At 38.9% G+C, this 72089-nt stretch overlaps 2 long non-coding RNA genes and 5 other non-coding genes across 7 annotated transcripts; 1 reads left to right on the top strand and 6 right to left on the bottom strand.

Annotated features, from left to right (window-relative positions):
* Nucleotides 1-35414: 35414 nt before the first annotated feature.
* LOC145124886 (uncharacterized) lies at nucleotides 35415-49136 on the top strand. Its single transcript, XR_013715727.1, has 3 exons — nucleotides 35415-36552; nucleotides 36676-36733; nucleotides 48749-49136. It is a non-coding gene; the product is annotated as an uncharacterized LOC145124886 (long non-coding RNA).
* On the bottom strand, nucleotides 43881-49224 carry LOC145124887 (uncharacterized). Its single transcript, XR_013715728.1, has 2 exons — nucleotides 49126-49224; nucleotides 43881-45684 (listed from the first exon to the last, which is right to left on the bottom strand). It is a non-coding gene; the product is annotated as an uncharacterized LOC145124887 (long non-coding RNA).
* LOC145128143 (small nucleolar RNA Z196/R39/R59 family) lies at nucleotides 48396-48481 on the bottom strand. Its single transcript, XR_013716744.1, has one exon. It is a non-coding gene; the product is annotated as a small nucleolar RNA Z196/R39/R59 family (small nucleolar RNA).
* On the bottom strand, nucleotides 48566-48651 carry LOC145128140 (small nucleolar RNA Z195/SNORD33/SNORD32 family). Its single transcript, XR_013716741.1, has one exon. It is a non-coding gene; the product is annotated as a small nucleolar RNA Z195/SNORD33/SNORD32 family (small nucleolar RNA).
* LOC145128162 (small nucleolar RNA U31b) lies at nucleotides 48752-48841 on the bottom strand. The gene has a single exon (XR_013716762.1). It is a non-coding gene; the product is annotated as a small nucleolar RNA U31b (small nucleolar RNA).
* Nucleotides 48970-49059, bottom strand: LOC145128163 (small nucleolar RNA U31b). Its single transcript, XR_013716763.1, has one exon. It is a non-coding gene; the product is annotated as a small nucleolar RNA U31b (small nucleolar RNA).
* A 149-nt stretch (nucleotides 49225-49373) lies between the features above and the next one.
* On the bottom strand, nucleotides 49374-49445 carry TRNAH-GUG (transfer RNA histidin (anticodon GUG)). Its single transcript has one exon. It is a non-coding gene; the product is annotated as a tRNA-His (tRNA).
* Between the last annotated feature and the right edge of the window lie 22644 nt (nucleotides 49446-72089).

Raw genomic sequence — 72089 nt, 5'->3', positions numbered from 1 at the left:
AGTTTGTGGTCCTATAAACTAGGTGTATTGCATGTACTTAAATAGTTTCACATGTTAACATACAATCATGGATACATAACACATAACAGATAACAACATCACAATAGGACACATATATTTTTCCATTAATAATATCCGTACTTTGATACATGAAAATTTGCTCGAAAGAGCATACATAAGTGGTGCAAGTTTGGCAGCGTAACGACTCTATGAGTAGTGTAATCAGTTAAACATAGAGTCGATGGTACATAGCATAGATCATATAAGCATAATACTAAAGACGAATATGACTAGTCCTATTCATGGTGGGATGTGCCAGGGGGTGGTGCTGAGGAAGTGGACGCTCCCTGAAGGCGAGCCACCTGTCGTTCCGCGTCTCGGAGTCGAGTCTCCCACCTCACCTGCCTCATGTGGAACTCTCGGATAACCTCTCGCGTCTCCTGTTCTGCACGCTCAACTCTAGTCCGCATCTGGTGCATCTGATCGGCGGTGCTCTGAGCTAGATCGCCAGTGTTCCGCAATCGTCTCACCATGACCGGAAGCGCGTGATCAGCTGGTCCTCCCTCCCTCAAGTCGTAGAACTCGCGTGCCATGCCAAACGGGGGTCGTTGTCCCTGTTGCCTGCTCCACCTCCAAAGGTCGATACCCCAGGGGGTGTAGGGCCAGTCGGGCCCATCCGATGAGCGGGCACCCTAGTCGGGTAAGGGGGTTGATGACTTCGGACTCCGCGTCCGAATCACCGTCATCGCTGGGTTCCTCCTCGAGGTCTTCTTCGGCTTCTTCTTCATCCAGGTCCACCACTGGCTTAGCAGGTCCGCCCTCGACTTCCGCCTCAGGTTCCTCTTCAGACTCCTCCAACCATCCGTTATTCCCCTGATTAGGGAAATACGGATCTCCGGGGTGATGGAAGCCAGCCATACTGTCTCCGAGAGTGTATAAATGTACTAATATTATTCCTAAGATGTTTTAATTATTATGCAAATTGAGTTGATGTTCTCTTCTTGGTAACAAATGGGTATGTTTTTAAGTTTACCGACCATTGAGGTTTCCCCGGGGCATGTGATAGTTGTACTTCGGAGAAAATGTAGTTGATCAGGCTACATTCACCCCTTAATACAACTATGAACAATCCCGACTTAACCGAGATGTCAGTATTATCTTATTTAATTTGGTATTATGTTCTTTTTCCTATATCGTACAAGTAGAGGTGTTTTATCGTTGTGTTTTATTTGTTTTGTTCAGAGTTGTTTTAGTCCCTCTTTGGTTTATAGTTGCATATCAATGTGTGGTTAGATATGTCAGTTCACTATAAACAGAGCTCTGATACCAACCTGCCACACCCCCGAACCAGACGGCGGAAACGTCCGAGGGCTCACGTGACTCAAATTGAATATCATCACAATGATTATACATGAAACACAACATAAACTTCACCATGCATTAATACATTACAACTGACATTGTTCACATCAAGTACATTGTCTAAATATTACATATCCATAACATAAATTGTTTGAGAGTTTTCAAAACATAACATCCTAACATACTTGGTATTACTCTTCAGCTTACCTGTTACCTGAGAATACAAGTTATTTTGAAAACGTCAACATATGGAATGTTGGTGAGTTCATAAGCAGAGTTGTTATAAAAATGTTTTGTGTAGTTTATAAAACACAGAAAATCCGATATTTTCTGAAAAGACAATTGTTTAGACCAAAGTGTGAAGATCCATAAGTTTGTGCATGAATGATTTCAAAACGTGTATAAATGAGAAGTTTTGCATTATAGTTATTGAAAGTACAAGTGAATGGTGTTGATTTCCTCGAAAAACCCGATGTTTTCCGATAATATACTATGATTGTTTTGAATTATTATACCGTCACAACGAATGATTAAGATTTTCCTTGATTACTGGGATAGTATTGGATTTATTTATTTATGTGAGTCGTTATAACCATGCATGATAATGACTAGTTCGTCTGTCTTGGCATTCTAGCGAACGCCGGAATTGATCTTAAGATTTTGTCACCCTAGACTGGCCGAGTCTAACTGTAGCGAACAACTGAGGTGTGGGGGAGTCGCCCCCGTATAGATCTATACACAAACTCTCGCTCTCCCTCCAGGAGACTTTGATTATAACTACAGACTACGAACGACACTTAGAGGTGTCGCCCGTTATTACTCACTTAATCCAAACGAAATTGATTACCATTGATTAACGACCTATATTTGTTTACTTGAATTGAAGGTAAGCCTAACAAACGAGGAGAGGAGGATTACAAAGTCCTGCTAATTACGTGTGTTATTTAAGGCTGTTGGTTATACGAAGGACGCGTTGGCCCATTTCACATTTGATTTAATTTGGACCTTACTAGCAATGCTAATGGGCCACTGAGGCCCAATAGCACATAGAAGCCATTGAGGGTCCCTTAAACATGTAATTGGGTCACAGGAGGCCCAATAGACATGTGTTATTATTGTTAGGCCCAAAAGTCATGTCAATGGGCCACGAAGGCCCAATAAGCATGATTAGGATCTTTCAAGCCCAACTATTTGAATATTTACTTGTTTTAGGTATAGTATAATTGTCGGAAGTTTGATTGAACAATTGTTAAATTCACAACGGCACGAAACTTGTCGATTGTTTATAACGATATTTGAAAATATATGTATATTCTTCATTCTATTTTCATAAGTTGTAATTTGGTATTCTCTTTTTTTTTGACCCAAATATCTTAATAATAAAATAATTGACTCAAAATATTGGTTTGACCCATTCAGCCCCTTTCTTTTTAATAGAAATGACAATTTTAGTCCCTTATAAAAAAAAGACATTTTAGGCCCTTAAACCATTTTCTTGACATTTTTGACCCATAAACTTGTTTAAGTAATGTTTTTAGCTCAAAATTTACTCTTTGGCAGTTTCAGCCCCTTCAGTAGGGAGTTTTTCGGTTAAAGTCCAAGTTTTTCGCAACTTTTACACTTTTGGCCCAAATTCCAAAAACTTTACATTTTTGATCCTTTTTGCAAAAAAAGCCATTTTAACCCCTGAAATAGTTTTGTTTACCCCTTTTACCCCCTGTTTTGAGAGTTGTACCATTTCAGTCCCTTAAAAATCATATTTTCGCAATTTTTGGGCCTATGGGCCGAAAAACCCAAAAATTGGCCCATTAAGCTACAATTTACATATCTAGTCCTTTGAAGAGCATAATATTCATAAAAACATTTATTTTAAATGTTTTGACTCTTTTGGTCCTTAAGAAAACCGTGAATGACAATTTTTAACCCAACTTTTGTTTATTTGACAAATATAGTCCAAAAATGAGTTTTATGTTGCAATATGTTTATTATAACCTTAGAGGGTAATTTTTCTTGACTTGTTTAGTGTAATATATCTTAGATCATGTTTATTTTCCTTTTTGTGCCATAGATCTCGAGATTTCTTTCCTTTTTGTTACATATTTACCACATAAACACATAAAATCACACATACATACATGAAATCACACATAACATACACATACACATAGATCTACACATTTTACTTGTATTCTCCCCCATAAAACTTGTGAAAACCGAAAATAGAGGGGTATGAACTCACCTTTGCTTGTTGTTTTCGATTTGAAGAAGAAAGGGAAGAGTTTGATGCTATTTTTCGGCCCTAGCAAGCTTTCTTGGGTTGATTTCAAACTTAAGAAGCTTCTAAGGAGTAGATCACGAAAATTGTGTGAGTTAGGAAGAAGTTTTGATGAAATAAAGAGACTAGGTTATGGATCTAAACAATAACTTACCAATGATGATGATTCTTATGGAATAACCTCTTGAATTGCCCTAAATCTCGAAAAAAAATTATGAAGAAGAGGAGATATGATGGTGTTCTTGAGAGAAAACTTAAGTGAATAGTGTGTGTGTTGTTCTTCCTTTGGGCCGAGAGTGATAAGAAGAGAAGGAGAAGAGAGAGAAGTGAAGGGATGATGCATGGAGACATGTGAGATTTGCATGGAAATCCCATAGGTAATAAGGAGGTGGCTAATCCTCCTTAATCCTCTAATTTCCCCTTTTTTTTCTACTTGGGCCGATATTTGGGTTATAGAAGAGAGAAAGGAGTCATTTTGGGCCCATGCTCGAATTTATGAGGCTCAATAACATTTTTCGGCCCATTGGGCCTCTAGGGTGTCTCACGGCCCAATTGCACGAAGGAATGAGTTTTATGGCCCATTAAAGCTAATTAGGTTAGTTATGGCCCAATAAGCTAATTAGGGTTCTAAGCCCAAAATAGTCAAATTGGAAGCTTATTGGTCCATTAGGCCCAATAAGAAAATCCTAGTCCAAAATGGACTTAAACCGGGATTTTTAGGGTTTCCAGTTTTTGTTGACTATTTGAATGTTTGTATAGGGTATTTGATGGAATTTTGTTGTCATTGAATAAACACCATACATGTTTTCAAGTTTTAGCTACAATGTCATTCTTTGTTAAGTGTTTACAACGTATAAGAATTCCTAGTTGTGACACACGTGGTTAGCGAAGAGGGAATACACGTGGACCCTTCCAAAATCAAAGCCATTGAGAACTGGTCAGCACCGAAGACGCCTACAGAAATTCGTCAATTTCTAGGCCTCGCTGGCTACCATCGCAGGTTCATTCTGAACTTCTCTCGGATTGCGAAACCGCTTACAACATTGACCCAGAAGGGCGTGGCCTTTGACTGGGAAGAGAAGCAAGAGAAAGCGTTCCAAACGCTAAAGTGAGCATTATGTACCACACTGATACTGTCTGTGACAACCCGAAATTTCCTTCGTTCAAAATCGTTAAAAATAAATCATTCTGGAATTTATTTCTGCTCTTGCTGTCATTATTTTGAGCTTAATTAAATATTCTAGGCTCGGTCCAATTAAGTTTTGGGTTCAAAATCGAGGTTTCTAAGTCAAAGCATAGCATCCGGGCCAAACACCCCCTTCGAGAGGAGTTTAAGGCCGCAAACTCAGTTTACGACCGTAAACCATGTTCACGGCCGTAAACTCCCCACCCCTTGGCCGTAAACTCACCCCTATATAAGGGATGAGTGGCCTTCATTTCAAGCTTTAAGCACTCTAAAGGCTTTCTCTCTCTACTCTCTCTCTACCTTCATCGAAAATTCTTCAAGATCTCCAAGTGGTAAGTGTTTTTCACCTCTAATTGTTGCTTCATTCCTCTATCTAGTGGTAAATCCATGTTCCTATCTCATTAAATCTCATCTTTGTTTAGATTTTCTCTCTCACCAAGAACACCAAGAACACACACTAGCTCTTGGTGGCTAAAAACCTCATTCCAAGCTCCTTAACAGTAAGTAACTACCATCTGTACTTGATATCCGCTAGAAACCATCGATTTTCGCCTAAAAATCAACCCAAATCATGAACACGAAATGAGTTTACGGCCGTAATCCCTTCAATGGCCGTAAACTCCCTTTTTGGTCGATTATTGGCCTTTAAGCTCTTCCTTGAGCTGGGCACAAGGCTTAGAACACTTCCAAGAGGCTAGAAAGGACCTTGAAACACCGAAAATCGCACCTTTCACCAAGTGTTTACGCCCGAAAACTCATGGGCCGTAAACCCATAGGCCGTAAACCCATGGGTCGTAAACCCATGGACCGCAAACACTTGGGCCGCAAACTTGTGGGCCGTAAACCCTGTTGGGCCGCAAACCCCTGACCGTATACTCCTGATTACGGCCGCAAACTCCCCATCTTCAATCACGTGTGATTCTAACACTTTGTTTCAAGTGTTTTCCTAGTCCCAAAGGTGGTTTCCTTCCATAACAAATAGTGTTATGTCCCCATCTAATGCATATATGTATTATCATATGTTAATAGGATCCACTTGCGTACGAAACATCACTTGACACTGAGCATTCACACCGACCTTACGCTCGGGTCTTACGTCAAACTGTGAGTTCATACCCGTACACTTTTACTGGTTTTAAAATGTTTTCAGGGGGGGGGGGGATACAAGCCAAACTCAAAGTATTTTATTAAGTTTTAAACTTATTAATACAACTCAATGATTTCCATGTTTAATAACTTACTCGGATATTTTGTCCCTTTTGTAATATGTTGAGCATAAGGGAAATTGTTATATTGGAAATCTAATTTCATAGCTTTCAGAAAGGATTTTACAAAGCATTTTCATATCAATTCTATTAAACTATAATGGGTATAGTTTGGGATAACCCTCTAGGCAGTTTTCACCAAATCAGATTTCATGAATAAATATGTATAAACTATGGCATATTTAGTTTATGTTATATATTTTCTCAGGAGTATAAAATACTATTATTCAAGGTTAATTATTGTTTTATACTGTTTCTCGCTAGTAAACTAGATTATATAGAATTGTGAGGCTCTACTTCAATATTGTACCCTTTAGTGTACGGAACTAAATCCTATCATAGTATAACTAGAGGCTCCTGGAGGGAGAGCGTGAGATTTGTGAATAGATCTATTCGGGACTGACAATCCCACACAAGAACTGCTAGCTACAGTTAGGCAGGCATGCCTATGGTGGACAAATGTCATTTAGCTTAAACGCCTGAAGAACGTTATAAAGGTCTCTAGGTCATATCAAGTATGGTTATACGACTCACAAAACAAGTATAAACTATTTTTGGTCTACGGACTCTAATCTTCATTTGTTTTATTTTGAGTAATAAAACTACTTTTATATATACTAATAGTAATCAGGGATCTCTTAGACTGGCATCTCTACCTCTAGTACAGATAACCTGTTTTTAGGGGAAATATAGGATTTTCCCAGGATAACACTAGCATTTCTAAAACTGATGGTTTACTTTCTACCGCTAGATACTCTTTCAACACTACTTTTCGTAAGAAAATATAGGATTTTCTTAAGGAACACTTTTCAAAAGGATTTCGAAGGAACATTTTTCACCAAAACTAAATGCTTATGAACTCACCAGCTTTATGCTGATATTCTTTCAAACCGCTTGTATTCTCAGGGAATCAGTAGACAGGTACCTGCTGGATTTTGAGGAGCCGGAGCAATAAGAGTTATATTTCTATATGATTACATACTTTTGATGTACTTAAAACAAGTTTTAAACTGATGTAAACACTTTTTCATATTTGTATTCAATGTTTGGTTGTGTTTACTATGCTTGCTATACAATTGTTGTGATACTACGCATGACGTCCTCCACCCCGGAACGTTTCCGCCATTCTGGTTTCGGGGTGTGACAGATTGGTATCAGAGCCCTTGTTTATAGCGAACTAGTATACCGAACCTTACATGGTATACAACTATAAACACTAAGGGGCCTAAGTGCTCTACGCTAAAAGTATGTTTTCAAAAATATAAGTATTTTTATAAAAAGTATACGAGCATGCATACATAACAAAATTCGTGTCACTAGTAGAACAGAACAAAAGTAATTGGATGTTGGAACGCTGCGGTTAAACCTGGGCAGTTATGTAATCATGTCTAGGGTGAATATAGCCTGATCAACTATATTCAGTCGAGACATGACCAACATGTGCTTGGGAGTGACTGCGGTGTTGCAGCAGGCCTAAAACTTACCAAAATCATCCCACATAAAATACTATAGGAGTATTTTAGCTAGAGCCAAACTCAGTATACAAATTCACTCCAAGTGTTGCAACCTCTTCTTCCTTAAGCGATAACTTACTTGCATTAGTAACCTTTGTGGTTATTGCTTGGTAGAACACTTTTGTTATCAGGATAAGATATATCTTGGTATAACACTTTTGGGGACTTACCATCCTCTTTTTCCTGATTGTTTCTAGAACAAGATGCCTCCCCGACCAATACCCATCAGAAGAAACGACAACACTCCGCCACCACCACCACCTCCTCAGTTCGACCCCGTCATGTTTCAGGCAGCAGTTACAGCCGTCGTGACTGCAGCAATGGCACAAGTGAATGCTGGTGGGGCTGGAGGTGGAATCGACCCACAAAGACAAGATGGAAGTCAGGGACATCAAAAGGAGTGTTCCTATAAGGACTTCATGACTGCAAAACCCAAGTCCTTCGACGGGAATGGAGGTGTCATCGCTCTGACTCGATGGTTCGAGAAGATCGAATCCATCTTCAAAATTTGCGCCTGTTCCGAAGCCAACAAGGTGAAGTTCGCCGCCTGCACCTTCACCGACAGAGCTTTGACCTGGTGGAATGGTCGGGTTAAAACCTTAACCCTGTCAGTGGCTAATGCTATGGGTTGGGAAAGACTGAAGGAACTCATGCTTGCGGAATACTGCCCGAGGGGCGAAGTGCAAAAGTTGGAGCACGAACTCTGGAATTTGAAAATGAAGGGTTCCGAGATCACTGCCTACACCGCTAGATTCTGTGATCTGGCTCTTCTCTGTCCGAGAATGGTCACCCCGGAAAGCAAGAAAATCGAGAGGTACATTTGGGGACTGACGCAACCAACCAAAGGGAATGTCTTAGTTGCTAGGCCGACTACATTCGAAAGCGCCAAGGATCTGGCACAGACTCTGATCGATCATGGGATCGATCTGGATGAGGCATCAGCGGTCGCCGAGCCCCAAAAGGAGAGTGGTGAAAAGAAGAAGAAATTTTGGAACAAACGCAAGGGCCAGTCTCTTCAGGAGCCCTCCAAGAAGCAACAAACAGTGGCAGTCCACGTTGCTACTACTCCTACTGCTACTCCCACTGCTGCTTCAACCACCCAAGCTCCTACCGGTGGTTATTCAGGGAAACTACCTCTGTGCAACAAGTGTACCTTTCATAATCACGGACCTTGCCGTGATTTGAATTGCAACAACTATGGAAGGAAGGGACACATGACCCGATACTGCAGAGCACCAGTCTAACCTACCAATCAGGCTCCTGGGGCGGGTGCTGGTCAAGCCTGTTATGGCTGTGGAGAGATTAGGCATTTCAAAAGAAATTGCCCCAAGGCAACAACAGCTGGCAACACTGGAAGGGTACTAGCTATGGGCCAGGAGGAAGCGGTCGTTGATCCTACAGTCGTGACGGGTACGTTCCTCCTTGACAAGTCTTATGCATGCATTCTTTTCGATTCTGGTGCGGAGAGAAGCTTTGTTAGTCATGCATTTAAACATCTAATCAAGTGTAAATCCCAACCTCTAACCAAAACATTTACCATCGAGATGGCTAACGGAAAGAAGGAGAGCACTAACGATATATTCATAGGCTGTACTCTTACCCTAGACAGTCATTCCTTTCCCATCAACCTTATGCCGATATCCATTAAGAGCTTCGATGTCATAATCGGCATGGATTGGTTGAGCCCCAATCGTGCTGATATTCTTTGTTACGAGAAAGCTATCTGTCTCAATCTTCCCTCTGGCGAAGCCCTCACTATTTATGGTGATAAACTCAGTTCGAATCTTCGTATCATTTCATGCATCCAAGCCCAGAAGTATTTGCGGAAAGAGTGACATGCATTCCTAGCTCATGTTGTCGATGAGACGCAAAAAGTTAAAGACCTCGAGAGCATCCCCGAAGTCTGTAACTTTCCTGACGTCTTCCCTGAAGATCTTCCAGGAATTCCTCCCGAGCGTCAAGTCGAGTTTTGTATCGACTTAATCCCCGGAGCTACTCCTGTAGCTAAATCTCCCTATCATTTGGCGCCGACAGAAATGCAAGAATTATCCAGCCAGCTTAATGAGCTGATCAACAAAGGATTCATAAGGCCGAGTTCCTCACCCTGGGGAGCCCCGATTCTATTTATAAAGAAGAAATATGGATCTTTCCGGATGTACATAGACTATCGCGAACTGAACAAGCTGACCATCAAGAACCGTTATCCCCTACCCAGAATCGACGACCTCTTCGACCAACTTCAGGGAGCCAGTCACTTTTCGAAGATAGACCTAAGATCAGGGTATCATCAGTTACGGGTTCACGAGAATGATGTGCCCAAGACAGCATTCTGAACTCGCTATGGACACTATGAGTTTGTAGTAATGCCCTTCGGTCTAACCAACGCACCGACAATATTCATGGATCTGATGAATCGAGTGTGCCACCCTTTCCTAGACAAGTTCGTGATCGTGTTCATTGACGACATAATTGTCTATTCGCGGAGCGAGGATGATCATAAACGTCACTTGAGGCAGGTGTTGAAGACATTAAGGACGGAGAAGCTATATGCAAAGTTCTCGAAGTGTGAGTTTTGGATTAGGAAGGTGACTTTCCTTGGTCACGTGGTTAGCAAGGAAGGCATACACGTGGACCCCTCCAAAATCAAGGCGATAGAGGACTGGTCAACACCGAAGACGCCCACAGAAATCCGTCAGTTCTTGGGTCTCGCTGGCTATTACCGCAGGTTTATCCAGAATTTCTCCAGAATTGCCAAACCCTTAACCACTCTGAATCAGAAAGGTGTACCTTTTTGTTGGAGTGAAAAGAAAGAAACTGTGCTCCAGACATTAAAGCAGGCCCTATGCAGCGCACCTATCTTGTCCCTGCCTGAAGGGACGGAAGACTTCGTTGTCTATTGTGATGCATCCAACAAGGGCCTAGGTTGTGTGCTCGTGCAGCGAGGAAAGGTTATCGCCTATGCCTCGAGGTATCTGAAAAAACATGAAGTAAATTACACAACTCACGATTTAGAGTTGGGAGCAGTGGTCTTTGCGTTAAAGATCTGGAGACATTATCTCTACGGAACCAAGTGCACTATCTTCACCGACCATAAGAGCTTGCAGCATATCTTTGATCAGAAGGAGTTAAACATGAGACAACGGCGATGGGTAGAGCTACTCAGTGACTACGAGTGCGAAATTCGTTACCATCCCGGTAAGGCCAATATGGTAGCAGATGCCCTCAGCCGAAAGGAGTATTCAGGGCGTAGGGTGAAGGCACTAACAATGACCATCTATTCCCACCTGTCCGCGCAGATCAGAGAGGCTCAGCTGGAAGCCTTAAAACCCGAGATCATGGCAGATGAAGCCTTGCGGGGAATGGAAAAGAACTTAGATGTCAAGGGAGACGGAGTGTACTATTTTATGAACCGGATTTGGACCCCGAAGTATGGTGGGTATAGAGAGGTTGTCATGAATGGGGCTCACAAGACTAAATACTCCGTTCACCCAGGTTCGGATAAGATGTATCTGGATCTCAAACAACTCTATTGGTGGCCAAACATGAAAGCGGAAATTGCTACTTTCGTGGGCAAGTGCCTGACTTGTGCCAAGGTAAAAGTTGAATATCAAAAGCCCTCAGGTTTACTTCAGCAGCCAGAAGTACATGAGTGGAAGTGGGAAAGGATAACCATGGATTTTATCACCAAGTTACCCAGATCTCCGAGTGGGCACGACGCCATCTGGGTAATTGTCGATCGGTTGACAAAGTCTGCTCACTTCCTGCCAATCAAAGAAAACTTCAAGATGGAGAGACTCACACGGATATATCTTCGAGAAATAGTTCGCCTCCATGGGGTACCTGTATCCATTATCTCCAATCGAGATAGCAGGTTTACCTCAAGATTTTGGCAATCACTACAGAAGGCTCTCGGAACTCAGTTGGATATGAGCACGGCTTATCATCCGCAGACTGATGGACAGAGTGAGAGAACAATTCAAACATTGGAAGACATGTTGAGAACCTGCGTCATCGACTTCGGCGCGTCATGGGACACTCATCTTCCTTTGGTTGAATTTTCCTACAACAACAGCTACCATACCAGCATCAAGGCTGCGCCGTTTGAAGCCCTCTATGGCCGTAAGTGCAGATCCCCTCTGTTCTGGGCTGAGGTGGGTGACACGCAGCTAGCCAGGGGTCAAGTCCCCGACAGTACTTTCACTGGTCCTGAGATCATCCGAGAGACAACTGAGAAGATTGTACAAATCCGGGAACGACTTAAGGCCACACGAGATAGACAAAAGAGCTACGCCGATAAATGACGAAAACCCTTGGAGTTCCAGGTCGGAGACCGTGTCCTGCTAAAAGTCTCACCCTGGAAAGGCATGATACGTTTTGGAAAGCGTGGAAAACTAAATCCAAGATACATAGGACCTTTTGAGATCCTCGCTAGGATCGGTTCCGTAGCCTACAAACTTCGTTTACCGCAAGAACTTAGCAACATTCATCCTGTCTTCCACGTATCGAACCTAAAGAAGTGTCTGTCCGATGAGACACTTGTGATTCCTCTCGGCGAGATTGAAATCAACGAGAACCTTAACTTCGTGGAAGAACCGGTCGAAATCATGGACAGGGAGATCGAACGAACGAAGCAAAGTGGCATCCCGATAGTGAAGGTTCGTTGGAGTGCCAAGCGGGGACCCGAATTCACTTGGGAGCGCGAGGATCAGATGAAACAGAAATATCTGCATCTCTTTCTAAATCCATGATTTGTATTCTATGCTCGAATTTCGGGACGAAATTCCCTCTAACGGGGGGATGATGTGACAACCCGAAATTTCTTTCGTTCAAAATCGTTAAAAATAAATCATTCTGGAATTTATTTCTGCTCTTGCTGTCATTATTTTGAGCTTAATTAAATATTCTAGGCTCGGTCCAATTAAGTTTTGGGTTCAAAATCGAGGTTTCTAAGTCAAAGCATAGCATCCGGGCCAAACACCCCCTTCGAGAGGAGTTTACGGCCGCAAACTCAGTTTACGACCGTAAACCCTGTTTACGACCATAAACCATGTTCACGGGCGTAAACCCCCCACCCCTTGGCCGTAAACTCACCCCTATATAAGGGATGAGTGGCCTTCATTTCAAGCTTTAAGCACTCTAAAGGATTTCTCTCTCTACTCTCTCTCTACCTTCATCGAAAATTCTTCAAGATCTCCAAGTGGTAAGTGTTTTCACCTCTAATTGTTGCTTCATTCCTCTATCTAGTGGTAAATCCATGTTCCTATCTCATTAAATCTCATCTTTATCTAGATTTTCTCTCTCACCAAGAACACCAAGAACACACACTAGTTCTTGGTGGCTAAAAACCTCATTCCAAGCTCCTTAACAGTAAGTAACTACCATCTGTACTTGATATCCGCTAGAAACCATCGATTTTCGCCTAAAAATCGACCCAAATCATGAACACGAAATGAGTTTACGGCCGTAATCCCTTCAATGGCTGTAAACTCCCTTTTTGGTCGATTATTAGGCTTTAAGCTCTTCCTTGAGCTGGGCACAAGGCTTAGAACACTTCCAAGAGGCTAGAAAGGACCTTGAAACACCGAAAATCGCACCTTTCACCAAGTGTTTACGCCCGAAAACTCATGGGCCGTAAACCCATGGGCCGTAAACCCATGGACCGCAAACTTATGGGCCGTAAACCCTGTTGGGCCGCAAACCCCTGACCGTATACTCCTGATTACGGCCGCAAACTCCCCATCTTCAATCACGTGTGATTCTAACACTTTGTTTCAAGTGTTTTCCTAGTCCCAAAGGTGGTTTCCTTCCATAACAAATAGTGTTATGTCCCCATCTAATGCATATATGTATTATCATGTGTTAATAGGATCCACTTGCATACGAAACATCAGTTGACACTCAGCATTCACACCGACCTTACGCTCGGGTCTTACGTCAAACTGTGAGTTCATACCCCTACACTTTTACTGGTTTTAAAATGTTTTTAGGGGGGGAATACAAGCCAAACTCAAAGTATTTTATTAAGTTTTAAACTTATTAATACAACTCAATGATTTCCTTGTTTAATAACTTACTCGGATATTTTGTCCCTTTTGTAATATGTTGAGCATAAGGGAAATTGTTATATTGGAAATCTAATTTCATAGCTTTCAGAAAGGATTTTACAAAGCATTTTCATATCAATTCTATTAAACTATAATGGGTATAGTTTGGGATAACCCTCTAGGCAGTTTTCACCAAATCAGATTTCATGAATAAATATGTATAAACTATGACATATTTAGTTTATGTTATATATTTTCTCAGGAGTATAAAATACTATTATTCAAGGTTAATTATTGTTTTATACTGTTTCTCGCTAGTAAACTAGATTATATAGAATTGTGAGGCTCTACTTCAATATTGTACCCTTTAGTGTACGGAACTAAATCCTATCATAGTATAACTAGAGGCTCCTGGAGGGAGAGCGTGAGATTTGTGAATAGATCTATTTGGGACTGACAATCCCACACAAGAACTGCTAGCTACAGTTAGGCAGGCATGCCTGTGGTGGACAAATGTCATTTAGCTTAAACGCCTGAAGAACGTTATAAAGGTCTCTAGGTCATATCAAGTATGGTTATACGACTCACAAAACAAGTATAAACTATTTTTGGTCAACGGACTCTAATCTTCATTTGTTTTATTTTGAGTAATAAAACTACTTTTATATATACTAATAGTAATTAGGGATCTCTTAGACTGGCATCTCTACCTCTAGTACAGATAACCTGTTTTTAGGGAAAATATAGGATTTTCCCAGGATAACACTAGCATTTCTAAAACTGATGGTTTACTTTCTACCGCTAGATACTCTTTCAACAATACTTTTCGTAAGAAAATATGGGATTTTCTTAAGGAACACTTTTCAAAAGGATTTCGAAGGAACATTTTTCACCAAAACTAAATGCTTATGAACTCACCAGCTTTATGCTGATATTCTTTCAAACCGCTTGTATTCTCAGGGAATCAGTAGACAGGTACCTGCTGGATTTTGAGGAGCCGGAGCAATAAGAGTTATATTTTTATATGATTACATACTTTTGATGTACTTAAAACAAGTTTTAAACTGATGTAAACACTTTTTCATATTTGTATTCAATGTTTGGTTGTGTTTACTATGCTTGCTATATAATTGTTGTGATACTACGCATGACGTCCTCCACCCTGGAACATTTCCGCCATTCTGGTTTCGGGGTGTGACACTGTCACTCGCCGAAGGGATAGAAGACTTCGTGGTTTATTGCGATGCATCCAATCAATGGTCGGTTGTGTTCTGATGCAACGAGGTAAGGTCATCGCCTATGCCTCAAGACAGCTAAAGACACATGAGTTCAACTACACCACACATGATCTTGAGTTAGGAGCTGTAGTGTTTGCTCTGAAGATCTGGAGACACTACCTGTACGGTACAAAAAGCACTATTTTTACAGACCACAAAAGCCTTCAACATATATTTGACCAGAAGGAGCTCAACATGAGACAACGACGGTGGGTCGAGCTACTCAGTGATTACGAATGCGAAATTCATTATCATCCCGGTAAGGCCAATGTAGTAGCTGACGCCCTAAGTCGGAAATAATACTCTGGTCGTAGAGTCAAATCATTGACTATGACTATCCATTCACACTTGTCCACACAAATTAAGGAGGCTCAGCTTGAAGCTTTGAAACCGGACAATGTGGTGGGTGAATCCCTGAGAGGGATGGATAAGAACTTGGAAGTCAAGGGTTGCGGAGCCTTATATCTCATGGATCAGATCTGGACACCGAAACACGGTGGTCTCAGAGACTTAGTCATGACTGAAGCGCACAACACTCGATATTCCGTCCACCCAGGTTTTGATAAGATGTATCTGGATCTTAAAATGTTATACTGGTGGCCTAACATGAAAGCAGAGATTGCTACCTTCGTAAGTAAATGCCTTACTTGCGCCAAGGTTAAGGTCGAATACCAGAAACCATCAGGTTTACTTCAGCAACCGGAGATACCTGAATGGAAGTGGGAGCGGATCACGATGGACTTCATAACCAAGTTGCCCAAGACTACGGGTGGACTCGATACCATATGGGTGATCGTAGACAGGTTAACAAAGTCCGCACACTTCCTGCCTATCAAAGAGACTGACAAGATGGAGAAACTAACAAGAACATACATTAGGGAAATCGTACGACTGCATGGTGTTCCCATATCTATTTTCTCTAATATAGATAGTAGATTCACTTCGAGGTTCTGGCAGTCGCTACAAAGTTCCCTAGGAACTAGGTTGGACATGAGTACAGCCTACCATCCACAAACCGATGGACAAAGTGAGAGGACGATTCAAACTTTGGAAGATATGTTGCGAGCCTGCGTGATAGACTTTGGGAAGGCATGGGATACTCATCGACCCCTTGTCGAGTTCTCCTACAACAATAGTTATCACACGAGCATAAAGGTTGCTCCATTTGAAGCCCTCTATGGCCGTAAGTGCAGATCCCCTCTGTGTTGGGCTGAGGTAGGCGACACTCAGTTAGCTAAAGGACGAGTCCTGACAACACTCTCACGGGTCCGGAAATCATTCGGCAAACGACAGAGAAGATCGTTCAGATTCGTGAACGATTGAAAGCCTCTAGAGACCGACAGAAAAGCTAAGCAGACAAGAGAAGGAAACCGTTGGAGTTCCAGGTGGGTGACCGTGTTCTATTGAAGGTCTCACCCTGGAAGGGCTTGATACGCTTCGGAAAGAGTGGAAAGCTAAATACAAGATACGTAGGGCCTTTCGAGATTCTCGCTAGAATCGGCCCTGTAGCTTACAAACTCAAACTACCTCGCGAACTTAGTAACGTACATTCTACTTTCCACGTCTCGAACTTGAAAAAGTGTCTGTCTGACGAGACTCTTGTAATCCCACTCGACGAGATCGAGATCAATGAGAGCCTCAACTTCGTGGAAGAACCTGTAGAGATCATGGACCGAGAGGTCAAGCAAACGAAGCAAAGCCGTATCCCGATAGTGAAGGTTCGCTGGAATGCCAAGCGACGACCTGAATTCACTTGGGAGCGCGAGGATCAAATGAAACTGAAATATCCTCATCTTTTCATTTAGTTATTTGTAATAGCTTAATTGTTAAACTCTAATTTCGGGACGAAATTCTCTCTAACAGGGGGATGATGTGACAACCCGAAATTTCTATCCTGTACAACATTTCAACTCAATCAAAGTCATATTTGTTTCTGCTATCATTTAGCATTGTTTAGGGTCTATTTGAGCGTTCTAAGCCTAGTACATCCAAGGAATGAGTGTTAGGATGTATCTGCTGAAGCTCAAAACCATCAATCAAGCCTTAAAATCCTTCATGAGGAGTTTGCGGCCACATCACATGAGTTTACGACCGTAAACTCAAGGTGGCCGTAAACTCTTGGCCTTATCAATGATATTCCTTCACTTCTTATCATTATTCACCATTTCAAGTCAAGAAACCTGAATTCTCTCTCAAGTATCATAAGGATCTTCATTTTTATCTTCAAAAATGTAAGTGTTTCATCCCTGATTTGTTGATACATCTCCTTATCTAGTATCACCCTTTGATTTCATCCATAAACTTCATCTTTTGGGTTAGATCTTCAAGAACACCAAGAACACACACTAGTTCTTGGGCCGAAATCAACCCTTTTTTCTTCCATATCGTAAGTATCCTTTCCCTATACTTGTTATCTAGTTGAAGCTCATGATTTACACCCTTGAAATCAACAAATTACCAAGATCAATAAGAGTTTACGGCCAGGAGCATCTCCCTTGGCCGTAAACCCTTGTTAAGGCTACTAGTTTGGCCATAAACCCTTCTTAAGGCTAGGAATGGGTCTAGAACACTTCCTTGATGCTTGAAAGCCCTTTTAAACACTCTTTGGCACAAGACTTCATGAGTTTACGATCGAAAACACATAGGGCCGTAAACCATATGGCCGTAAACACATATGGCCGTGAACACTTGGTCGTAAACACCATTGTGTGGCCATACACCCCTTAGATGCAATCCTTTGTGATTATAACACTTCCATATAAGTGTTTCCTAGTTCATACGGTTTTTTCCTTACATGATTAGTTGTTTAAACACTAATTATATATATGTGTCATTATATGCTTATTAGGATCCGTTGTGCTCAAGTCTTCACTTGACACTTAGCATCCTACAAACCGATCTTTCATTCGTATCACTCACTGCAGGTGAGTTCATACCCCTTAATTGACCTTTTAAATGTTTTAAAATGCTTTTATGGGGGGGGGGGGGGAATACAAGTACAAACATAATAGTTATTATATCAATCACATGTGATTTATAACTATCAAACAGATAGAATTCTTATACTTCAAACTGTGTTTTCAAACAAATTGCTTCAAATAGTTTTACAAACTCTTTTATATGCAAAACTCCTTATTAAACTCTTTTAAACTTATATTTTGTCAAAAGCATATCTATATAGATATAGTTATATAAGTAGGATTGAAAGGACTTAGGACTGATAACTCGCCTTACTTCATGTTCCTTGTGTGGTTGTGGACTTAGGGTATCGGTTGTTTGTCCAAAGGTCGTTTGAATCTTAATTATATATTATGTGTATGTATATAGATATAAAAGTTCTTCATTCAGTTCAATACCTTTGGGTAGCAAAGGTGTACAAACATGTTCATTCATACAAACAACATTACTAGTAAACTATAATAGTATAGTTTAGGAAGTCACTAATACTATTACTAGAACAATGAAACATACAAAGAGTCAGTTCATTCATGAGTCAGTACATACTATAACGAGAGACAATACTCACTATAAAGAGAAACAGATAGAACATACTATAATGAGAGCCAATACTCACTATAAAGAGAAACAGATAGAGAATACTATAATGAGAAACAATACATACTACACACTATACACTAGAGAACATACTACATACTAGACAGAGAGAACATACACTACACTAGTACATACTATACAAATACAAGAATACTATAACATTAATGTGAGATACTACTTCATGGCTCGGCAAGATACTACTGCATCACGTTTTGTACCCAGAGTCTCCTGGAGGGAGAGCGTGAATTTGTGTATAGATCTATATGGGACTGACCATCCTACACCTTGCTGCTAGCTACAGTGGGACCTGCAGGTCTACGGGTGACGAATGTCATATCATTTCGACGTCTCGAACGTCGTGTAATACTGGTCAATCAAGTATGGTTATAATCATATCACATTTTACCTTAATTAAACTAACAAGTTTAAAGGTAGTTAGTACATTAGTAGTTACCTAGATAAAACTACAGTACGTCTTTATTTTCCCATTTCATTCACATTGTGATCTTCTCACATAAACGGTAATGAAAAACTATATTTTGGTAATGATAGTCACACTTTGGGAAAACTCACACTTTTACAAAAGAACAAACATAGAGAACAGTTGAGTCTTGGTAGAAGACTACGTTAGTAGAAAATATAGGATTTTCTAGGAAGTTTACAAGCATTTACATCAAATACTTACAAACTTTTACATCAAACATTTACAAACACATTATTCAAACTTATAAAATCAATGACACTAATATACTTATGAACTCACCAGCTTTAATGCTGATCTACGCTTTCAAAATAACTTGTATTCTCAGGTCACCAGTAGACAGGTACAGATGACCAGGTTTTGAGAAGACGGAGCTTTCAAGACTCGTCTTTATTTTGATTCATATTTTTGGTGTCTTATAAACTATTCAGAACACACTTGTATTGCAATTATACTATTAATGCAATGGATGATGTTGTTGCTTGTTTTACTATTATGCATTGTTGTGATACTGTACATGACGTCCTCCGCCCCCGAACGTTTCCGCCGTTCCGGTTTTGGGGTGTGACATCCTCCTTGACTTCAAAGTTCTTGTCCATCCCACGCAGCGTTTCATTTGCGACGTTCTCCGGCTTCACCACATTAGTTTGGGCTTCCTTGATTTGTGAGGTTAGGTGGGATTGGATTGTTATTGTTAAGGTCTTCACCCGGCGACCTGAGTATTCTTTTCTGCTCAGGGCGTCGGCTACCACGTTAGCCTTACTCGAGTGGTACTTGATCTCGCACTCGTAATCATTTAGCAGCTCAACCCATCTTCGCTGCCTCATGTTTAATTCATTCTGATTCAGAATGTGCTGGAGGCTTTTGTGGTCAGTGAAAATGGTGCACTTCGTACCGTAGAGGTAGTGGTGTAATTTACTTCGTGTGTCTTTAGCTTCCTGGATGCGTAGGCTATCACCTTTCCACGCTGTATGAGGACACAACCTAACCCTTGATTCGAAGCATCGCAGTAGACTACGAAATCTTCGGTTCCCTCTGGTAAGGATAGCACTGGTGCACTACAAAGGGCTCGCTTCAGGGTTTGGAAGGCGGCTTCTTGCTTTTCCGTCCAGTTGAAAGACACACCCTTTTTTTTGTCAACGCGGTAAGGGGTTTGGCTATCTTAGAGAAATTCTGGATAAACCTCCGGTAGTAGCCTGCGATACCCAAGAATTGACGGATTTATGTTGGGGTTCTCGGGATAGCCTAGCCTTCAATGACCTTTATCGTGGAAGGATCTACGTGAATCCCTTCCTTGCTGACTACATGACCCAAAAAGTTTACACTGCGGATCCAAAATTCGCATTTGGAAGGCTTCGCATAAAGTCTTTCAGCTCTCAGGGTTTCTAAGATTTGACGGAGATGTTGACCATGCTCTTCTTTGCTTCGAGAGTAGATAAGAATATCGTCGATGAAGACAATCACGAATTTATCCAGGAATGGGCGGAAGACTTGATTCTTGAGGTCCATAAATGCAGCGGGGGCATTTGTTAGACCGAAGGGCATCATGACAAATTTGTAATGACGGTACCGTGTTCGAAAAGCAGTTTTGGGAATATCCTCTTCCCGAACTCGGATTTGATGATAACCGGACCTTAGATCTATTTTTGAGAAATAACTAGCTCCTTGAAGCTGGTAAAATAGATCATCGATTCGTGGAAGTGGGTACCGATTTTTGATGGTAAGCTTATTTAGTTCCGTATAATCGATGCACATCCTGAATGATCCGTCCTTTTTCTTGACAAACAACACTGGAGCTCCTCAGGGCGAGAAGCTTGGCCGGATGAATCCTTTGCTCAGCAGCTCGCTTAGTTGGCTGGATAACTCCTGCATTTCGGCGGGAGCTAACCTGTAGGGTGATTTGGCAATTGATGTGGCTCCTGGTATTAGGTCGATTCGGAATTTGACCTGTCTTTCTGGGGGTATTCCTGGAAGGTCTTATGGAAATACACCCGGGAAGTCACATGCCACTGGAATGTCTTGAATGTTTACTTCCTCTTTGGTCTTATCCACCACATAGGGCTGTAAACGAACTGAACGTTCAACGAACTGTTCGTGAACCGTTCGGTGGGAAGTTCGTTTATGTTCGTTTATTTAATAAACGAACGAACATGAACACAAATTATCGTTCGTTTAGTTAAACGAACGAACATGAACAATGGTCTCGTTCGTTCAATTATGTTCGTGAACGTTCGTTTATGTTTTTCGTTTACGTTCGTTCATATAAGTTCATTTTATGTTCACATATGCTTGATTGTGTTTGATTACATTAGTGTATTATATGTTCATTTATGTTCATATATCTTCAATTATGTTTTTTTATCTTTGTTCATTTATGTTCGTTTGATTATGATCGTTTAGCATGTTCACGAACATAAACGAACGAACATGAACAATGTAATTTGTTAAACGAACGAACATGAACAAGGAAACTCGTTCGTTTATCCGTTCGTGTTCGTTTATTTGTTCGGCTAACTTAAACGAACGAACATGAACAAGCCCCGTTCGTGTTCGTTCGGTTCGTTTACAACCCTACCACCACATGAGCGAGGAATGCGTAGTTCTTCTTGTGTAGGCACTTTTGTGCCTTGATACACGAGATAAGGCAAAGATTTGCGCCAGGTTTATCGCCATATATTATTAGGGTTTCATGATTGGGGAGATGAAGGCGAACGACCTTCTCGCAACACATATTATCAGCATGGTGGGGGCTTAACCAATCCATGTTGATTATCACATCAAAACTCCTAATATTTACCGGCATCAAGTATATTTGAAAGGAGTGATTGTTTAGTGTTAATGTGCACCCTACATAGATATCTTTGGTTGTTTCAGTTTTCCCATTTGCCATTTCCATCGTGAAGGCTTCGTTGAGCTTCTGGGGTTGTTGATTTACTAACGAAAATTCGCTCCGCGCCACTATCAAATAAGATGCATGCGTAAGAGTTGTTAAGTAGAAACGTACCAGTAACAACTTTAGGGTCCTGCACTGCTTCACCTTGACCCATTGTCAACACTCTTCCTGACGTTCCTGCCCCCTGATTGTTTGCTTTGGGGCAGTTGCGCCGGAAATGGCCGGTTCCTCGACACCCATAGCAGGTGTGACTGGCCCCAATATTTTTGTTGTTGTTGCTGTTGTTGTCGTTGTTGTTGTTGTTGTTGTTGTTGTTTGACTGTTGGTTTTGTTGTGGATAAGTTCTGCAGTACCTTGCAGTGTGACCCTTTCGGTTGCAGCTTGTGCAGTGCATCTCTCTGCATTCTCCCTGATGGTGAAAATTGCATTTGTTGCACTTAGGTAGGGTCCCTGAGTATTGCTTGGGATTATTTGGTGTGGATGAGGCTGGAGCATGTGGTATTGTGGTAGCTTGAGTAACAGCATGGACAGTCATAGTTTGTTGTTTCTTTGATGCTTCTGAATTTTGTTTTCCCTTCCGCTTGTTGTTTTTCCCTTTCTTGTTCTCACATTCTTTCTTAACTTCCGCTTCTCCTGCTTTGGCACCCTTTTTGTTGCCATGATCGTAAAATTTCTTGGATAGCCTCTTTACACTATCATAAGTCTCAGGGTTTGCTGTAATTACATTCCCTTGGATTGGCGCGGTCAATCCCTAGATGAATCTCTTGATCTTCTTCCCTTCAGATGTGATCATTCCGGGACACAAGAGAGACAGCTCACTAAACCTTGATATGTACGCATCGATGTCGGAGTTTTGAACCGTGAGGTTCCACAACTCTTGTTCCATTTTCTGAATTTCTCCCCTTGGACAGTACTCATCTAACAACATTTCCTTAAGCTCTTCCCATGACATCACGTTTGCCAACGGGAGCGTCATGGCCTCTACGTGACCATTCCACCAAGAGAGAGCTTGATCAAAGAATGTGCAGGCCGCAAACTTGACCTTGCACCCATCCGGACATCCGCAGATTTCAAACACTGATTCCACCTTCTCTGTCCATCGTTTCAGGGTTATTATGCCTCCCGTCCCATTGAAGGTTTGAGGTTTGGTGTTGGTGAAGTCCTTGTAGGTGCAGGTTCTTGTGGTTCCGTGGTTTGTTCCCTGACTTGTGCTTTCTGGTGGATTCGGTGTCGTGTTTTTTCCAAGGTTGGGTCTTTGAGGCATCTTTCTGTCAAAGAACGGAAAGATGTTGAGCACCCAATGTATTTAGTTTCACGACTTCTTGGTTATAGTACAATGCCAGTGATTTGGTTGTGTATAAATGAGTGAGTGCATACAATCAACATGTAGTAAAAGTAATAGAACACATATCAGATCACAACAACACGATAAGATGTGTATATATATATATATATATATATATATATATATATATATATATATATATATATATATATATCATTTCCACTAGTAATAATCATTTTAATACAGGGAAAATTTGCCAAAAAGGCATACAATACATGGGGAAAACATATGATCCGACAACATGACGACCCTATGAGTAGTGTAATCACTTAAACATATGGTTGATAGTACATAGAGTAAAACATAAAAAGAAAATCATAACAATAGTACATAGACGTATTCTAGCTGCGTCGGAGTGGGTCTGGTAACGAAATCACATGCCGAAATGTCGTGTTACAAGATCGGCTAGCTCGGCCATCTCCCTGACTACCTCGTCTCTCTCGTGCTCGGCTTGTACAGCTCGGGCCTCTGTCGCTAATAGTTGTTGCCGAAGAGTGGCAACCTCCTCCTCTAGGGAGTGAGTCCTATCTACGGGATCCCGTGGCGCTGTGGAGTGATCCTATACTGTCTCTGAAGTGGGAGGTTCACTGGAGACTTTATTAGTGTCTCCACTCTCCTCCGTGAGCTCATCGGATTCTCCAAACTCATAGTTCGTCTCCACGTACTCCTCAGGTCCGACACCGGGGGCTGCCTCCTGACCCAATCTCGGGGTCTTCTTCAATCATTCCATGGGCCACTAGGTTCTGATAGAAAAGAGCGCCCTGATATGCTTCGTCCATGACGACTGCGCGTGAACAGGGAGTGAGAAGTGGGTAAAAAAAGGGGTATGTGCAATAAGTTTTCCAAAAATACTCCTATAGTATTTTAATTATTTGTGTTTGAGTTCCTGAGAAGTTTTGGATACGAGGCAAACTTCTAGGTCCATTTCCCGCCATGATTACTCCCAAACACATGTTGGTCATATTTTGAATAAATATAGTTGATCAGGCTATATTTATCCCCAATATGACTACATAATTGTCCGGGTTTAATCACAGTGTTCCATTTCCTCCAGAGACTTTTAGCGTTATAGTTTTAATGCAAACCTAGGTATTCATTTTATTCAGAGTGTTTTAGTCCCATTGTATTTATAGTTGCATATCAAGTATGATTAGATATGTCAGTTCACTATAAACAATGCTCTGATACCAATCTTTCACACCCCCGAACCAGACGGCGGAAACGTCCGGGGGCTTGCGCGTGACTTCATCTTGTAATATCATCACAATTGTATATAATTGAAACTAGACAACACCATCATCATACATATCAAAATACAACCAACATTGTTTACATAAAGTACAGTATCATAAATTGCATGTCCAATATATTAAATGTATGATGATAACAAAATATAACAAATTCCACATTTCCTGGTGACCTTTCCGCTTAACGATTTCCTGAGAATACAAGTTATTTTGAAAACGTCAACATATATAATGTTGGTGAGTTCATAAGCATATTTGGATGAAAAGTTTTGAATTATTTGTAAAACTCCAGAAAATCCGATATTTTCTAAAATAAAATGTTTTGAACGTGATGTATCGAAATCAAGTATTTATGCATGTGTGCTTTCAGTATTTGGAATGTATAAAAATGTAATCCAGATAAAAAAACCCTATATTCTCTGTAGCAAGTAAAAGATATTGTTTAACTGTGTATTAACCCAAAAACTCCTATATTTTCTGCTTATAAAAGTGTTGTGGTCCCAACCCTAAGACCGAATAAAGTATATGTATGTTTTTGTATCCACAAGAATTTTATAGGTATTCCATAAAATTTTGTTGGAGAGGATTTCTAAGTGAGCCGTTTTAACCATACTTGATCATGACGAATTCGCTTGTCATGGCGTCCTTAGGCACCAACTTGATTTACGGTAAGGTTTGTCACCCTAGACTGGCCTAGTCTAACTGTAACGAACAGATCAGGTGTAGGGTGTCACCCCGTATAGATCTGTACACAAACTCTCGCTCTCCCTCCAGGAGACTCTGGTTATAACTACAGGCTACGATCATACACTCTAGAGGTGTCAACCGACATGTCTCACTAGCGACCTTGACTGAGTTTACGCGATTATTGTATTATGTTATATAATGTTTGCTTGTATGTTCTATGTTTTTAATAAAATATCCAACGAGTATGTAAATGAATGTACGAGGCCCAAAAGACATGTAGTAAGCCCACTATGGCCCAGTAAACATGTAATGTAAATTTTGGGTCCAATAAGCATGTATATGGGCCGCTAAGGCCCATTAAACATGTAATACATAGTTTAGATCCAATTGGCATGTATATGGGCCACTAAGGCCCATTAACTATGTAATACATAGTTTAGGTCCAATTAGCATGTATATGGGCCACTAAGGCCCATTAAACATGTAATACATAGTTTAGGTCCAATTAGCACGTAAATTTATATCTTTAGTCCAATTGTATGTAAGTTGACATTTTTGGCCCAAGTAACCATAAATTGATGTATTCGACCCGTTAATATAAAAATTTACATTTTTAGCCCATTTTTTATAAAAACGACATCTTCGGTCCAAATTTTTGTATAAATAACATTTTAGGCCCAAATTTGAATAAAGTGTCATTTTTAGCCCATAAAACCGTAGATTTTCATTTTTGGCTCAAATTTGTATAGAATGACATTTTGGTCCACAAAAATCATAATTTTTACATTTTGGGCCCAATAACCGTAAAGGCCCACAATATGGCCCATTATGCGAAAATTTCACTTTTGGCCCTTTAAATGTCATAAATATTATAAAGACCCACTTTTTAAAATAAAATGACTCTTTTGACCCTTGCAAAAACCGTAAATGTCAAGAAGGTCTCATTTTTTTGTTTATTTGTCAAAAATGGCCCATTTTCAAGATTTTGTTTAGTTTCTTATGAATTTTCACATATTTAACACATTTATCTTTATAGTAAGTTGTATGAAGTGTTTTAGTTTATAAATATCACAACTTTTGGTTAGAATTTTCGAGATCTCTAGTGTTTTATCACATAATCACAACTTAAATCAAGTAAAACACACATAACATGCATAAATACATAGATCTACCACATATGCAACTTGTATTCTCCCCCAAAACATGTTAAAACCGAAAACAAGGGGTATGAAACTCACTTTGCTTTGAAGTTCTCGGTTTGATGAAGAGATGGAAAGAGATGATGTGATTCTCGGCCCTAACAAGCCCCTTGAGATGATTTTTGAACTTAGATGGTCCTAGTGAAGTATGATCCACGGTTTGGAGCAAATGAGTAACAAGTTTTAACAAAATTGTGAAGTTAAACTTGATTGAGTAAGAGTAGATTACCAATTATGGATGAGGACTTGATGCAAACTTCTTAGAAGCACCCTCCAAAGGTCACGAAATTTTGAGGAGTAAAGAGGAGGTATTGAGAGAGTATTGAAAGTGTTTGAAAGAAAATGGGAGGTGGTGGGAGGGTGTGTTCGGCCGTGAGGTAGAAGAAGAGAGGGAGAAGAGATTAGGAATTTTCCATGAAGGATAATAGATCTCCTTGAGGTATGTGATTCTCTAGATACATGCTAGATAATTATGTGTTGTCAAGGTTTAATCAAACCTTCTTCCATTTATTTATTTATTTTGTTTGTTTTGGGTCGAGAATTGGGCTAGGAATAAGGAAAATGGAATAGCTTGGGCCCATTTTTGGTTTTGCTCGTATTTTATGAATCTTAATAATATTTTTCGGTCCATTGGGCCCTTTATTAAGTTTCTCGGCCCAATGAAGCCCAATAAAAGGGTTTACAACCCATTAGGGAAAATGAAATCATTTATGGCCCAACAAGGCCCATTAGAGATAAGATGTATTATTATAGGTTCACGTGGTCCAAAATGCTAAAGTTTCATGAATGTGGGTCCAAATAGAGCCCAATTAGGGTTCCTAGGCCCAAGATAGTCAACGAAGGTTTATTGGTCCATTAGGCCCAATAAGAGAATCCTAGTTCATATTAAACTTGAACCGGGATTTTTAGGGTTTTTAACACATAATTGACTATAGGAGATGTATTGTATAAGATTTTGAGCTTTACTGAAGAATGTTGATTATGTTTGTTGTCATTGAATGAGCATAGGGTATAATATCAAATTAGGGTTACAAGTATCACAGTAGAGGATGTTTACATGAGACTAGAATTTCCTAGCCAAAATGCTAGTTGTGATAACATCGAGCCCCGCTCGAATTACAGATCTGTCAATCACCAGGCCCCGCCTTACATTGGGCCCCGCCCGATACACAAATAATCATATAACCATATAATTATATAAACATATAACATTACTAGCACATGCAATAATTACAAAGACTATGGCATACAATACAGTCATCGAGCCCCACTCGGCTCGGCATAGTGTGGAAAAGTTTAGGGTTACATCCATGCAAACCCTAATTCACATGACCCTTCATATTACTTAGGCTCCACGGGTTAAACCTCCATGGACTATCATATTGGTTTATCCCATCCTAAATAACCATGGATCATTGGCCCACACTATAAAAATCATTGATTTACTTAATCAGTCCCGGTATATTTAATTAGTCTCTTTTGATCACTAAATTAATTCCAAATTAATTTGTGATCAATACTAATCAAATAATATGAATTCATATTAATATATTTGAACTTATAATATATTAATAAATCACAAATAACCTCTTCTCAAAAGCTCATCCTATCAAATTGCTCCGGTGAAGGCAATCCAAATGGACCATGCTATTCTCGGGTCAAGTACATGCCGATTATAGTTATGGGCTTAGACACCTAATCCAACAATAACATGGAATGACTGATGTTAGTTCAAGTGGTTAGTTGATTACTCGAAGCATTATACAATGAATAAAGTCCTAATTATTACGGTGATGAAGTAATAGAGATTATTTATATTCAATAGTTTTGAGACCATAGTTAATTAGTGTATTATTGTGTTTCACTTTGCATGTTTTACTTCCTGAATGATTTGATTATTTGAAACTTCACAGTCACTCATACTTTTGGAAGTAGGTAGTGAATTAAGAATGTCATGAATTGAATCGTAGATTGTCAATGGAGATTAGACATTGCAATGGTTGCTACAATATTCATGAGTACTTAGAAAATGGAGATTTTGAGTATTGGATAAACCCACGCTCAGAGAGTTACTTCATAGATTCTATCATGACTAATTGTGAGACGATAATATCTTTTATTCTTCAAACGGAGATATATGAGTTGTAATTTACAAATTGGTCGTGCACTGGTATTGCGAAAACACATTGGTAACGTGATGTTATAAAACGTAGTGTCATGTATGATTAGATGAGTAAAAGATACAATCCTATAAGTCGAAGTTTATCCGTTCCTTTTGCCCTAACGAGAAAAGCAATATGTTTGGGCCCCTCGATGATTTGTTGTCGACATCTTAAGTGTTTGGTCGAGCCCATAATGAATTTATGTGTTCAATTAGTAGTCTGAAGTCAGTCGTCATAAATCAGGAAACCGAGAAACAAAAATTTGGACCATGAGATTGATTCTAATCCATGTCTCATGTCCATATGATATCTTGAAGAACGAAGGAATATTTGATCATTTATCTTAGGGCCAATGGTTGATTAAATCATAATTCGACAGTGGCTTTGGAAAGCACTCTTTGCTGTTTAATTTAGAAGTAATACTTGCAATTGTAGTTATAGACTTATCCAAGTGGGAGATTGTTGGATTAGGTGTCTAATCCAATAACTAAATTAGTATATATTTGAATTAGAAAGCAAAGTCCTTTTGGGTTTCCCTCATAGCTAGAAAATAGCTAGAAATGATATTAGGAGAGAGAGAGAGAGAAAAATGTTTTGTTGGGAATAGATAATTGGAGAGAGAGAGAGAGAAAGAAAGAAAAATGTTTTGTTGGGAATAGATAATTGATACGTTAATTTCTTATGTGATTAATAAATTAACGTGATATCAATAGTTAAATAATTGATTTGTTAATTTATATGGTTAACAAATTAATAAGAAATCAATTAGAATTAATTAATTTTTAATCAGATTTAATTTGGGATAATTGGAATTAATTAAAGGTGTAAGGGGTGAATTGTAATTATTCAACAGTTGAAAAAATAAACAATTCTAGAATCGTTCAAGGGGTGAATAAAATTGAGAGTCTTTCTATGGTTTCTAGACGCCTCCTGGTTGCATAGAAGGAAAAGGATTTGAATTAGGTTAAATCTATTATTTAATCAATTCAGATCCTGCTTTGCTTGCAATTTACCTAAACTATAAATAAGACCCAAGGCCATGAATTTTCGTTCATCACATTCCTAAGAGCGTTATGAACGAAATTTCCTTATTCTTCCTCTCTCTCTCTCTCTCTCTCTCTCTATCTCTCTTCATTCTATGGTTTCTAGGGTTTTGGGTGTAAGCCATCAGAGGCACGAGATTTCTGGTACTTGCTCTCTAGAGCTTGTTCAGGAAGGATTTGATTGATTATTTACAACAATAATCAAAATATATGTAAACCCTAATTCCTTTGTGAATTTCGATAATAATAGGGTTTTCCTAGCGTTCTTGATGTTCAATTGTTTGTTGCAAATTAATAGAGAAAACTTAGATCCAATAGGTTGCATGTGAACTTAGGGTTAAGTTTTTCCGCCACATATTTTTTGTAACCTATAAAATCTATCAATTACAATATCTAAAACTATACTACATTTCCAGGATAACTGGAACTTGCATCCGGTGTAAACTAGCAGTGTCTATATGATTTTCAAACGATTTAATGTATGTCTCAATTAAGAGGAACACATTATCAATCATTTGCGTTCGTTTTTCTATTGTTGCACTTATCCTACGTGCTTTTTCGATGATGCCCATTATGCTCACAAACCGTCGTATATATTTAGACATCGTAATGATGAGCATTTTCATATTATACAACGCTGGTTTCTATGATCGCCGGTAATGGAATTTCCGGTATTACCATTCGTTCTTTTGCACGTTTATAATCACTAATCATTTATAAACATAATCCTATCAACAAGACGTCGTTGCTTCTCTTCAATACGTAATATTTCATATTCTATTGGCAACTCATCCTCATCACTCGACTCATTGTATGTCGGAGACTAAAATTAAAGTGGTTTTGAGGGCACTTGGAGATTTGGTGTCTGAATGGTTTAAGAAGTTGATTGGTCTGCAATTTCTTTTGAATGAGATTCCATCAAGAGGTGATATTTTGATGTATAAGCTTACAGGGTGTTTGGGATTTCATCTCAAACAACTTATTGACTTATTGACTTTTTGAAAGGTGAATAAGTCAAAAAAGTGTTTGGAAAGACTTTTAAAACAACTTCTCCTTAACCCTTCAAAAAAGAGATTTTAAGAAGTTAGAATTTGTAACTTTTCCAAACTCCTTATGACCTTTTGAGTTGTAAAAGTCAATATTACCTTAAAATACCCTTAAGCTAAGACAAACAGTTTTACAAAAAACACTTATTGATTTATTGACTTTTTTCTCACCATAAAAACTAACCCAAACACTTTTTTAAAAACTCATTTTCATATCGGTCAATAAGTCCTTTTTATCTAAAAGTCCTTTTAAGGATCAAAATGAAATCCCAAACACACTCTTAATATTTTTTTTCCTAGCTTCGTCCCTGCGATTAGATCGTCGACTCCACCTAAACCGTTTGTTGGTAGGAGGGCAATGTAGTAACAATTCATATATATGTATTGTGTTTTGTTGCTCAAGGGCAATATAGTAATTTATCATTTTTGCATTTATGTTTTTCAAGTTTGATTAGTGACCGTTTTAGGATCACTAAATGATTTAAAAAGCCTATTTTTACCCTCATTTTAAATTTTTTTACATGGTTTTTGAGTTTAAAAAGACAAATTTACGTTAAATTTCGTGATGAATTTCATATCTACTGGTTGATGTTTCTTTGTCTCATTCAGTTGGGATTGACCTGCTTTGGTGGGTCCCTCATCGCCTATTCGAAATGATGGTGAGAGTTAGGCTTCCTTTTATGAAATCCAAAGTTCTTAAACGAATTGACGACTCATTAACTTGTTTTTACAAGTTCGCCTAAGTTTTTTAGGTCCTCACCGCGTATTCGACATATATCGGTGGGAGTTGGTTTTCATCTAACGAAATCAAAATATTTTTTACCAAGCTTCTTGATATGAATTGACAGCTTGTATCACCACTTGTCATAGTGTAGCTCGCGTCTCTTTGGTTCCCCTCCGCTTATTCAATGAGTTGGTGGGAGTTGGTTTTTTTTTTTAATGAAAATCAAAATATAAAAAGTTGTGCTTTGCAATTGAATTGACGGTTTTTATTTCACTTGTTATTGTAAGTGCAACCTGTGCTCTACAAGTTTCCTACCGCCTATTCCACACGACCACTTATTTCACAGGATGATGAGAGTTTGATTTTTTTTATAAAGTCCAAATACCTTTTAAAAAAGGGTTTTTGCTATAAAAGCCCTCAAATTTGCACAAAATAGTTGGTTATGTCCCAAGTCCGTTTTTTGGTGCATTAAAACCATAAGATACCAGAAAAATGGTTCACTTTTGCCCACTGGCCGAATTTGACCTTCTAAACCCGGTCACCTTAGCTGACTGGGACGAAAGCTTGAAACGGGTGTGAGGGAGATTCGACTCGTGTCTTCGACAAAGCAGAGGGGTGTTTCAACCACCAAGCTGAAGGAGCTTTTGTGTTTCTACTTCATAACATATTGTATTTATTATGTAATTTTCTGTAATAACTAAATAATAATAATAATAATAATAATAATAATAATAATAATAATAATAATAATAATAATAATAATTATTATTATTATTATTATTATTATTATTATTAGACAAAACTTCAAAAATGGTCCCTGTGGTTTCCGAAAATCTAAAGTTTAGTCCCTAATATTTAAAAACCTCACAGATGGTCCCTGTGGTTTCAAAACTTTTAACAGATGGTCATTTTCGTTAACTCCGTTAAATTTTGGCCGTTAAGTGATGGACATTTCTGTCATTTCACTTCATTTCACTAACACAGGGACTATTTATGAAGTTTTGCCTTATTTTTAATATATATATATATATATATATATATATATATATATATAATTATTTAATATTAAATGGTCTCTCTCTCTCTCTCTCTCTCTCCATTTTCGTCCCAGAAAATCCAGGTGCTTTCTCAGTTTCTCTCTTTATACATACAAACACTTGTCATATGTATCCATCTATGTACAGATCTCTTCTGACTTACTATTTCCATTCAACAATTTTATTGGTAATTTTGTAGCCTTCGATTCCAAATTTGAGGATTTTAAGTCTTTTTATGACCTGGGTTTTCTTCAATTTTCTTTGTGATGAATTTTCAAATATTTATCTAGATTTGAGATCTGGTGGGAGAATTAGAACTAGAAAATACACACACATGGTTCTCAATAAAAGCTTTGTCTTCCCCAACGTCATCTAAACTCTAAAACTGATCGTGTTCGTCGTCATGGTTCTCAATAAAACCTGTATCGAGTAGGGTTTCACCATTAGTCGAACCGAAATTGAAATGGATAATCACCTAATCCACGGTGTGGTTCTGCTCAGAAACAAAACGGGTCTCCACCTTAGCGAGTTGTATCTCATTCGTATGATTGAAATCAACATATTCTACAGCGTTGAAGTCGGTTTCTTGTTCGAAAGAGTCGAAAGGGGCGAGTTGAGATCCAAATTGTCTGTCTGTGGATACTTCTGTAGAAATCGGTCCTTTTGATCCTTCTCGTCAATAACATATCCAAAAACACCCCTGTTGTTTCTTGATCCATCACTGCACCTCTCGAAGCCACAACTCCGGCGACAAGGCTTAATAGCCAAAAGGAGAGCCACCAGAAAACTGACTCCCTCACTTCGTTCATTTTTCCTGTCGAGCATCAACAATCGAACACCCCCACTTGTTGCTGAACTGCTTTGCTCCTCCTTCCCTCGCTACCACTGTTGTCAACATCAGATGAGATGAACCAAACACACATCAAGAGCTTGCTTTTGGTACGTATCTATCTATTTTTCTTGTTGAACCTCCATGAGCATTATCATCATCATCATCATCATCGAACCCACCACCGAACACCATCCTCCCCCTTCTCTTCCCCTTCAGAACCTTCGTGTACGATGATTTAGACACAAATGCAATCTCTGATAACAAATTTAGATCCAGATACAAGTATGGAGTGGGGGGATTTTAAACCCATATGAAATATTTGATCCTGGGTTCGCTTTTTTCAAATTAGATTCGAGTAAATTGCATTAAATGTGGAGGAAGGTCATACGACGGTCCATGGCTAGAAATTACATATAGCTGGGTGATGGAGTGGCAGTGGTTTTCCATGGGAATACCAATCAAGGTACAAGCCATCTAAGCACCTCCAAATCTTGGGTTTTTGGTTTCCAAGTTTTGATTTTGGTTACCAGATATAAAATGAAGATGAAGTTGATGCTTTTGGTTATCTGGCACAAACACGAGAGAGAACATTTAATATTAAATAATTATATATATATATATATATATATATATATATATATATATATATATATATATATTAAAATAAGACAAAACTTCATAAATGGTCTCTGTGCTAGTGAAATGACAGAAATGCCCTTCACTTAACGGCCAAAAGCTAACGGAGTTAGCGAAAAGGACCATCTGTTAAAAGTTTTGAAACCACAGGGACCATCTGTGAGGTTTTTAAAGATTAGGGACTAAACTTCAGATTTTTGGAAACCACAGGGACCATTTTTGAAGTTTTGTCTTATTATTATTATTATTATTATTTTATGAGTTTATACATATATTTTTAAATATATTTTTACATGCATTTTATACACATTAAAACATATTATATATAAATAATGTTTTTATACATAATATGGAATTATTTTTACACATAAACATGTATAAAAGACATATTTATACATATATATACCTACTAAATACATCTTTATACATCATTGTAAAAAAACATATTCATATGAAAAAAACGTTATTTTTATATATAAATATATTTTTAAAACGTATAAATACGTTTTTAAAATATAACTACATAGAGGTATAAATATTTATACATTAAAAAGTGTTTATATATATATATATATATATATATATATATATATATATATATATATATATATATATAAATGTTTTTAATTCAAAGAAATACGTATAAAATCGTTTTATATATATATATATATATATATATATATATATATATATATATATATATATATATATATATATATATTGAAAATGTTAAAATACATAAAAATAAACATATAAATATATATGTATACACACTTTTAAAATGAGTAATAATAATAATAATAATAATAATAATAATAATAATAATAATAGTAATAAAATTAATAATAATAATAATAATAATAATAATAATAATAATAATAATAATAATAATAAACTTGTGTGTTAGATAATAAGTATGATTATTCAGTATAAATTCCAAACAAATCATCTTCTTCGAGTGGTTAAACTCTTGCTTATTTGTGTAGGAGACCTGTGTTCGAAACCGCCTCGAATTTTCGTTGTTGCCTTTTTCTCTTGAAGGTCATCACGTTTTTCATTCCATGTGTCAGCAGGTCCGACTCCAGCTTCGTCAATCAGGTAAGTGGTGACCAACTATCTTGGTAAAATTTGGCTAGGGGGTAAACTCAAATCTATTTTTCGGTATGTTTGGGTATTAACGAACCAAAAAATCAACTTGGGACATAAACGAACATTTTGTGTAAAATCGGGGGCTTTTATAGCAATAACCCGTTGTTGCCTTTTTCTCTTGAAGGTCAGCACGTTTCTCCTTCCATGTGAAGCAGGTCCAACTCCAACTTCGTCAATCAGGTAAGTGGTGACCAGCTATCCTGGTAAAATCTGGCTAGGGGTAAAATCAAATCTATTTTTCGGTATGTTTGGGTATTAACGAACCAAAAAATCAACTTGGGACATAAACGAACATTTTGTGTAAAATCGAGGGCTTATAGCAATAACCCTTTAAAAAAAACAAGGAGTTGGCGTGGTTGATATTAATATAAAATTATTTGCAACCATTTTAAAACACGGATACGGTGTGGTTCATATTAAAATAAAAATTATTTGCAACCATTTTAAGAAAGCCCAGTTTATATGATTTAGATACTCTTTGCTTTATGGACAAAAGAAAGATATGAAGGTCATTGTTCGGAAGTCCTGTGTAAATCAGCAATAAAAAAGATAACACTTGATTTATCCCTTTTTTGTGTGTGAAGATTCACGAAATCAAAGGACACTCTATTTCGACGATACAACAGCTTTCAAGAGCAAAAAGTTTTTTTTGACTTCTCCTCTTTTTAAGGATTTTCTGGGTTGGAGATGCAGCTTCATAATCCTTTTGGGGGCCTCAACCTTTCTCCATCATCCCTCTCACCCCTTTGCCATCTTCACCATCACCCTCCTTCTCCACTCCACCACCGTGACCACCATATACACCAACACCTCCACCCTTATAACCCCATTCCACCTTATACCACCGGCGGATTAACCCAGCATCATACCCACCATCTTCATCATCCAAAAACACAATCATCTTCACCCTTCTTCCACTCCATAACCACCTCCGTCAGCCACCCTCTACTACAGCCTACACCACCCTCCAAATCAACCATAAATCACCACCAAAAACCCTCCTTAACACTCTTCAAGGCAGCAACCGAGCAATCACAGCCACCAATACCATCGAGCCTCCCTGGCAAAAAGAAATTCGATTTGGAGAGAAAGAGAGAGATCTAGAGAAGAAGGAGAAGCTGCGAATTTGGAGGTAGTGTGATCGATTTTGAGAAGGAAAAAGAGTGTGGCTTGTGCGAATTGGTGATCGAAAATCAGAAGAGGTAGCTTGACTCTTTGCTGGGTACAAATACAAACGCACGCAACAGACAAGGTGTAGAGGTGTATTGGGCTGAAATTGTAAGCCTGATTTCTTTTGGGCTAAGTCATCTATGTTTGTTGGGCTAACCGGTTTTTATTTCAAACCGGTTCAGTCAACACTAAGGCTAAACCGGTTCGGTTCTAAATCGGTTTCTTCAATAAAATAAAACATTGCAGGAAAGTTCAAATTCACAAGACTATTTTTGTTATTATTTTACTTTTATTTTGTTACTCTAGTTGCATATACTGTACTATTTAATCATTCTGATCATAAGCATCTATTTGTGTATGATGTGAATTTGTAGGGCTACAAAATTAAGGAATTCAAATTCTTCATCTGACAAACTTTCAATGGTAGCCCATCTTGGCAAATTAACCGATTTAACATTTAATAGTTATGTTTGGTTGTTTATCTTTGTTTCCTTTTTTTTTTTTTTTTTTTTTTTAATGTCAATTATCAAACCTGCTTTCTCACAGGGAACGCGTGTTGGAAACTAGTGTGAAGCTGTTGATGGTCATGTTACACTGGGTAGAGGTAACATTCAATACATTATCTTATTGATTAGTATGATAGACCCTGATACATTCTTGAACTGATAATCAAACTAAGATAAAATTAAAGATAGATTTCCATTCATTCGAAAGGAATGGTCTCTCCAAGAAGACAAGTTTCACTACAAAATAAGTGAAGGGCAGTCTTGTCATCTTTGTCAATCAAGACCAAAAAGTTTAAAAATAAAAAAACAATTTCATGAAAGAAATTTACTTGGGGTGCAACTCATTGTTGATACGAGAGGTCCAAAAGTTCCTTGATTAGGTACACAACAAGTCCCTATTCCAGTCTATAATATATTATATGAATCTCTAGGTAGTTATTTAAAACCTCAACTCTCACTTCCCTTGTAACAGAACTAAAAGAAGCACCACTTGATGCTCCTTTTTTATATCAAAATCTTGAAGTACCTTGTTTCCCTGGAAAAAAAAACAAAAAAAATTACGACCCATGTACCAAGGTTGTAAAAAAAATTTGATATATGATCGAACATGCTATTTCCACTAAATCACACGGATAATTTTTGTAATAATAATATATGTTGATGTATATTCTCTGTCTATTGTTGTGACCTTTGTGTGTGGCCCAAGTGCAAAGGCGAGAATATAAATCAACATAACAAATATATGAAGCCATATTTTTTGGCTTAACCCATCAAGTCATTAAATCTGGATCAAGTATAAAAAAATAGCCATGTATAGTTGTCCAAGTTAAGTGCTTGATCATTAAGTTCATTAAATCAAAAAGAAAAAGCTATTTAATGTTGGGAATATTAGGGTTTGTAGTGGAGATCTGGATACCGACTTGGATCGTGATATCACTTTCCAAACTGATATTTCTACCCTATGTCTGGGTTACAAGAAATTTAGCATAGGATAATCCAAGTGGACACTTACCATTCTAGGCACATAAATCGTAAGCCAATATGCTAGAGGATTCTGTAAAAGTGTGATGAAAAACGAGAGCTTAGGATCGTCCTCTCTTCTGAAAAAAAGAGCCGCTTATATAATAAACGATATTAGGGTTTCATTAGGTTGGGCCGTCATTAGTTGCTTTGGAAGCAAGTAATATTAATCCGAATTTAATGAGGATTTAGGGTTCTATAAGCATTCTACGACATTCTTTAGGTTAAATTTATTCGGATTAATCCTCATTAAATTCGGATTAATATTACTAACGATAGTGGTAAAACTAACGAAACTCGTTAGTTTTGGGAAAGCAATGTCTCATTTTTCAAAGCAATGTCTCATTTTTCATCACCTAAAGTATTCATTATCCAAAGCAATGTCTCATTTTTCATCACCTAAAGTACGAGTTAAAGGGTTCTATAAGCATTCTACGACATTCTTTAGGTTTTTCATCACCTAAAGTATTCATTATCCAACCCTTTATATATCGCATTATGCAAGCTTTTCATATTTGGACATCCTACTTTCAAATATGATATGCCTTTCATATCATTTATGTCTCATTTTTTGTACATAATAACTTACTTCATTTTTACCGAAATAGCAATCGACATCTAGTTTCCATAATCATGTAACGAATATTTTATTCTACTCACTCCAATGTTATTCCAAACTTGTTTTGATAGCTAAACACACCTCATTTGGCTTTGAACCCATTTTTGGCATTTTCCCCATATTTATTGTTTTTACTAATTGAACATATTTTTTTTTTTATTTTCACAAGGTAAATCTATAGAAAAGTCCCAAACTTTTTGGAAAAGTTTCAATAAAGTCGTAAAGTTTTTTTTTTTGAACATAAAAGTCCCAATTATTTAACATCTTGCCAAAATTAACGAAAAAGTCATTTTTTTTATATTTGAACAACAAATGACAGATTATGATTTTTTCAAAATAATGGAATTTTTCTGTTCAAAAAAAAAATTAGGACTTTTTTGAAACTTTTCCCAAAATTTGGGACTTTTCTTTATATTTCCCTTTTCACAATTATAATATGAATATTATGTTCTAGTCATTACAATATCATTTCAGATTTATGTCTAGTTAAATATGCTTCGTAAGTGCAAAATACTTATTTTGGACATTTTTTCCTTTTTGTCCCATTTTTTTTGTCAAGTTCACATATTCTTTCAAAAAATGTGTTTAAATCTATGTTATAAAGTCCCAAACATATACCAACTATGTTTTAAACATGAATAAATATTTGTAGAACTTTTTAAACCAGATTGTAAATTGACAACATTATTTGACATTTTTCTCATGTAGGCACCATACTTTGCCTAAATGTAATTTTTCGAAATTTAAAGATGTCGTTTTTGTAAGTTTCAGGTTTTAACATGTTTATAAGACAATGACAATGCTTAAATGTCAAAAACATCTATCATTTTAGTCAATTATCCAATATTTGACGATTTGAGCCGTTAATTTTCCGATAAATAAAAATAATTTTGCATTCTACATTTTCTATATATTTTGTTGCCAAATCCAACCAACATTTCATAAATGTTGTTTCAATTGCATATTTTGGTCCCAAAAAAACATGAACCAAAAATGCTACAAAAACCTCAAATAAAGACAAAAAAATGCAAGAGAAAACTTTTTGTACCAAAACTAAAAAATAATCATCAATAATCAAGGATCAAAAATGTAATTTTACTCTTTTAAAAAAAAATATATTAAATAATTTCGACTTATTAATCTTACGTGGTGCCTGTAAAACGAGTAATCTTAAGGTTCAGTTCAGAATCAAAGATTTCAAAACTTTTGCTCTTTCGGTTCTCTCTGCCGCTTTCATTTTGCCCCTTTTTTCTCACTTTCTCTCGGCCGCTCCGTTGATCTCAAGAATGGACACTCCAACACTCATGTTTTGGGGTAATGAATCTTATCTACATGCTTTATTTCAGTCTTCCTTTTCATTTATATCGTTAGGGTTCCTTTTGTTCGATTTTCTTTTCATTTATGCTATTAGGGTTTTTTTTCTCAATGGAAATTTGTGTTTTCTTTTGTCTCTGGTAACACGCATCAACATGCAAAAACATCATCCACCAAGGAAACCAGGTTTCTGTTGAATATGCATCAGAAGAATAAGTTAAAAATCTGACAAAACATTTCGAACATGTAACTCGCACAATAAAAAATATATCACATCATTTAGGGTGTTAAAAGATGAAATAAACCAAGTAAAACTAAACTATCAAGCCAACACAAAATTTAAGACATATTCTATCTCAATTTAAAATATCAAAACAAACTTTTTTTTTTCACATTTGTATCCGGTTAACTAAACATTGACATTTCTCGACTTATGGAAGATTCGAAAGTTTTGGTCAAAAGGAAATTGTACATCGTGTATTGGGTTCTCGGGATGAAGGTGTGCAAGAACAAACTTTTTTTTTTTATCAACAGTGGCTTGCAAATGAAACTACTTATTTATTTCCTTTTTGGTTTTGCTAATTTTTTTTTAAAGAACACCAACTTTAACTTTCTTTATAAGTGCCTTCCTTATTTTCATTTTCTTAAGAGTAAGAAATGTAACAGTAATGTCTTTGATAACTGTTACGTCAAATGGTTGATTGTCTTTAACCTCAACATTTGTGTGCGTGTGTGTGTGTGTATATATATATATATATATATATATACACACACACACACGCACACAAATGTTGAGGTTAAAGACAATCAACCATTTGACGTAACAGTTACCAAAGACATTACTGTTGATGTTAAAGTTAAAGACAAAGTCATTATTGTGACTCTTCTTACTCTATAGAAAATAAAAATAAGGAAGACACTTCCAAACAAAGTTAAAGTTGGTGTTCTTTGAAAACAATTCTTGCCAAAATCAAAAAGGAAATAAATAAGCAGTTTCGTTTGCAAGCCACCGTTGATAAAAAAAAGTTTGTTCTTGCACACCTTCATCTAGAGAACCCATTACAAGATGTAGAGTTTCCGTTTGACCAAAACTTTTGAATATTCCACAAGTTGAGATATGTCAATATTTCGTTATCCGGATACAGATGTAAAAAAATATTAGTTTTGACATATACGAAACAACAATTATCCACATGAAAACGTAAACATAAAAAGCAAGTGAACAAAAGAAAACGATGAATATCATCAATGCTAATGAAAGTGAATATTTTTGTTATCAGAGACAAAAGAAGTCACAATTTTCCATCGAAAAAAACCCCTAGTGGCATAAAGCATAAATAAAAAAAATCGAAAAAAAGAACCCGAACGACATTATTGAAAAGGAATATTGAAATAGAGTGTGCATATGAGATTCGTTACCCCAAAACGTTAGTGTTGGAGTGTCCATTCCTGAGAGCAAAAGAGCGGCAGAGAAAAATGATAAAGAGAGCAGCAAAACGAGAGCGGTAGAGAGAACCGAGAGAGCACAAGTTCTGAAATCTTTGATTCCGATCTGAACCCTAAGAGTACTCGTCTTACATGTACACTTTAAGATTAATAATTCAAAATTATTTTATTTATTTTATTTAAAAAAGAGTAAGATTATATTTTTGATTCTTGACTATAACTTATTTTTGTACCAAAACTGAAAAAATTAGCTATAGTCAAGGATAAAAAAATGTAATTTTACTCTTTTTCAAATAAAATATATATTGAATAATTTCGACTTATTAATCATACGTTGTACCTGCAATATGCAATACAAGTACTCTTAAGGTTCAATTTAGAATCAAAGATTTCAAAACTTTTGCTCTTTCGGTACTCTATGCCGCTCTCACTTTGCCGTTATTTTTTCTCACTTTCTCTCAGCCGCTCCGTTGCTCTCAAGAATGTACACTCCAACTCTCATGTTTTGGGGTAACGAATCTCCTCTACATGCTTTATTTCAGTCTTCCTTTTCATTTATATCGTTAGGGTTCATTTTTTCGATTTCCATTTCATTTATGTTATTAGGGTTTTTTTTTCAACGAAAATTTGTGTTTTCTTTTGTCTCTAGTAACACGCATCAACATGCAAAAACATCATCCACCATGGAAAACCAGGTTTCTGTTAAATATGCACAAGAAGAATAAGTTAAAATCTGACAGAAAAAACCATCATTTCGGACATGTAACTCGCACAATAAAAAATATATCATATCATTTAGGGTGTTAAAAGATGAAATAAACCAAGTAAAACTAAACTATTAAACTGTGACATCCCCAAAATCACGGCCAGAAAAGACCGATTTAATTTATGCTTTTAAATAAAATCAGAGTAATCCTTTGATTAAAAGAGTTGCGGAATTTGTTCACAAAACAAAATATGATAAGAATTTATCAAAACATTTCATAAAGAAATGTATTTTCATTATATAACAAAACCTCGGGATGTCATGTTCCGATACAGACCAAAAGCATAAACAATACAAAATAGACCTTACAACAGTTACATATAACTACTGGTCTATAATCCAAAAATATCTTGACAATGTCATCCAACTTATGCTCTCGTGCCACTACCTGTAATACAAAGAAAAATTGAGTGGGTCAGGCTTGGGAGCCTGGTGAGCATATAGGGTTTTCAACCTACAATAAATAATTATATATAGTTCATCGACCAACAATAACCCGATTACCCATTCCCGTTATCCTCATTTTATGTCCCTAAAACAACAACTATTACAAGGGACCTAATCTAGGATTTTCATCGGGATGAACATTACTGCGAAGGGGTTTCCTCCACAATAAATGTCCTAAAGGCAACCATGAGGGGGATAGAGTACACCGGTGAACACATCGTTCACAACACCTACAGGTTATGAGCTTGGTAGTGTTCCACTGGACTGTCTAGAAAGAGTATGTGGTCGTCATCCATACTCCGCTAGATGACTAGATCAACAACAACATCGAGGCCTCTCATCATTTTATTTCATCACACACCAACTGTCTACCCATGTTCTACCCAACATATTAGTAGATAAAATATATACATTTATATACAGTTTAAAACCTGTACAAAACATCCATTCAACAACTAGTTCAAATAAACAAATAATATATAAAAACATAGCACGTATTTTATAAAAAATACTTCATATCTATGTGTTAGAAGAAAACGAATATACACTCACTTGATACGACGATTGATCGGACAGCACCTCGTCTATTAAAACAATAATCTTCGATGAAACCGGGATGTTTTCTCCAAAACCGAGCTTTACGCAGGCAGCGTTTCGGCTCGGAAACTTTACTTCTCGGGATTCTTGGGGTTTCGGGACTTGCTTCGGGTCTCGGGAATGATACCGGGGCTTCGGGGTATAAGTTGCACGCAAAACGAGGCAATAATGAAAGAGAGAGAAGAAGAATTGAGCAACAAAACTCGGCAACCCTTGAGTTCTATTTATAGGGCTGAAACCCCGATTTACGCTGGGCGTAAATCCTGATTACGCTGGGCGTAATGCCTCTACAAGCAATACGCTGGGCGTACGAAGATCTACGCGGGGCTTAGTTCGGATAAGCTTTGGTATGCGTGCCTCGAACTTCAAAAATTCATAACTTTCGCATACGAGCTTCATTTTCGACGTTCTTTATATCAACGCGTAGGTGAGACTATGCTCTACAACTTTCATTTAGACTCCGCCGGCTAATTTTGACTTTATTTTTATTATATTATTTTTAGTAGGCCGGGAAAGGAAAACTCCGTCATAAAATCATAACTTCTTCATCTGATGTCCGTTTTCGTCTGTCTTTTTACCGTTGGACTACTAACGACGAGATCTTCGATTCTCGTTTAGATTGTTTCGGCTAAAAGTCACTCGATCTCATATTCGAGTTTCGGGCTGCATACCGCTAAGTCGAATCTTAGAAAAATCATAACTTTCTCATACGAAGTCAGATTTAGACGTTATTTTTATGCACGCTCTCGGTTTAACGAACTCTTCGACTTCCGTTTAGATCACTAAGGCTAAATATCGCTCTATCTTAAATTCGCATTTTACGTCATACAGTGTCGTGTCGGTTCTGTCGCGAAACTTCGACAGGTCATAACTTCTTCGTTATAACTCGGATTTCGGCATTCTTTATATATTCGGAAACGTTGCCACGACCACTACAACTTCCTTCAAAAATATCGGGCTTATCTAATATTTTATTTTTAACGCTTAAATTATCCTTAATTCAATTAAGTCATAACAATTAGGCATAAACATATAATACTCAAATAATACATTCTTATTATTTCAAAATGAGTTACAAAGGTTAACATAGACTATTACAACGACGTTAATGCCTAGCCTAGAAACACGGGCGTTACACAAACCAACACAAAATTTAATACATAATTCTATCTCAATTAAAAATGTCAAAACTAACCTTTTTCACATTTGTATCCGATTAACCAAACACCGATATTCCTCGACTTATGGAAGATTCGAAAGTTTTGGTCAAACGAAAATTGTACATCTTGTACCGGGTTCTCGGGATGAATGTGTGCAAGAACAAACTTTTTATTTTTATCAACGACGGCTTGCAAATGAAACTGCTTATTTATTTCCTTTTTGGTTTGCTTATTTTTTTTTTCAAAGAACACCAACTTTAACTTTCTTTAGAAGTGGCTTCCTTATTTTCATTTTTTTAGAGTAAGAAATGTAACAATAATGTCTTTGGTAAATGTTACGTCAAATGGTTGATTGTTTATAACCTCAACATTTGTGTGTGTATATATATAAAGACAAAGTCATTACTGTGACACTTCTTACTTTATAGAAAATTAAAATAAGGAAACCACTTCCAAACAAAGTTAAAGTTGGTGTTCTTTGAAAACAATTCTTGCCAAAATCAAAAAGGAAATAAATAAGCATTTTCGTTAGCAAGCCACCGTTGATAAAAATTTTTTTTGTTCTTGCACACCTTCATCTAGAGAACCCATTACAAGGTGTAGAGTTTCCGTTTGACCAAAACTTTTGAATCTTCCACAAGTTGAGATATGTCAATATTTCGTTATCCGGATACAAATATAAAAAAATGTTAGTTTTGACATGTATGAAACAACAGTTATCCATATGAAAACGAAAACATAAAAAACATGGGAACAAAAGAAAACGATGAATATCATCAATGCTAATGAAAGTGAATATTTTTGTTATCAGAGAAAAGAAGTCACAATTTTCCATCGAAAAAAACCCCTAATGGCATAAAGCATAAATAAATAAAATAAAAAAAAAGAACCCAAACGACATTAATGAAAAGGAAGATTGAAATAGAGCGTGTAGAAGAGATTCGTTACCCCAAAACGTGAGTGTTGGAATGTCCATTCCTGAGGAGCAACAGAGCGACAGAGCAACAGAGCGACAGAAAGAAAGTGATAGAGAGAGCAGCAAAATGAGAGCGGTAGAGAGAACCGAGAAAGCACAAGTTCTGAAATCTTTGATTCCGATCTGAACCCTAAGAGTACTCGTCTTACGGGTACAATGTAAGATTAATAATTAAAAATTATTTAATTTATTTTATTTAAAAAAGAGTAAGATTACATTTTTGATTCTTGACTATAACTTACTTTTGTACCAAAACTGTAAAAATTAGCTATAGTCAAGGATAAAAAATGTAATTTTACTCTTTTTTAAATAAAATATATTAAATAATTTCGACTTATTAATCATACGTTGTGCCTGTAAAACGAGTACTCTTAAGGTTCAGTTCAGAATCAAAGATTTCAAAACTTTTGCTCTTTCGGTACTCTCTGCCGCTCTCATTTTGACGCTAATTTTTCTCACTTTCACTCGGCTGCTCTGTTGCTCTCAAGAATGTACACTCCAACACTCACGTTTTGGGGAAACAAATCTCCTCTACATGCTTTATTTCAGTCTTCCTTTTCATTTATATCGTTAGGGTTCATTTTTTCGATTTCCATTTATTTATGCTATTAGGGTTTTTTTTTCGACGAAAATTTGCGTCTTCCTTTGTCTCTGGTAACACGCATCAACATGCAAAAACATCATCCACCAAGGAAACCAGGTTTCTGTTGAATATTCATAAGAAAATAAGTTAAAATCTATCAGAAAAAACTATCATTTCGGACATGTAACTCGCACAATAAAAAATATATCACATCATTTAGGGTGTTAAAAGATGAATAAACCAAGTAAAACTAAACTATCAAACCAACACAAAATTTAAGACATAATTCTATCTCAATTAAAAATGTCAAAACTAACCTTTTTTCACATTTGTATCCGGTTAACCAAACACTGACATTTCTCGACTTATGAAAGATTCGAAAGTTTTGGTCAAACGAAAATTATACATCGGTTTTTGGGAAGAAAGTGTGCAAGAACAAACTTTTTATTTTTATCAACGGTGACTTGCAAATGAAACTGCTTATTTATTTCCTTTTTGGTTTTGCTTATTTTTTTTTCAAAGAACACGAACTTTAACTTTCTTTAGTAGTGGTTTCCTTATTTTCATTTTCTTTAGAGTAAGAAATGTAACAGAAATGTCTTTGGTAACTGTTACGTCAAATGGTTGATTGTCTATAACCTCACATTTTCTTTCAAAAACGTGTTTCTATATGTTAAAAAGTCCCAACCATATACCAACTATGTTTTAAACATGTATAAATATTTATAAGACTTTTTAAACCAAATCCCATTTTGGCATTATTTGACATTTTTCTCATTTAGGCATCATATTTTGCCTAAATGTTATTTCTTAAATTTAAAGATGCGTTTCTACTCTTAGTTTTTTTACATGTTTATAAGCCAACTAGGTGTGAAACCCGTGTACTATATGGGTTGATTAAAAAAATATATATATGAAGATATAAACTTTAAATATTTTTTTAAAGAAAACATTCTTTATCAAAATGTAAACATTAAGTATTTTTTAAAATAAAATTTCAAAATATATATACAAACAAAATGATGAATAAATAAATAATTCAATTTATATTAATAAAACAAACTACAAAAAAATAATTGTATTTTGACCATATAACATTTTTTTAGTTCTTCAATAAAAAACAACAAAGTTTGATTATTTTTTTTATATAGACCATTTTGCCTAAAATGACAATGAACTTTAAAAGAAACATATCAATTTTGAATTATATATATTGAAGGAAACATATTAAAATTTGAAAATATAACTAAACAAATTAATTTCTATAGCCTAAAAATTAGATAGTTAATTAAGAAAATCAAAAATTAACACAAAATGACAAATGAAAATTAATTTCTAAGAATTAACCACAAAATTGAAATTGACAAGTGGCAAAAAATACTTTATTTAGGAAAGATGCCAGTGCTTAGATCTCAAAACATCTCTTATTTTAGTCAATTATGCAATATTTGATGATTTGAACCGTTAAAATTCTTAAAAACAAAAATTATTTTGCGTTCTAATTTTACTATATATTTTGTTGTCAAATCTACCCAACATCTCATAAATATTGTAATTTTTCTTGCCCATAACTTGTAATTTTTTTTTCTCTTGCACTTTGATAGATTAAGTTTCGGTTCATTTGAAAAAAAAATCATATTTTCCACCTTTAATACAACTGATTTACAGCAATTTTTTAAGTTTTAAGCCTTTTTAACCAAACTATGAACATATTTAGCTTATAAAAGGGTATTTAAGATTTCATTTTTATCTTCAAAAAAAACTTTTAGACAAAATGATTTATTGACTTATGGTTGCAGAAAAACAAATTTTTAAAAAAATATTTGAATTAGTTTTTGTGATAGAAAAAATCAATAAGTTATTTTTAAAAATATGTTTTTCTTGGCTTAAAAGTATTTTAAGGTAATGTTTTACTTTTACGACTGAAAAAATGTTCAAAAAAATTACATATTCTAACTTTTTAAAATTTCCTTTTTGAAAGATTAAGAAAAAGTTGTTTTAAAAGACATTTTCTTTTTGTCAAACATTTTTTTTACTTTTTTATTTATTTACTCAATAAGTTGTTTAGAGATGAAATACCAAACACTCCATCTCATTATTCAAGTATCAATAACTTATTCCAAGTTAAATTTATTCAATATTCAATATATCTAAAAATCCCAATTTTCTCAAAAGTCAACCTTTGACATCATCCAGATGTCGATTTTAGTCAACTTTAAAACCTCAGAGTCTGACATATAATCCAGACCGAAGAAAAGATGTAGAGAAGATAGACAAACTAATTTGGAATCTTTTAGTCTTCAATACTTACAAAAATTTCTGCATTCCAGCCTTATACAGAATTTTTGAATTTTTCTCTCATATGAAGTCAGATTAAGTTGATTCTTTCCGATATGTGTTCTTTGTAGTTGTTTTCGTTCACATATCCTTATATAATCTAAAATGATTTCATGAACCTTTCAGCTTGCCTTTACAAAGTGGAATCGTCTGCTTTTTCTCATTACACAAGTTTAGTTTGATTTTGTTGGTGGAATCACAATAAATATTTTACTTGTTTGTCTTTTTACAAAAAAAAAACTGAAAATACATTGCTATAAAATTCAAAAAAAATATCGTATCTACTAGAAAAATATAAAAAAGTGTGAACAGCAATAAACAGTAACAGTAAGCTTTTTAAAAATAGCAGCAAACTGTGTCGCAAAGTCTGTTTTCATCACTATCTGCCCGTCAAACGAGATGCATTATACATTAATTAGGTAAAAGCATTAGATACCATGGGCATTGAATTCAGAAACAGATTGAAATAAAAATAAAATAACAAAAAAACTGTTGCATAATCTCAGCCGAAAGATGGTGATCAATTTAAGTTAATCACAGATAAAAATCAGTGTAAAAAATAGTTTACATCATTGATTGCAACAGCTTCGTTTTCAAAACAAGTATGAATAAATAAATGATTTGAGAAAAAATATCAATAGAGGATTAGATGAGTGGTTGCAAAAGAGAGATCAGATGGTGATGCATGTATATTATATATCATCATTTGATATTACAGACAAAAATGGGTAAATAAATCATCACATCAATCAATTACCAAACCACAGCATCTCCAAATTCAATTATAACCAAAAAAAATTATAAATTTTGTATAACATTTTGAAATCTATTTTGTATGATTGGAGCAGGATGAATCAGATTATGAATATGTCTATCACCATTGAGCAATGCAATGATACAAGGCTCGTAAGACTGGGGCGACAACAACTCTCATCATATTCAGAATAAACAAAAACTTGAGATTTAGTATGGAAAATCGAGAAAAATATATTCAAAGACCTAATTGTCTCTGAAATTATTTTATGTTACGATTCTGAAAATCGAAGATTCAAAAGAAGCACAATTTGAAAAATCAGATTATGAATATGTCTATCAGCATCGAGCGACGTACTTGTACGAAGCTCGTAAGACTGGGGCGACAATAACTCTCATCATATTCAGCCAAAAACGATTTGAATTTGGAAACTATAATTGCAATAGATAAAAAACAGAGAAGAGAGCTCACGAATCTTTATAAATTGCAACCAACGAGGTGATGTGATCTTTGTATAAAGAAGAGCAGCAACCATGAGGATTAATGGAGGAAGCGACAGCAATTTATAGCGAATCGAGTAAGGTTTAATCTGTGCCCTTTGTGATATGTTCGATTTAGGGTTTTGACATTTGAGGATAACTAGCGGCCCAATAATAGAGATTGGGAAAAAAAATTAAAAAAAAAAAAAAATTGTGAAAAAAATTAAAAAAATGATAAATTGTGGCTGCTAGGATTCGAGCCCAGGTCTCCACGGCCACAACGTGGAATTCTTACCACTAAACTACAGCCACATGACGTGTCTTAATTCATGAGATGATCTAACTATAGATTATTATATCTATATTTAAAATACATTTTTGAGGTAATTTAGAGGTATTCTCTGGCATTTATTAGAGGTATTATTCTGGCAGTAGTGGTATTGTGGCTGTATTACTTTAGATGTAAAAATAAAAGTGTTTTTTTTTTTTTTTTTTTTTTTTCAAATTTATAAAAATATGTTTAGATGAGTTTTTGAAGTCACTATTATTTTATAAAAGTTTGTTAAAATTACTTTGATATAAACTCAGCAGAAAAAAGAATGTACCACCATCCCATCTTATAAGAAACTAATGCATATAAACATTAATCATAAGTTCGTACATTCTCTTTTATACGTCATATTGCAACTTTGATTCACAAGCAATTTTGTATGAGCAAGCAAGAAAGGAGCGAATTTCCGTAAACATTAAACGATAAATATATTTTAATGAAAATTAATTATACAGTACAACAAAGTTATGATAAGCATAAAAATATAGAATTTACAGAAGATGAATATAACATACATAGCAACATTTATGAATTAGGTGACATAGCTATCAACCCCATATATACATCGTCACATATTTTCTAATAACATTTGTTGAACGTCTACTTCTTGGAAGGTGATGGAGCAAAGAACGGAATTGGGGGAATATTTGGAATAGAAGGAATTGGAGGCAATGTGATTTTGGGTATGTTAGTAGGTAGTGTAGGAATGATTGGCATTGTAGGGAGTGTGGGTATTTGGGGTTGTGGGATAGTCGGGTTAGTAGGCATTTGGGGTTGTGGCATACCTGGGGTGGTGGGGATCTGGGGTTGGGGTTATGGTATACCTGGGTTAGTGGGGATCTGGGGTTGGAGTTGTGGCATACCCGGGATAGTAGGCATCTGGGGTTGTGGAATGGCTGGCATTTGTGGTTGAGGCATCGTTGGTGTTGTTTGCAGTAGGTTGCGTGAAGCGTAACAAAATTGATTGCTTGTGATGCAGATTACCGCAAAGATGAAAATGCAAACGTAACCGGAGGAGGTCATGATTAGGAGTATTTCGATTTGATTTGAAAATCGCTTTTGAGCTAAATAAACTTTGATATACTTGTTAAGGAGAATGTATATTGGTTTAATGTATATATAGAGAAGTTATGTGTGGAAAAAGATTTGAAGTAGATAAATGGATTGTAGTTTGTTAAGACTTTTATGTGGTTGGTTGGAAACTCTAATAGCAAATGTAACCATTGGACTTGAGAGAGTTGAATTTTGTAATGATCTTCTCATTTACGGGTTTTGTCTGATCTATCTTCAAACGTAAGATCTCCAGTTTTTGCAAATCAAATAAGCTAAAGTATTAATTTTATTTTTCTTTCTTTGAACATCATAACCATATAACATATCATTTTCTGAAAAGAAGGCATAGTGAGGTTGATAACTACACCTACTAGAGGAAGAATTATGTGAGGAAAAGTGGGAGCACAAACCAACACGAATTTAAAAAAAAAAAAAAAAAAAAAAAAAAACGAAACCGTGAATCCAAATGTACAACTCACTTTGTTAATGTCCTAAAAAGTTGAGCAACCAAATTACTTAGATTTGAAGGTTCAATCGATTTTGACGAAATCGTAAACATGTTCAATATATATAATTGGCAACCTCACTTTCATAGTTTCAATCCATGTCTTCTTGCAACGATGTAGTTTAAACTTCAATCAAACACTTCATTTTCGGTCAATGATCTATATCCAAAATTTTATTTTATTTTATTTATTTATTTTTGCCAATGACATCACGACTCATGGGATATTGAATGGTGTCGATTTTTTTGCCACATAAGTTCTTAATAATATTGTTATTGAGGGGTATATTATATACATATTAATTTAGGTGATTTTTAGGAACAATGCATTTTTTGGAGTTCAAAGTTTGGCCACATAAATTCTTAATAATGTTTTTAGAGTTCAGGATTTTGCCACAGTTTGTTTGTTGAGATTGTTGGTTTTGGTCTCTTGCCTGCTTCCACGGCCACTGTTAGCCATACAAATATTTACAGATGTTGTTCTCTACCGCCCTTTGAATCTTCGAATATATGTTTCAAGCATAGAACATATGGTTTTCTTCCACACCTTTTGTTTTTCGTTTTTATTCCACCTTTTCTAAGGCCTTCAACAATACATACCACAAAGCCCTTCGTGGTCTAGGTGGCCATGATCGTGGTCCGTGCACGCCAGGCCGCACCTTCGTGGTGGGCGTGGTCGTGATGTTTCGTGATGCCAACGACAACGGAGAATGCACAAACAAAACCATTTGCTCTTTGACTCTTTCCTTGACCATTCTAACGGCTACTTTGGACATTTTTTTATTAATTTTTTTACCTATATAAATACCCTTACAAACCACCTTATTTTTCATACAATTCGTCTCTTCTTTTAAACACATTCACCCATTTGTATTGTTAAATTTCAAAAACCATGACTCCCAAAAGGATGAATTTGTAACATCTTGATTTCCAGGTATTCCATTTATGCCATTAGTATGAGAACTGTTTGCAAATTGGTCCTTAATGGCATTTTTGTAATTTTGGATCCTGTATGAGTATGTTGGGCATACATGCATACGCTGGGTGTACGTGGCAGAATCCCAAATTCTAATTTTTAGGGTTTGTAGCCTATTTAAACAACCTTATGCCCCAAGGTTCTCTCATTACCAGCCTCCATTGCCCCTTTGAGCCTCATTTTGAAACCCTAACCTATTTCTAGAGTGAGTTGATCTTTGTGTGTTTTTTTTGTGCGTGTGGTGTATCTTGAAGAAGAAGAAGTTTGGTTGAGGATCATTGATCAAGTAGGAGCTTGTAGATCTAGAGTCCATCCATCATTTTCAGCTTCTTAGAGGTATAAAGTCTTGACCTTGGTCATTATATGCTTAAATCTATAACTAGTGGAGTTTTGGTCATATTTTGGTCCCATGAATGAGTTATAGTGAGTAAATGTCACTCCAGAAGCTTTGAATTGCTCCTATTAACGTTACTGAGGTGTCACACCCCCGAACCGTCGGAACGGACGGCGGAAACGTCCGGGGGCGGGGTGATATCATGCGTAGTATCACAACAGTTGTATCATAGTAAAAGTTGATAGTTGGTTATTTGTTCTTGTCTGAGATGTACAAGTATCTACCATACTTGTATCGTTAAATGTAGTTTCCTTGAAAAACCCTGTTTGTTCTCTGTGAAATGTATTAGCCTTATTACATAAATAAAACTAATAAATAAGTAGTGAACTAAATCCTAAGGGTATTATCAATACCCTCTAGTAATCAAATCGGTTATTACTTTGAGGTTAGTTCACTTGTCTCATTATTACAAAAGTAAATCTCTGTTATCTAGGTTGCGAGTTTTATAACCATACATTAAACTAGATATGACACGTAACGGGGCCAATATCCTTTTATGACTTTGTCACCCCAAGTATGACTGCCTAACTGTAGCTAGCAGTTTAGGTGCGGGATAGTCAGTCCCGTATAGATCTATACACAATAGTCACGCTCTCCCTCCAAGAGATTCTAGTTACAAGAGTTAGTCCTACACTCTCGAATTCGGTGGAGTGTTACCAAGGACGTGTCTCCAACTTAAAATAACAAATTTACAAGTAATAATATTGTAACACCCAAATTTTCAAAACAATTTTTCACATTTTATAAAACACATTTTCATTCATAATCGTTATAAAAACACAATTGGATCACATAGTCAATCATAACATCATATCCCAAGATCATAATAAAAATCTCCCCGTGTGTGTACTGATCAAGCCGGCGCCTTCCCGCGATCCTCGCTGGTACCTGAGACACATAACACAACACTGTAAGCATAAATGCTTAGTGAGTTCCCCAAAATACCACACACAACACATACTAGCCACTCGAGGCTATAACTCTGATGACCCTCTGGTCAAGGTGTCTCTATGGGACCCTCCAGTCCCATAACTCTGTGGGCCCTCTGGCCCTAACTCTGTGGACCTTCCGGTCCTAACTCTGAAAACTCTGTAACATACATAGCATATAACACATAGAATTCACATCATGCAAAAGCATACAACATACTCTGTCTCATAGCTCTAACTATCACTCTAGGTAAAGTATAGTGAGAAAACTCACCTCGGGTAACTCGGTAAAGCTCGAACTCTGTAAAATCAGGTCTAGCCTCCGCCTAATCATGTAAAATAAATACTCTCAATCAATACATCTCTCAAGGCTAGACTATTCCTCCTCTTAGTACTCTCAGAAGGGTAAAAGACCATTTTACCCCTCTCATAACTCAAAGGCCCCACTATAGACCAAACCCTAAAAGTCAACCAAAAGTCAACCCTCCGGGTTACGCTGCGCGTACCAGATGTGTACGCTGGGCGTACCCGGCAGTCTCAGAATCGGGGAACGCCTCCCCGTACGCCGCGCGTACTGGGATTACGCCCGGCGTAAATCCCAGTTTCAGTCCCTTAGCTCTTGAGGTCTTAAACAGTTAAGACTCACGTCCAACTTTTAGATCTAACCATTTTTAAGCCTCTTAATCCATAAAGTCGATGACTTTAAGCCTTTGCATGGCTGAACAAGTCACTAACACCCAAAATATACCATTTCCTAACATTAGAAAGCCCAATACTCAAGCATGATCTCATATCCACGACCAAGATGGGAACTTTATGGATCTACAACACAAATACCACTGAAATGGGACAGATCTAGGTCCATGGAGCACATTACACTCATAAAGTCTCCACCTTTGGGACTTTTAACCCTAAAATGGTCCATGAAGCAACAAACCAAATGAAAAGGAAAGTTTTGAACTTTATACCTCCAAATGCAGCTCCTTCCTCTGTAGATCTCAGATCCAAACTTGCACTTCAAACTCTAGTCTCCACAAACTCCTCTCCTTCTTCTTCACTAGCACACCAAGGCACTTTTAGCTCCAAAATCACACACACTCACTAAGAACGATGAAAAGTTCTCTCTTAGGGTTTTACTCACTGTTATGGAGGCTGAGAAATAAGCCTTAGCATCCAATATATAGGGCACAAGTCAGAAATTAGGGTTTGCACCTGGACACATTACGCCCAGCGTAACCCTGAGTACGCCCAGCGTACTCAGACGAGCCCGCGTCCAAAATAAGCGCATGAGTACGCGCAGCGTACTCTTGAGTACGCCCAGCGTACTCATTTGCTACCAATTCCTCTTAAGGGCTTAACTTGACACTTTGAATAAAAGAAGGGCTAAATAGTTGTACCTGAATTTCGGGATGTTACAATTCTCCCCCACTAGAACTAGATTTCGCCCTCGAAGTCTCACTCAACAAATAACTCTGGATACTGCTCGCGCATCTCTAACTCCGGCTCCCAGGTCATTTCAGAACCCTTCCGATGTTGCCACTGGACTTGAACCAATGGCACCTCCTTGTTTCTCAACGTCTTGATCCTTCGATCCATAATCGCAACCGGTCTCTCAACATAATTCAGGCTCGCATCCACCTGAATGTCCTCTAACGGAACCACTGCCGACTCATCAGCGATACACTTCCTCAACTGAGACACGTGGAAGGTGTCGTGAATCTGGCTCAACTCCGTAGGTAGCTCCAAACGATACGCTACCCTGCCCACCCTGGCAGTCACCCTGAAAGGACCAATATACCGAGGTCCCAACTTACCCCTCTTCCTGAATCGGATCACCCCCTTCCAAGGAGATACCTTCAGGAGTACTAAATCACCAACCTGGAACTCAAGCCCCGAGCGACGTCCGTCCGCATAACTCTTCTGGCGGCTCTGAGCGGTCAGCAACCTCTGTCTGACCTGCTGAATCTGCTCAGTCGTCTAAAGTACTATCTCTGTACTACCCATCACACGTTGCCCGACCTCTCCCCAGCAAATAGGAGTCCGACACCTCCTCCCATACAACAGCTCAAAGGGTGGCATACCGATGCTCGAATGATGGCTGTTGTTATAGGAAAACTCAGCCAAGGGCAAGTATGTGTCCCAACTCCCTCCGAAATCCAACACACATGCCCGAAGCATGTCCTCGAGCGTCTGAATCGTCCGCTCACTCTGCCCATCTGTCTGGGGGTGGTATGCGGTACTAAAATGTAGCTTCGTACCCAACTCCTCATGAAACTTCTTCCTGAATCTGGAAGTGAAACGCACATCTCGATCTGAGACGATCGAGATCGGCACTCCATGCCGTGATACCACCTCCCTTACGTACAACTCTGCCAACCTCTCAGCGGAGGAGCTCTCACTGATAGCAAGGAAGTGAGCGCTCTTCGTCAATCTGTCCACAATCACCCAAATTGCATCGACGCCCCTCGCAGTCCTTGGCAATTTGGTGATAAAATCCATGGTAATCTGTTCCCACTTCCACTCGGGAACCTCCAACGGCTGCAACTTACCATGCGGCCTCTGGTGCTCGGCCTTAACCCTGCGACAGGTCAAGCACCTCTCAACAACCCATGCTATATCCCTCTTCATACAGGGCCACCAATAATCTCTTCTCAGGTCCAAATACATCTTAGTGGCCCCGGGATGGATCGAAAACCTCGATCGGTGTGCCTCCTCCATCAATATGGTACGTGCCCCGCCCACAAATGGCACCCAGATCCGACCCTGGAAGGTCATAAGCCCTCTGCTATCGGTAACAAACTCCGATACATATCCGATAACCCGCTCTCTCTTGCGGTTCTCCGGTCTCACGGCCTCAGCCTGGGCCCCTCGGATGGTGTCCAACACCGGAGTCATCACTGTCAATCTCATACAAACGTCCCGTATCGGGGCGCTCTCCGCCCTACGACTCAGGGCATCGGCTACAATGTTAGCCTTGCCCGGGTGGTACAAGATCTCACAATCGTAATCCTTTACCACGTCCAACCATCTCCTCTGGCGCATATTCAGGTTGGGTTGATCCATCAAGTACTTCAAGCTCTTGTGGTCCGTGTATATGGTACACCGAACCCCATACAGATAGTGACGCCAGATCTTGAGGGCGAACACTACAACCCCCAACTCCAGATCGTGGGTGGGATACCTCGTCTCGTGAGGCTTCAGCTGCCTCGATGCGTATGCTATCACATGCCCTCTTTGCATCAGCACCGCTCCCAGCCCCGATATCGATGCGTCACAATACACCACAAAGTCCTCCATCCCCTCCAGAAGGGCTAACACTGGGGCTTCGCACAGTCTCTGGCGAAGTGTCTCGAAGGAGGCCTGCTGCTCTGGTCCCCATGAAAAAGCAACACCCTTCCGGGTCAACCTGGTGAGTGGCACGGCGATCTTGGAGAAATCCCTGATAAATCTCCGATAATAGCCAGCCAACCCTAAGAAACTCCTGATCTCGGTGGGGGATCTCGGCACCTCCCAACTCATATCCGCCTCAATCTTGGCCGGGTCGACCAATATCCCATTCTGATTAACGAGGTGCCCTAGGAACTGGACCTCTCGTAACCAGAAATCACACTTGGAGAATTTGGCATAAAGCCTCTCCGATCTCAAAACTCCAAGTAACTCTCTCAAATGCTCCTCATGCTGCTCTCTGGATCTCGAATACACCAGTATATCATCGATGAACACGATCACCGAACGGTCCAACATCGGTCTGCATACTCTGTTCATGAGATCCATGAACGCCGCCGGTGCATTGGTGAGCCCGAAAGGCATCACCACGAACTCGTAATGCCCGTAACGAGTCCTGAACGCTGTCTTCTGGATATCCTCATCTCGTACTCTCATCTGATGATATCCAGACCTCAAGTCGATCTTGGAAAACCAAGACGCTCCATGCAACTGATCGAATAAATCGTCGATCCTCGGTAAGGGGTAATGGTTCTTGACCGTCAGTTTGTTCAGCTCCCGGTAATCAATGCACATCCGGTGTGAACCATCCTTTTTCTTGACAAAAAGGATCGACGCTCCCCACGGCGAGCTACTCGGCCGTATAAACCCCTTCCCCAGCAGCTCCTGCAGCTGCGAGGATAACTCCTGCATCTCTGGTGGCGCAAGGCGATAGGGCGCCTTGGCGATAGGCGCTGCCCCCGGAACCAAATCAATACGGAACTCTACCTGCCTCTCGGGAGGTACACCCGGCAACTCCTCGGGGAAAACATCTGGGAACTCGTGCACTATCGGGACCTCATCGATCGACCTCGGTCTCTCTGCATCTACTCTCGTATCCACCACATAAGCCACAAACCCACTACAGCCCTGCTGTAAACTCTGCCTCGCTCTGGCGGCCGAACAAAATGCTGACCCAGAACGGGAACCCTCGCCGTACACCGTAAGTACTCCCCCACTGGGGTCTCGTATCGTCATCAACTGTCGCTCACAGTCAATCACAGCTCCGAAACGGCTCAACCAATCCATGCCCACTATGACACATACGTCCCCCATAGCAATCGGGACCAGATCTATCGGAAACTCGACACCGAAGATCTCGAGTACACATCCTTGAATCACATCAGTAGCATACACCGTTCGCTCGTCAGCTATGGAAACTCGTAGAGGTCGACTCAACGCCTCACGCTGGATACTGATGTGCTGACTAAACGCTAGCGACACAAAAGACCGACTCGCACCCGAGTCAAATAACACCAAGGCAGGTACAGAACACACAAGAAATGTACCTACGCATATCACAATATAAGCATAACACTACAAACTCAAAATGAACAGAGGAAAGAATACATACCAGCTACCACATCGGGTGCTGCGCGGACCTCCTCCGTTGTCAACTGGAAGGCTCTCCCGCGAGCCTTCGGTGCCTCAGCCTTCACTGGCCGACTCTCTGTAGCTCAAACAGCAGCAGGAGCAGATCCCTGAGAAGCTCCCTGAGCTGACCCTCGTAACTGTGGACACTCGGCCTTCCGGTGTCCGGTCTAGTTGCAGTGAAAATAGACTGCAAACCCCTTGGGGCAATCCTTGGCCATATGCCCCTCCTTGCCACATTTGTAGCAAGACCCTGCTCTGCACACTCCATCATGACTCTTGCCGCACTTGCCACAAGTGCGGCCCCTCTGGCTCCCTGATCTCGAATCGGCAGGCTTGGCCCGCTTGGCTGCCGGCTGAGACTGTGCCGGTCGCCGATCCCTCCCCTGAGACTCCGCCTCCTCCCTAGCCTGAGTCTCCAGCTCTATCTCCCTCTTCCGGGCATTTGCCTGAAGCTCGGCAAATGTCCGGTACGTCGAGTTCGCCACGAACTCTCGTATATCCCTCCTCAAAATGCTCAGATATCGGCTCATACGTGCCTGCTCGGAGGACACGTGCTCTGGGCAGAACATCGCCCGCTCATGGAACATCCTGGTGATCACTGTAACAAACTCTGTACCCTGCTTGAGGGTCAAAAACTCCTGGGCCAAACGCTCCCTCTCCACCTGGGGAACGTACTCTTCTCGGAACATAGCAGTGAACCTCTCCCAGGTCACTGCAACAAGCTCAGTAGGCGAATAGTGCGCCGTCACAAACTTCCACCAGTCCTTCGCTCCCAAGCGAAGCTGGTTCAACGCGAACCGGACTCTCAAATGCTTTGGAGATGAGCAAGTAAAGAAACACCCCTCAATGTCTGATATCCACCTCATCGCTGCAATCGGGTCCTGGATCCCATCAAACTCCGGTGGTTTTATGTTGCTGAACTCACGAAACAGCAACGCATCACCACCTTGCGGCCTAGTCGCAGCTATAGCCGCAATGGCCGCAGCAACCGCAGCCTCAGAAAGAGCAGCGTATCTCTCATCAAATGTCTCTATCAGTGTGGTCTTGATAGACCCGAACATCTCTGGTATCTCTGCCCTGATGGCCGCAGCCACCTCCTCATGAATGATCCTACGGATCTCCTCATCGCTAGTACCGCTGCTCTCTGGTGTGTGGCGTGTCCCAACCATGATGTCTCTGAAATACAACATAACAAATATCAGGGACTCGCTCGAGTATACTCGCACTCGATAACTCCACCCTACTTGCTCCTTAGTACCCAATGGATTCTTACTTAGGGTGCGCACTGCTCCGGTGTCTTCAGTAGTACGGGCCCTATACTACCGTCCACACCGCATCAGCATCCACTCTAAGTCCTCCTCCTTGGATCCCAAGTCCCAAGTACTCTACTCTCTTTAACCACATGCTACTCACTAGCAGCTCTCTCATAAACTCCTCGCTACTATCTAAACACTCTCAAGTATCCCTAGCAACAAAACTCCTAGACTAAGGCATCACATATCAGGCCACTCTAGTCCTAATAAGAATACCTAGTCTACTCTAGCATGCATAGCATAACTCATCATATATCATAACATAATATATCTCATAACACTAATTACAAGGGTATTTTGGGAAATCACCGTTCGGGCGCTGGCTGATCGTACACACGGCTCTGCTCTGTTTGTCTCAAAACTCTTTTTTACTCTTTAAAAAATTTTTAGTCATCAAAATTTCTCTCAAATCCTCAGTTTGAGTTCAGATATGCCCGAAGACGAATCTGAATCCCTCAAACCAAGGCTCTGATACCAACTTGTAACACCCAAATTTTCAAAACAATTTTTCACATTTTATAAAACACATTTTCATTCATAATCGTTATAAAAACACCATTGGATCACATAGTCAATCATAACATCATATCCCAAGATCATAATAAAAATCTCCCCGTGTGTGTATTGATCAAGCCGACGCCTTCCCGCGATCCTCGCTGGTACCTGAGACACATAACACAACACTGTAAGCATAAATGCTTAGTGAGTTCCCCAAAATACCACACACAACACATATTAGCCACTCGAGGCTATAACTCTGATGACCCTCTGGTCAAGGTGTCTCTGTGGGACCCTCCAGTCCCATAACTCTGTGGGCCCTCTGGCCCTAACTCTGTGGACCTTCCGGTCCTAACTCTGAAAACTCTGTAACATACATAGCATATAACACATAGAATTCACATCATGCAAAAGCATACATCATACTCTGTCTCATAGCTCTAACTATCACTCTAGGTAAAGTATAGTGAGAAAACTCACCTCGGGTAACTCGGTAAAGCTCGAACTCTGTAAAATCAGGTCTAGCCTCCGCCTAATCATGTAAAATAAATACTCTCAATCAATACATCTCTCAAGGCTAGACTATTCCTCCTCTTAGTACTCTCAGAAGGGTAAAAGACCATTTTACCCCTCTCATAACTCAAAGGCCCCACTATAGACCAAACCCTAAAAGTCAACCCTCCGGGTTACGCTGCGCGTACCAGATGTGTACGCTGGGCGTACCCGGCAGTCTCAGAATCGGGGAACGCCTCCCCGTACGCCGCGCGTACTGGGATTACGCCCGGCGTAAATCCCAGTTTCAGTCCCTTAGCTCTTGAGGTCTTAAACAGTTAAGACTCACGTCCAACTTTTAGATCTAACCATTTTTAAGCCTCTTAATCCATAAAGTCGATGACTTTAAGCCTTTGCATGGCTGAACAAGTCACTAACACCCAAAATATACCATTTCCTAACATTAGAAAGCCCAATACTCAAGCATGATCTCATATCCACGACCAAGATGGGAACTTTATGGATCTACAACACAAATACCACTGAAATGGGACAGATCTAGGTCCATGGAGCACATTACACTCATAAAGTCTCCACCTTTGGGACTTTTAACCCTAAAATGGTCCATGAAGCAACAAACCAAATGAAAAGGAAAGTTTTGAACTTTATACCTCCAAATGCAGCTCCTTCCTCTGTAGATCTCAGATCCAAACTTGCACTTCAAACTCTAGTCTCCACAAACTCCTCTCCTTCTTCTTCACTAGCACACCAAGGCACTTTTAGCTCCAAAATCACACACACTCACTAAGAACGATGAAAAGTTCTCTCTTAGGGTTTTACTCACTGCTATGGAGGCTGAGAAATAAGCCTTAGCATCCAATATATAGGGCACAAGTCAGAAATTAGGGTTTGCACCTGGACACATTACGCCCAGCGTAACCCTGAGTACGCCCAGCGTACTCAGACGAGCCCGCGTCCAAAATAAGCGCATGAGTACACGCAGCGTACTCTTGAGTACGCCCAGCATACTCATTTGCTACCAATTCCTCTTAAGGGCTTAACTTGACACTTTGAATAAAAGAAGGGCTAAATAGTTGTACCTGAATTTCGGGATGTTACAATTATAGAAAATCATGTTTATGATTTGCATGAATCCCTTATAAAATAACACATTTTACGATATGATTCACGAATTTGTTGCTTTAGTTTTGGAAAACTGTTTCTACGAGTTGATTTCTTAATCGTTTGGTAAAACTGTTTTCTGTGTTAAAAGCATACTGAACATGTAAGTATTTTATACGAAATAATATACTTTGAGTACAAGTTTCCTTGTACTTTTTCTTGCATTCCCCCCCTGAAAACATGAAAAACTCGGAAAAAGCGTAGGGGTATGAACTCACTGTTTGACGTGGGATTCGAGTGTAAGTTGCTAGGAATTGCTGAGTGTCAAGTAAAACCTCGGGCACAAACGGATCCTATTTAGCATGTAAAAGTACATATATACATTATGTGAGGGCATAACACTATTTGTTATGGAAGGAACCCACCTTAAGGACTAGGAAACACTTAAAACTAAGTGTTAGAATCATATGTGATTGAAGAGGGGAGTTTGCGGCCGTAATCAGGAGTGTACGGTCAAGGGTTTGCGGCCCAATGAGGTTTACGACCCATATGTTTACGGCCCAAGTGTTTACGGTCCATGGGTTTACGGCCCATGGGTTTACGGCCGTAAACACTTGGCGAAAAGTGCGATTTTCGGTGTTTCAAGGTCCTTTCTAGCCTTCTAGAAGTGTTCTAAGCCTCGTTTCTAAGCTTAGGAGGGTGTTGTGGCAACTTTGCACCACTTAAATAGAGTTTACGGTCAAGGGAGATTGCCTTGGCTGTAAACACCCTTCTGGTCACGATTTCTAGATGTTTAACAAGTGATTCTTGTATCCAACAAGCTAAGGGTAGTGTACTTACGTAGTGGAAGCTTGAAATGAGGTTTTTAGCCACCAAGAACTAGTGTGTGTTCTTGGTGTTCTTGGTGAGAGAGAAAATCTAGAAAAAGATGAGATTTATGAGCTAGGAACATGGATTTGCCACTAGAAGTGAGATAGAAACACAATCAAGGTGAAGAATCACTTACATTCTTGAGGATCCTTGAGCAAATTCAAAGTTTGTAGAGAGAGAGAGAGAGAGTAGAGAGAGAAAGCTTCTGGAGTGTGTAAAGTGAGAAATGAAGGCCACTCATCCCTTATATAGGGGTGAGTTTACGGCCAAGGGGTAGGGTGGAGGGTTTACGGCCGTGAACAGGGTTTACGGTCGTAAACAGGGTTTACGGCCGTAAGCTGAGTTTGCGGCTGTAAGCTCCTCTCGAAGGGTTGTTTGGCCAGGATGCTATGCTTTGACTTGGAAAAACTCATTCTTGGACCCAAACTTGGATTGTACTAAGCTTAGAATATCCCGTTATACCAAAATAGTACTAACGTGAACGGAAAATAAATAAAATCCAAATTTTATTAACGAAAACTGGGTAAAGATAACGGAAAAAGTTTCGGGTTGTCACATGAGGTCCATAGTCCATAAAGTTTGCATCTTGATGGTTGAAGATCAACCATGCATGGATTAATGTTCATTTGGTGAAAGTGGAATGTTAAATCAAGGGTTCGAGTCCCTTTGGGCCATGCAAAAGCATCAAGTGATAGGATTTAGGTAAAACAAATATACTTAAAAACCCTTAAGTTCACATGCAACCTAAAGGATCTATGTTTTCACTATTGAACCTATAACTAAGAACATCAAATAATAAACCCTAGAACCCTTAAGTTATTTTCGAAAATACCAAAGAAAAGGGTTTAGGATTACATACCTTATTGTTATTATAGTAAATAACAAGAATACTTCACTTTTAGATCTCTTGGAAGCAAGCACCATAATTATCGTGCCTCTAATGGTTCACACCCATGCTAGCAAGAAGGAGGATTAAGAGAGAGAGAAGAGGGGAGAGTAGGATTTTTGGCTATCTCTTAAGGAGAAGGAGTGGCCGAAATTAAGAGGCCTTAGGGTCTTTATATAGTGGAATATGAAACCCTAGATAACCCTGATTTGAATATTAAATTAATATTTTAAATATGGTATTTATCTCATTTCTTATTTATCCACATGAGATATTGTAGGAACCCTAGAATATCCCCTCAAAATCGTCCATCCCTAGGGTTGGAAGGTTCTGGATTCTTTTGTTCAACTATTGAACAATTACACTTTAGACCTTACACTTTTAATTAATTCAATTAATCCCAAAATTAATTCTAATTAATTTACGATCATTTATTAATTAAATAATATTTTTCTAATTAATATATTATTTTCATAATACATTAATAAACTATTTATTTCAATTTATTAATCACATAATAAATTAATCTATCTCTCTCTCTCTAAAAGTCATCCTGTTCAATTGTTAGGTTTGAGGGCAACCCAAAAGGACTGTGCTACTATCAATTCAAGTATATACCAATTATAGTTATGGGCTTAGATTCCTAATCCAATAGTCTCCCACTTGGATAAGTCTGTAACTATAACTGCCAGTATAACTTCTGAATCGATTAGCAAATTGTAGCTTCCAAAACCCGCTGCCGAACTCTGACCCAGCCAGTTACGCGTCCTAAGATAAGTGATCATATAATCCTCCGTTCCGCAAGATATCATTCGGACATGAGACATGGAGTAGAATCAATCTCATTGTCAAAGACATTGTTTCCCGATTTCTGATTTGTGATGATATATAACTTCTAATCGAACACATCAATTTAGTCCTGGTTGGGCCCAACACTATAAGTCAACACCGAATCACCGAGGGGCCCAAAGATATCGTTTTTCCCGTTAGGGAAAAAGGAATGAATAAACTTTGACTCATATGCTTGCATCTTTTACTCATCAAATCATGCATGACAATACGTTTTATAACATCAAGTTATTGATGCATTTACGCATTACCAATGTACAACCGACTTGTAAATTACAACTCATATATCTCCGTGGATGTACGATTCATATGGTTGGGACCCGGTAGTCAACGTTTTAAGGCTCTTAGGTCTAAGATTGTTGGTTTTCTTGGCATGTTGGGCGTTGGTGTATAGTGGGAGTGATAGACTCGGTGACTAGTTGGTTTGGATCCTGTGCGCAGTTAAGGGTTGTTGGGAGTATTAGTTGTGCATCAGAAATCTCTTGCGGAGTGCTTGTATTATAAATCCCGTTTGTTTGTAAGCTATTTATTAGGAGTTATGATACCAGCGATGGGTATTGGTTATGGAACCTCAAGTCAGGAAGTTCATTGTGAATGTCTTGAGTGATTTCCCAGATGGGGGTACACCTGAGCTGATAAGGATTTGGGTACAATGTGAAAATTTTTGGATTGGTCATCTTTGCTCGTAGGAGCAGTGGGTTGGTAATGACGTGTCAGGGAGTCAATGGTGTATTTAAGGTTTTTGGTACAACTCCCGAATTTGGGATTGGTTGAAACACGATCGGTGTGTTTTGAGTATTAGTTCTGCATGTTTGGTGGTGTTTTTAGTCAAAGATAAAGGGGTAAGATCAATGAATAGATGAATATCAGTCCTAGAGTATGGTTTCTTATAACATTCATAAAATTCATGAAAATTTTAAACTTTTAAATAAACCCAAAAACCATCATTGTTTACAAATCATTTTAAAAATAAGTTCAACATCAGAGAAATCCCAAAATCGTGAAACAAAACATGAGGAAGTGCACGATCACGCCTTCGCCTTCCCGCGATCCTCCGAGGTACCTGAAACATAATCCAAAACCTTAAGCCCAAAGCTTAGTGAGTTCCCCCAAAATACCGATACATAACAAATAGCACAAATATAATAATAGCATGCAATGGGTTCACATCTAACAGACCGGATTACCCCCGGGCCCACATCATAAGTATGGCTTGCCCCATGGGCCTACAACTTATGTCTGGCTTGCTCCCTGACCCGATCAGTCCTCGGACTGAATACCACTAATCCATCAGTACGAGTCTGACATGCCCTTCCTGGCGCTCAGCTCGTATCTAGAATGCTCATGAGCCCTAAGTATGAGTCTGGCATGCTCTCCCTGGGCCTCAGCTCATAACTGGTATGCTCTAGGGTTTGTTGGCTACAACACGGAGTAGTACAACCTCAACCCAAACCACACGATATGTCGACATATATCATATAATATCATATACATATAAATAGATAGTATCACAGGTAGTCTTACAGTTCTACCAAACTAGCATATCAAAAACTAGCATGCATATTTATTCCATACTCAACATATCCACAATATCAGGTTATCAAACCAATGGGCCGGACTTGGTGCCTTCGACCCGAAAGTACAGTGAGGAGAACTCACGTCACAAGCAACACAGAACTGATAAGGCCTGACTCCGAATCTCAGCTCACAACTTTAACGCCTACAACCACTATGTGACCAATTCCATCAAAACCCAATAATACCCAAAATACCCTTAAAAGTCAAACTTGGTCAAATATGGTCAAACTTGGTCAACTCAAGGTCAACTGGTCAAAATCCATAAACCCACTGAGTCAACCCAGCCGAGTTAACTCGCAAACGGCTGAATCATGCGAGTACGCGGGGCGTACTCCGGAGGTACGCGCAGCATACAAAAGCTTCATATTGACTTAAATACGGGGACATTGACCAAGTATGTAGGACATACTCCCTTCTATGCGGGGCGTACCCTCGCAGAGTCCAAAACCTCAATAAGTGCTTAATGGCTTATGCATTTAAGCCCAAACTTCAGATCCATGGTCCAAATGCACCTTAGAGTCATAAAGTCTCCAACTTTATGACTTTAGACGTCCAAAAAGTCCTTAACACATTAAGACCTTCCATAAAAAGCATGGAGCCAAACTAGCTAAAGGGTCCTCATTTTTATCGCATGGAACCCTTCCTAGGGTCTGAAAGGACAACCCAAAACGTCCAACACCAAACATGCACAACAATGGGACTTTTTGGGACAAAAGAAAATCATTCAGCTACCAAGATGAGATATAAGCAAACCAAGCATAAAGGTAGCAACTTTTTACCTTCTGGAGCTTCCGAAGAAGATGATGATCCAAGATCCACAAGCTTTCTTTCCCTTCTAGACTCCTTGATGCACTTCCTTCTCCTTTAAGCACACAAACAACACACCTTAAGCTCAAAACACTGTAACGCCGTAAATTTTCAAACCAAAATTTTCATTTTTAAACACAATAAAACTCATATCATATTTTACCAAAAACCACAACATTCCCAATTATCATCAAAATCCACAAAGTAAAAATCACTATCCCAGAATCATAAAAAATACTCTCGCTCCAGTGTGTAGTATCAAGCCGGCGCCTTCCCGTGATCCTGAGAAGTACCTGAAACACATAACACATAACACGGTAAGCACGAAGCTTAGTGAGTTCTCCAAAATACCACACATAACTCACTAGCTTCTCATGGCTATACTCAAATATGACCCTCTGGTTAATGTGTCTCAGTGGGACCCTCCGGTCCCACAACTCGGGTGGACCCTCTGGTCCTAACTCAGTAAACTAAGAATAATACACATCATATATCACAATAACATAAAACAAGATATCTCAATACACAGTATAAGCACATAAGACCCTCCGGTCACACATAGGTTACCACTCAAGGTAAGTATAGTGAGAAGACTCACCTCGTAAACAAGCAAGTAATAATCTCGTACACGAATCTCGAACTAGCCTCCGCCTAACACATAGGATTATTATCTCTAATTAATACTCTATTCACAATTCCAAATAAATCAAGGCTATTTTCTCTCAAACTCTTGGAATGGGTAAAAGACCATTTTACCCCTCCATGGCTCTCTTAACCATGTTTTGACCATAACCCTAAAGTCAACAAAAGTCAACGCCCGAATCAACAGTCCATGTTTGACCCGACTCGCCGAGTACATCTATGTGACTCGTCGAGTTCATTCGTTTTCCTCAGAAGTCTCATGAAAGTCCAGCTCATCTCGTTGAGTTGACCTCCAACTCGGTGAGTTATCGCATGATCAAGCTCATCGGGACAAACCCTAACCGACTCGTCGAGTCAGTTCATAGACTCGGCGAGTCCCTTTAATCTGATTCTCATTCAGACGTTTTAAAGCAGATCTATCACTCCAAACACTAGATCTAGCATCCCAAGACTCGATTGTTACGTAAATCTTTGATCTTTACGTTCATGCATGGTACTTTTGCTCCAAAATACCAATACATGTTCTCACAAGGTGTTAAGCACAATAACCCTCATATGGATGAATAAAGTTGGGACCTTTGGACTTTAGGAACCTCACAAGGTCTAGATATGAGGTCTAAACCTCATGATAACTCAGTATGCTCGAAGTCCTAATCAAAAGGTGGTAGAAACCCTAATCTTCCATAACCATGAGATCTAACCAAATAAATGAGAAAGGTGCATGCTTTTTACCTTCCACTTGAGGCTTTGGACGAATTCGCCCTGGATCCCATGGTTCCTCCTTGTTCCTTGCTAGACAAACTCCTATTCTCCTCAAAAGATGCACTAAAATTTCTCAAGATTATCTTTGAGACTCTCTTAGCTTACTACACTCGTTTAGGGTTTCACACAGGGAGGTTGGGCAACTGGTGAGGCGAAAATGAGAACATAAGTTCCCTTAAATAGGCCCCAAACCAGGGGATTTAGGGTTTCATCTCACAACGCCAACTCGGCGAGTCGGCTCTCTGACTCGTCGAGTTGATCACTTAACCCCCGCGGTCAATCACGACTCTACTCGACGAGTTGAGGCACCAACTCGCCGAGTTACTCAATAAAACCCAAAAAAATAAATATATAAATAATATACCTGGGAGTCCGGATGTTACAATTCTCCCCCACTAGAATCAAACTTCGCCCTCGAAGTCACGCTCTGTAAATAACTCTGGGTACTGCTCGAGCATCTCGGACTCCGACTCCCACATCCACTCGGATCCCTTCCGATGTTGCCATTGGACCTGAACCAAGGTCACCTCCTTGTTCCACATAACCTTCACCTTCCGATCTAAAATCGCTATCGACCTCTCAATGTAATTCAGGCTCGCATCCACCTGAATGTCCTCTAGTGGTACCACTACCGTCTCATCGGCTACACACTTCCTCAACTGAGACACATGGAAGGTGTTATGTATCTGGCTCAACTCTGCGGGTAGCTCCAACCGGTATGCTACCTTACCCACTCTGGCGGTCACTCTGAAAGGACCAATGTATCGGGGCCCCAACTTGCCCCGTTTCCTGAATCGGATCACCCCTTTCCATGGGGATACCTTCAGGAGGACAAAATCTCCAACCCAAAACTCAAGCTCGGATCGTCGCCGATCTGCGTAACTCTTCTGGCGACTCTGGGCTGTCAGTAACCTCTGTCTGACATGTTGAATCTGCTCAGTCGTCTTGAGCACTATCTCAGTGCTACCCATTACTCTCTATCCCACCTATCCCCAACAGATGGGAGTCTGACACCTCCTCCCGTACATAAGCTCAAAGGGAGGCATACCAATACTGGAATGGTGGCTGTTGTTGTATGAAAACTCAGCCATGGGCAAATAAGTGTCCCAACTTCCACCGAAGTCCATAACACATGCACGCAGCATGTCCTCAAGCGTCTGAATCATCCGTTCACTTTTCCCGTCTATCTGTGGGTAGTAGTGTAACGCCCCGATTCTCGAATACCAATTTATGGTTATAAATTCTCATGAATTCAAGATCTGCTCGACGAGTTGGTTGCCTGACTCGTCGAGTAGCAGCGGGTTTGGGCCACGTGTTTAAGTGACCAACTCGCCGAGTCGGAAGAGTGACTCGACGAGTTGGAGCTGGAGGGTGAAACCCTAATTTCTGGGGTTTGGCACCCTATTTAAGGGATCATTGGCCTCCCTTAGTTCCTTTGCAGTCTCTTGAGAGTCCAGAAACCCTAATTCGTGTGTGTGCTCCATATTAGTGTAAATTTCAAGCTTGGAAAGAAGACCTTGATGCAAGAAGCTTGAAGATCAAGAAGTTGGAGGCAAGAACGTTTGTGGGTCTGAAGTTTATCTCAGCTAGCTTCATTTGAGGTATTAATTCATAATCTTGGCCTCATTACTTTCTAGATCTATTTGGATGAAGTTTAGGGCTTCTTGGCGTGGTTATGAAGTTATTCTTGGGTATGAGCTCAGATCTGAAGTTGTAACTTCAGATCTGAACTCTCTTTGATTTGTAAGTCCATAAAGCTATCAACATTGGCAAGTATGAACCCCTCATTAAGTGTAAAACCCCATTTCAAGCTTGGTTTTGGCATTTTGAGTCATTAGAGCCTTGCATGCACGTAAAGTTTGCAACTTTATGTGATAAGCATGCCTTGGGAAGTTGGATCTGCAGTGTGGAGCCTTAGCATGTCTTGAAAAGCATCTGTATGGATGAAGGACTGAAGGGACTCGGTGAGTCGCATGGTAGACTCGGTGAGTCATATGAAGATGGTAATGAACTCGACGGGTTGGATGAACAACTCGGAGAGTCCGATGAAGATTGCCTTGGACTCGGCGAGTGGCATGGTGACTCGGCGAGTTGGAAAATTATGCAAGGAACTCGGCGAGTAGCTGAGGGTACTCGACGAGTTGAGGTCAACATGGACTGTTGACCTTGATAGTTGACTTTGACTTTGACCAAGGGTTGACCGTTTTGACTTTTGAGGATAATTGGTAAGCGGGTTTTTATGAATTGGATCATTGATGGTTATAGGTGTTGGAGTTTGGGGCAGTGTTTCGGGAGCGTGATTTCGTGGTTCAGTCCGGCATTGCAAGGTGAGTTATCCTCACTATATCAACAGGGTCTACGGCACCAAGGCCGGCCCTTTATCGGATTTGTATCCGGGTATTTGCATGATATGTTTACTGATCTGTAGATCTGCGTCCTGGTAGTTAGGACGGTATTATGTTTGGTGACCTGGTTTAGGTCGGTATCCTGGTATATAGGATGATGCTATGTTAGTGACCGGTTAGGTCGGTATCCTGATTATAGGATGTTGCTATGCTATATGATCTGTTAGATCGGTTTGTTTGCCTATAGACTGTTATGTGATTATCTGTTATATGTGCACATGTTATTGGTTTGGGGAAAGGGTTGAGGCAGGTCCTGCTGTGTGCAGTAGACCAAGACACCCTGGGTGGACCGGGTAGACTACAGGCCCGGGCCGGGCAAATCTAGTCAAGCTGAAGGCCCGACGAGCGGTCCGGATAGGCTGAAGCCCCCGAGAGGGCGGTCCAGACGTGCCGAGGCTCGGAGAGTGGACCAGATAGACTGAAGGCCCGGTGCGGTCAGTCCAGTCAGACTGTAGACTCAGAGAGTGGACCAGGTGGACTGAAGGCCCGATGCGGGCGGACCAGTCACACTGTAGACTCGAGACGCATGGTTGTTCTGTATTTGTTGATATGATATGATTATGGTTATATGAGGTTGGTATTTTGGGGGTAACTCACTAAGATTTCGGGCTTACAGCTTCAGTTTATTGTTTCAGGTTCAGCGGATGGTCGCGGGTAGGCGAAGGCGTGACCGTACACTTCCTTGATTGATGATTATGATTTCTGGGAACTCTGATGTATAAACTATTTTGAAAACAAATTGTAATAGTTGAATGGTCCCAAATGATTTAAAAAGTTTTAAATTGGCTCGAATTTTATGGGTGTTACAAGTTGGTATCATAGCCTTGGTTTGAGTGAATTGGAGGAACACTCGTGTGAATCCAGTCTCAAATCAAGGAAAGATTTTCAAAATGATTTTAAATGGTTTTCAAAATAAGTAAAAGAGGATGCGAAGTGTACGATCAGCCGGAGCCAGTACGTAGACCCCAAAATACCATACAGTTATTTGATATTGTGATATGTTAGAACAGCATGCTAGTGATAAGATAGGGATCCTCAGGAACCATATGATAGAATTGCCTGATCTTTGATGCCTTATCTTATGTAGAGTACCTCATTGATTGTTGTATGACTCTTTCGTGTGTGAACTAACTATTGGGTGAATACTCCAAGTCACATGCTACATGGGTTAAATGGTCTTAGGGTAAGGGATTTGGTCCTGCTGCGCAGCTCTTGTCTGAGTCCAACCGTTGTGGGATTAAATCTTTTAGTCTAAGATTGTTTAAGCCATGCGGTATGTGATTGTATTCATGTAACAGTATGGCACCAATGGAGGGTCGTGTGGCAGTTGGTGGATGGGTGGGTAGTGAGAGGCCGGGAGGCCAGTTATGAGATATTTAGCTTTCCTCTAGGAGTGAGGATTAAGTGCTCGCTATGTCTATGTATATTGTTAGGGTGTTTTGGTGATACTTGAGACAAATATGGGTAGGTATGGAAGGTAGTATGGGCCCGTACTACTGAAAGCACATGACCCATACGCGTAGCAAGGAAGTCACAACCCCTAAGGTTTAGCTGGAAGTTGGTTCCCAGTTTTGGTATGGATTATTCGAGACGTTTTGAGACCAGATTCGGATCAGGATCGAGAACTGGCAGCCAAGATAGGCCAGTATTGTCAGAGGATCGTGTCAGGGAGATCATCCGGGAGGAG

This window comes from Lactuca virosa, chromosome 7 (genome assembly GCF_052849685.1).
Source record: "Lactuca virosa cultivar CGN04683 chromosome 7, Lactuca_virosa_CGN04683_v6, whole genome shotgun sequence".
NCBI classification, from domain to species: Eukaryota; Viridiplantae; Streptophyta; class Magnoliopsida; order Asterales; family Asteraceae; genus Lactuca; species Lactuca virosa.
The sequence above is the reverse complement of the archived record's forward strand: the minus strand, read 5'-3'. Positions and strand labels throughout refer to the sequence as shown.